Source organism: Rhinolophus ferrumequinum, chromosome 12 (genome assembly GCF_004115265.2).
Source record: "Rhinolophus ferrumequinum isolate MPI-CBG mRhiFer1 chromosome 12, mRhiFer1_v1.p, whole genome shotgun sequence".
NCBI lineage: Eukaryota > Metazoa > Chordata > Mammalia > Chiroptera > Rhinolophidae > Rhinolophus > Rhinolophus ferrumequinum.
The window spans coordinates 55,264,514-55,335,305 of NC_046295.1; the positions used below are offsets into that span (position 1 = coordinate 55,264,514).

The window sequence follows — 70,792 nt, forward strand, 5'->3', positions numbered from 1 at the left end:
GTTATGATTTCCATTTAAGAGATGAAGAGTCTAATGATGAGAGTACAGTCACTTGTCTGAAGTGGATTATTCATTCATTCATTCATTCATTCATTCATTCATACAATAAATATCTTTTATGTAAGACACTGAGAGTAGAGCCGCGAAGAAGCAACCTAGAGACCTCAGGTGTCACAAGGCCCTGACTTACTTATCCATTCAAGTCTCCATTGAAGCAATTGGAAATGAGAGGGCAGATGGGGACTGGAGCCTGTCAGAAGCAGTCTCTCCAGACTTGGTCGGCCTGCTGCAGGGACTAAGAGGAGTGCTTGCTACTGACGGGCTCTGGCAGCCCCAGAGAGCAGGCTGTCCTTGGTTTTACCAACAGCTGCATCCCTGGTCGGGTGAGTCAGTGTATAATCAGGCCCTTACCTGTCTGGAGGACAGGAGCAGATCAGGGGTCAGGAGGGAGGCCTAAAAGTAGAACTTGAAAGGGGGAACCCCCAAATCTTATATTCTTTCACTAACCTTGGAAGGTAGATAGATATTTCCATTTTAAAGACGAAGGGATGAAGGCTCAGAAAGGTAAACTGACTTGTTCCAGTAAGTGTCCTAGCCCGGAGGGGAATAGGGCGGGTCTCAGATTCCAGCTCCAGCACTACCACCCAGCCCCTCCGTAGCTCAGGAGGGAAGTCTTTACAGGCAGGTGGAAGTAATTTACAAACCAGTACTAGAGGCTGGTTCTGATTCCAGCAACCAAGTTTATTTAATTCCAAGTTCGAATCACACAGAAAAGAAAGTTTTCTCCTTAAAAGGTTCTGTGGGAAAAGGTTCTCTCTTCTATGTAACAGCCTCCTGTTTGTGTCTGAAGAGAGGACTAGTCTGACAGGAAGAATTACAAATCTGCAGCTCATTTGGGCGTCCCAGAGGGAAGGTGGGTGGAGCGTCTCACAGCAAATTAGAAATTCGTAATGAAAACGTAGTTGAGTTTATTTGGGTTTCTAGTGACACCTCAGAATTATTGTGCAGGCGTGTCGGAGGCAGCTCAAAGAAATGACTGCTCTCCCTCCGCCCCGGGAGTGCTGCGTGCTAAGAAGGGGAATCCTCCTATTTGGGGGGTGGGGTGGTGGAGTTGGGGACCTTCCCTTTCCCACCTGGATCCGGAAGGGGTGAGAGGAAAGGAGGGTAGTTTGGAATCCCGTTCTGGGTCTGCTGTGCGTTCCGGAGGGAGGAGGGCGGCTATTCAGAGGAGTGTCTGAGTTCAGGATCTGAAGTCTGAGGCTGGGATCTGAGGCCAGGATTTGGGGACTTTCTGGGCCTGGAATTTGGGGGAGGGGGCGCGTTGCCTAGGTTGGGGGTAGACACTGACAGCGGGAGCAAACGGGAGTCAGAGGCGCGTGTAAAGGGCTCTGAGATGTTGGCGGGGGATGTTTCAAGTTGAGGCGTCGATCTGGGGAGGGGAAGTCGAAGTCTGCCTGACCGTACAGCGGATCTGGGTGAATTTGTTGGGGATTGGTGGGACAGAGCGGTGAATGGGGGTCAGGGTGGGGTTGGGGGTCAATATCAGATCTTAGGTACCCAGGGAGGCTAGAAGAAAGGATCGTCGAGTGGCCACAGCCTTTTCCAAAAGCGACTCACACTCAGACACACCCATCGTTCAAGCCCAGGCCCTCCTGAACTGGAGAATCAGCAGGGCCCGAGCTAGTTTGGACCCTGCCCCCACTTAGTCTCCAGCGAGCGCCGAGCGACTCTGGCTCTGGTAGGGGTCCGGCGGCCCGGCCCCGGGGGAGTCTGAGGGCGTGGCCAGTGAGCGGTCGCCCGCGGCTCTGGATTGGCTGCCCAGCGGGCCCGCGGGCGGGGCTCCAGACTGGGTCCCGCTCAGCTGCTCGCCGACAGCCGGGAGGCGGGGCCGGCGGGAGCCCGGCAGCCAATGGACGCGCGGCCCCGGAGCAGTTACAAAGGGCCGAAGCGAGGCCGCTGCCGCGGCGGGGGAGGTGGGGCGAGGCGAGGCTTGCTAAGGCGAGGCGGCGGCCGGGCCGGGCCGGGCCACAGGCAGTGGCGGCGGGACCATGGAGGCGGCGGCCGCTGCTCCGCGTCCCCGGCTGTTCTTCCTCGTGCTGGCGGCGGCGGCGGCGACGCTGGTCCCGGGAGCGACGGGTGAGCAGCGGCGCGGCGGGGGTGGTGGGTGATTGCGGGGCGCGCGGGCCGGGCCTGGCCTCTGGCTCGCTTCTTCTCTTTCTCAAACATGGCGCGGGGCCGGGGGCGCAGGTGGCGGCGCCCGGGCCGGGGCCGGGCTTTCCCGGCCGGCCTGCTGCCACGCGAACTGCGGGCGGGGAAGGGAGGCGGGGAGGGGGCGTGTGTCCGAGCGTGGGTGGACGTGACCGGCAGCCGGTGTCTGGCCCTGGTTTCTGCCCCCCTGGGGAGGTGGCGTCGGCCCGAGGTCGGGGGCTGCCCTCTGGGGAGGGAATGGGCGCGGGCCCAGAGGCTTGAGGGTGCCCGGGACTGGCCGAGTTGGGGCGGCTCCCTGCCTCCCCCTCTAGGGAGCTGTGTGGCGTTGTCCCTGGCACCCCACCCCAAGCGGGTTGTTGTGCGAGGCTCCCAGGGCCCGAGGCGGGGTTGGGGTCGGAGGAGGCTTCCCGCGCTGGGTGTGAGCTCTGAGCCTCCGAGGCTTCCCGGAGCAGTGGGAGGGGCGACGTGTGATTAAGACCCCAGGGTCAGCAAGGTGGACCCCGCCGAGAGGGACTGCTTCTCCAGCCAGCGGTGGCTTTGGAAGAGGAACTGCAAAGCTTTGTGTGAGGAGCAGGAGGCACGAAGATGAGCGGAATGTTTCTTTCGTCTGGGAAGTGTTGAAGTGAATCCAGTAACCAGAAGGCTACAGATTGTTTTCGTAGTAGAAACTTGAACTTTTGCACACTGTGCGACGTTTGGAATGTTTGAATGGGAATGGTTATGGGAATTGATCAAACGCTTTTATTTCCTCGAAGGAACATTGTGATGTTCCTTTTTTTTTGAGAGACAGTTAGTAGTTTGAATCAGTTGTCTGTGTAGCTAGTTTTCTAGGGAGTATTTGCTCCGTTTTCCGAAATGTAAAATCAGGATGGCGTACAGTGGTCATCACTTACCCTGTGGAGTGAAAAACTTTGTTAGCATCTAAAATAAAACACTAGACACTAAACCATAGAGCCTTAGTGGTAGCATCTAAAATACAGTGAAAGTACATTTCTGCTTCTGAAATTGAATCCCCAGTGTTTTAAAAAAACAAAAACTCAAGACTGAGGGTACCGATTATTACTAATAGTTGCTATCTACTAAGAGCTTACTATGATGGAGGTGCATAAAGTACACCAAAGTACTGTTATCTAATCCCCACAACTGAGCCCGGAGGGCTAGTGGCCCTATTTTATAGATGAGGAAACTGAGGTGTGGAGAGGTTTTGTACTCAGTTACTTGAGAGCTGTGCAGTTATGATTTGTACCCAGGGTTCAGTGTTTTCAAAACCTATACACCTTAATATATACACCTAACTGTCTGGCAGAAAGGAAGCAAACAGCATTCCTTTCCATTTTCAGTCCTCTGATGAGCAATTGATCTTTATTATTCACTTTTCGATTTTGCCCTCACAATTTGAAAATCAGATTAGCCTTTTGACTCCTAGTACTTTTCCTGGACTCCCTTCACATTGGGTCTACATTAGAGGAAACAATGGATTTTTGACATTGGCAAGATAAATGTGCAGACAGGTAGGAGAATCAATACTGTTACGCCTCAAGCATAAGTTACATTTCCACACCACCATTAACTTGAATAACAGTTCATTCTTTTCCACCTAGTGTAGCACAAAGTTTTCATGGGTTCAAATAACAGTACTGGAATAATTGATGTACAGAACATCTCTCAGTCCGTGCCCTGGAGGAGCTTACAGACTACGTGACTACACAGGCATGCATGCATACAATACAAAGCTGATTCAAGTGCTAATACTCTTAAGTCTGGACTCCTCAGCTGGTCTTCCTGCCCTGGGTGGTTATGTTGATGTCTCACTCCATCCTTTCATAACATTTCCAAGAAGCTCAGTGCTTTTTTAAATGTATAATTTGGCTTCCTTTTTAAGAGCTCACATTCCTTATTGTTTGGGTATCAGTTTTGTATTCTCTGCCTAGCTTCTGCTTTCTCCAACATAGATTTCTCTGGGGAAATTGGTTCCTGGCTCTAGTACACAGTTTAGTACCACTGTGTCTACATGTATATCCCATGTGAGAATGCTGTTTCTTCCTTTGCCATTTCATAACTTCTTGCTTTGAAAACATGCCTAAAATCCAACTCTTCTTTATATTAATGCCTCTTGAGTGTCTCTTCCTTTCTTTGTGTGCATCTACCAGTTTAATCTTGCCTGTATTAGCCCTCAAATCTAGTTGCTTTCCAGTGTTTCTCTCTTCTGGGCTTTTCTATAGGCTACTGCCAAGCTAATCTTCCTCAGCCATCCCTATAAAGGGTTTATAAGATTTCCCATTTGTATTCAGCACCGAGAGCACCACTTGAAGCTTATGATTAGGGCCATCTCTGAGTATCCAACACTTCTCACTATTGCAAACCCTCAATTCCAGCGATTTCTGTTTTCCCACTGACTCCTGACTTTTCAGCCTTTTTACCACATACTTAATTTTGCCCCTTTTGGGAGTGTGAGGAAAGAAGTTCTCAATCTTGACTTCCTGAACCCTGAACTGTATGCATAACACTTCCAGTTTGTGTTGTCTATGTCTGCTGTCTTCTGCACTGTTATTTGACTATGCTCTTGAACATGGTACAGGTACCCAGAGGGCTAGGGTCATGCCTTTTGTTTCCGTTATGCTCTCAGAACCTAGCACTGTGTTTTATATTCAGTTCCACTTAAATGCTTGTTGACTAAATGCCACTTGACTGGGCATTCATTTAGTATTTATATTGTTACATGTAAGTACAGTTTATGCAATATTAATGAATAATTCTGTGTGTATATTCAGGACAAGTAGTATGATGTGAAAGAAGCAGATGTGGTTATTAGTCCCAACTTCACCTCTACCATGTATCCCCGAAAATAAGACATTGCCGGACCATCATCTCTAATGCATCCTTTGGAGCAAAAATTAATACAAGATCCAGTCTTATTTTACTGTAATATAAGACTGGATCTAATATAATGTAATATAATACTGGGTGTAATATAATACTGGGTATAATGTAATATAACATATAATACCGGGCCTTATATAATATAATGTAATTCCGGGTCTTATATTAATTTTTGTTTCAAAAGACGCATTAGAGCTGATGGTCCGGCTAGGTCTTATTTTTGGGGAAACACAGTAGTTATGCAGAAAATGGGAGTGATACCTACCTTGTCTAATTCACTAGACCTTGAAGATAAAATGAGACAGTTGTGTTGGAGTTTGAAGTTGCTACTTGGCACTGGCAGTAATAGGTAGGAATGATGTTCAACCAGCAATGCCCACTGGGCCACGTGTGTTTTTATTGGTCAGACATCCTTTCTGATTGGTGGGTACCATTGTGTGCTAGTTGTTAAACTATTTTTTTTTAATATCACCCCTGCAGAGAAGCATCAGTATTCAAAGAGGGAAATGATTAACATAGGCTGAAGTGATTGGGGAGGCTTCCCGGACACTTTAGGACTTCAACTGACTTTGAAAGGTGGCTAGAATTCAAATGGGCAGAGGGGAATTTTATGAGTATTAAGCTGTCTCTTTGTAAGCTGTGTCCCCCAACTGCCCCCGGGCCTACTGCAGGGCAGGAACCAAAGCTTGTATTGACTGGCTTGCAAGTTACTCTTTAGAGTTAATTCCTTATTCTATACTGTGGTTTGGATGTATTAACCAGTGTGTGTGTGTGTGTGTGTGTGTGTGTGTGTGTGTGTGTTTTGCAGTTCTAAAAAGTGTAATATGTGACTGGGGACAAATCAGAAAGGTAATGTAAGTGGGATAAGTGAGGGAGAATTATGTTATGGACTGCCCACCAGACTAGGCATTTAATGGTGAATGTCGTAAGTCACTTCAGTTTACAGATGGGAAAACATGACAGAGAGTTAGGTGGATTTCTCAGGGTTAGGCAGAACTGAGACGGGAACTTTGATTTTCTTTTTTTTCCCCCAAATCTTGTGCCCCGTGTGGCACATTCAAATATGAAGAACTTGGAGTGGGAGAGGAACAGGGTTAATGGAGTGACTTACCAAGTGAAGTTGTCTTCAATGTTACAGAACTTATGAAAAATGACTTCTGTAGGTGGGGAGGAGAGACAGATGATTACAGGTTATATAAAGTCCTCAAGAGAAAGTAAGTATCTTTTTTATATTGCCGATAAAAGGACCTTGTTTCGAGCTTATTGATTGAGTAAACTAGGCTTACCTTAGTTTGGAAGATGGTGGAACAATTTTGAATTTAATGGAAATGGGGTGTAATTGAAAGGCCTTATGGTACATGGTTAGGTTTAGAATTTTAGATGCTCTGCTTCGTTATTGAAGTTAAATCAGGAACTGACATGATCAAAATAATCAAGAGGGAGATAAATCTTGCTCCTGTGGGGAGGGCCTTTTTTGAGAGATTCTTCTAGGCCTAGCTGAAGCAGTTATCCAAACTCTACACCATTCTTGTGGAACCGTTGTGTTGCATCAGATATGTTCATGTCCAATGAAGTGGGTTTTGAAAATGCCATTATCCTATGGATGGCCTTTTTGATGTGAGAAAGAACATGTCTCTTCAAACCACAGAACCCCCTGCACATGTTGACAAACCGTATGCCTTTTGCTGTTCTTTCTTGGTCGTGGCTTACATAATGCAAGTTCTCAGAACAGATGGACTGTGGTTTGGCATCATGTGATTGGTGACATCTTTGCTTCCTGCTTCTGGAACTGAGGGCAGATGCTGGCATGTTTCTCAGGGATTTTCATGCTTTGACCCACAGAACTAGCTCAAGAAAACTTCTGGAATCTTCTCAAAATTTATGATCTATCTTGACCCAGCCTAACTCCAATACCTAGGATAGTATTTAGTGCCTTTCTTAACTGAATTTTCTCAATATCAAATCCAAGCAGTCTCCATAAACATTAAGATTTGCTGCTACTCTGACTTAAATCCAGTACAGTTTTGGCCCAGATAATGCAGGTAGGTTTCTTATGGCTACCTCTTTTTGATAAGAACTTACAGTTGGTTGACTTGTAGGTTTTTTGCTTTAAATAAACACTTTTCTCAAACACTGGAGTAAGTCTGATTGGTTTTATGGGTCCAGTTTTGTACATCAGGTCTGGCATTTTTGTAAAGCTGTTCCCTCATTTGGGCAATGTGAGAGCATTACACATGATAAAGAATGATTTCTAATTTAAAAAAATTATGATTCGCAGAGTGGACACACAGTTGGTTTGGTGTTTCTTGAAGGGTCAGTAGTCTTTGCACCATTTTATCAATCTGAAAGGAATATATTTGAAGAATATGCCAGGCATTCTGCCTGCCTTGGCTCACGTAATTCTCATACCCGACCCTGGATAGTAACTGTATAATAGTCCAAAAGCTTCTTACTAATGTACCAGTTAACATCCACGACGCTCTTTTTAAGTCCGTTTGTCCCCAGGCCTAGGTGACCAGTGCTCAGAAGAGAACTGGAGATTTTGATGACATTGGTTCTAACCCAGGATTCTTTTCAGCTCTTACATTATCCAAAGATGTTAATATTTTTTCTTTCATCTTTTAATTATAAATACATTTATAAAAGGAAGACACTGCTTCACATAGAACAGGTATCTACTAGAGACTAACAGTAGTCCAGTCACCTGAGACTCACATGATTCTGCATTACCATCGACTCCATCTGCCAGAGTTGACAGGATTTTGCTCGGATTGGAACATAGATTGTGTTGTGAAAGTTTGTAAATAGCAGAGCTTCTGTTTCCATTTTACAGACCAGGAAACTCAGGTCATGGTGTTAATAAATGGTGGAGCCTGCAGTTGAGCATTCCAGTGTTTGTACTCTGTACATCATGCTGCTTTCATATACAGTAAATATCTTGTTATGGCTACCTCATCAAGAAAATGTTTTTTTAACCCATGAGAATTTGCTTCAGCTTGTCTTAATTACAGTTTGCTTCTTTGCAACTGCAAGTTACTGAGATACTTGCAGTCTTTCTTTGACATTATATTGGCTGGTAATTTGAATCTCTCCATTGAGTCTAATGATAGTTGATCATTCATTATTTGTATTGATTTATATAGATGCAAAGCAAACTCCTTGCTTCTCAAAGTAACTTCAGCACAGAACTGAAAAATAACTGAAACTTTGAATTACAGAAAAGAAAAAAGCTGTCACGGTCCATCATTAGCATTTTCTCTTATCCCAGCCCCCGTGCATTTTTATTAGTATAATAAAACCATTATTTAATCATTTTATCTCTTTCAGTAGTTTATCAAAGCTGATAAAAGTGTTTTTAAGTTGGTGAAGAGCTTCAGCCTGTAGAAGAAATAGTTCATATTTAATCTTAGTCAGCAACTATTTAGTAGTGATCAACACGTGGGAAGTATAGAAACAGGCAGACCTGCCCTCAAGCAATATGGTGCTGGGAAAGGATGACTAGCGATTCAATAATGGCAACCACAGGGACCATAGAGGTGGGAGGACTTGGTCTCCGGGCCTTACAGGATGGGTTAGGTATGGATGTGGGGGGAGGGAAAGCACTCCTAGGTAGGAGAGGAGGGTGTGTGTGAAGAAGGAGCATGCTCAGTTTCAAGAATTTTTGGAAGAGGAACAGAAGTTCAGGATGTAAAGGGTGGCTTCAGAGGATTCTGGGCCTTGAAAATCCGGGGGATGGTTTTAACGTGGGAAAGGAATGTTAGCTGTACCAAGAGGAATTAGAGCGGGGTGGCTGCCTAGGAGGTTGTGGGCTTGGTGTGATGGCATTGGGAATGGAGTGGAAGGATGGCTCCATGGCATTTCAGGAAAGACAGGAGCCCAGAGTAGGGTCCGTGCCTGAGTGCTGTTCCCCCCATACCTGCATGGCCGCCTCCCTCACCTCTTCCACATCTTTGCTCAAATGTCACCTTTTTCTCAATGAGCTTTACCCTGATCACCCTTTTAAAAATTGCCATTCTCTTACTCTGCTTTTCCTTTTTTGTAATGCTACTTTCTGAAATTCTGTATTTATTTATCTATTTAGTATATTTATTGTGTCTTTCCTACTAGAAGATAAGCTTCTTGAAAATGGATATTTTCATTTTGTTCACCAGTGTGTTTCAAATGCATAGAAAGTACCTGGTGCATCCTAGGCACTCAGTAAATATTTGTTGAATAGCAGTAGTTTTTAGCTGTAAAAAGTGGAGTACAAAAATTAAGGACTCTATGAAATAAAAAAAGGATGACTCCCGGTGTTTAGCTCTGGATAATGCCTTTAACTAGTAGGGAATTGGGTGAGAGAAAGAGGGAAGTGAAGTCTAGTTTGAGCATGTGGAGTTTGAGGTGCTAGGATCGCCAAGTGGAAGCGGTCAGTAGGCAGCAAAGATGTAAGACTTGAACAGGACTGGAAATGGGAGGAACGTCAGGCTAAGAAACGATTGCTGGCATTCGCCTTCCGTCTCATCCTCTTTCTTTTGGATTCCAGTGCCCTGCCACTGTCAATGGAGTTGCTTTTATTCTGGCCCTGACCTCCTAGCTTAGATCTGGAACCTTGCTCAGTTCACTGGGATATGCTTCTCGCCTGTGTTTTGTGGGTCCGTGCTTTGTGCTGCGCCCACCGCCACCCCACTCCTCAGCCCCCAATGCCATAGAAGTATATGTTCAGAATTATTTGTGTTCTGGTTGTACTGAAATTAACCTTCAGCACAGAAAAGGCTGTGCTGCTTTTCTCCGCAGTAATATGATTGACCTGTGGGGAATCTGCTCTGGTTTTAGACTGTGAAGTAGAAGACAGAAGGTTTCCTGTTTGGGGCCTGCATTTATACTACTAGCTTCAGGTCATGGTTTGATTTTATAGGTGTCACCTTTACTGTGTCCTAGAGCTCCCTGATGCCTGTCTGGTTAAATGCTTTTCATGCTATCGTTTTTTTCTCCACCAACCAAACACTGGTGCAGTTGTACCTCTAGACCATCTTTATTTTTCTCTTTTGATTGATCTAACTTGTTTGTTTTCCTTCCTATTTTGAAGGCATTCAAATCATATGATTTGGTTGCCAGAAGTTTAATTCAATCTTTGTTTATGGGAGTAGATATAAGAACCACACATATTTGTCTGGAATTAGAATCTAACCCGTGTATCTGTCTGGGACTTACTTTTCAAAAGAGGATGACACCTAGCTTAGTGATAGTTATGAAGATACTGTATCACAGGCTACAGAGTACCTAGCACACAGACTGACACCAGTAGGTAGTCAGTAAATGGGAATTATTACATCTTTAAATAAATGAAGGAACGCCTTTTGGAAGAGAAATACATGTCTATATAATGAAGAACTGTGATTAATTGGCAGACTGAGAGGCAGATTTCACTCCATATAAGGAAAGACTTTCTATCAATGGGAACCGTCATAAAATGGAACATTGTAACGTACTGTGTTCACTGTCACTGGAAGTATTCAGGCAGAGGTTGGATGACATTCTGTCTGAGAAGTTGTAGAAGGAATTTCTTGTGTTAGGTGAGAGATTGGAATTGATTAACTGCAAGTTCTGTTTCTACTCTAGAATTCTGTACTTGTAGGTGTAATCCACGCTTCCTTGCTCACTGTTTTTAGCCAGCACACAGGCTCTCGACTTCTTTAGCATTCATGGCTTTGAGAAGAGCACTATTTTCTAACTTTCTTATTATATGGGAGAAATTCATTTATTGATTGGCTTGTGTACCCTGGCCATTTTTCAGAAAAGGATTTAGGAAGCTTGAAATAAAAATATGTGCAGTAAGACAAAAAATAATGACCAGAAAGATGAGAACCAGTAAGTAAAAGGGGGAAAGAGAGAAAGGTTATAAATTTTAGCTGAGGAACGCTTTAGTAGTTGAGCGTAATTCTTAACCCTCTGAGTTTTCTAGCACTGAGGGCAATACGGGAACTTGCTAGTTTGCATAGATCTCATTGCCTGTTACTGAGAATTCCTGAGGCGGCTGCCACCTTCCTTACTAATATAGAGCCCCAAACATGAAGATTGCAATGCAGGGAGAGTGTCCAAGTGGTTAGAGCTTCCTGGACCTGGCAGCCCTGTCTTGTTTTCTCAGGCTTCCTCTTTACCATGTATTGAGGGTGCAATTTAGTACTGCTGCTCCATTTTTCTTCTCCACTCTAAGGCTCTGATCCAAGTATGAACACACTAGTCTTACCCTAATGCCAATGGAACAGCTGATGTAAGGCTGGAACGTTTAAATCAAGCTTTGCTAAAAGCTAGAGGATAATGAGTAGAGTAACATGAAACTGTTCAACCTGGCTAACAAAGACGTTTTCCCCATGTCCTTAGCTTTCGACCTGTCTCCATTTGGCAGACATCATCTGGGTACTGCAAGCAAAGGTGAACAGAGCCAGACATTTGCCTTTCTTCAAACAGGCCCAAGACAGCAAGGGTTTCTGTTTGAAGAGCTGCCGCCTTTGTGGGTGAGGGATGTTGGAAATGATGATTCCCTTAGGAGAGACCACGCTCAGAAAGCGTGGTTCTGCGTATGTGGATTGCATAGTAACCCCAATATTTATGTAAAAGATAGCCACGTATGTTACCCTGAAGGACATGCTTTGGTTAGAGATACGCTGATTTCACTGGGAAAAACAAGTTTCTCCCTGCTCTTGAGCAGCATCTGTTACAGAAGTCTTTGTATAAAGGGCACTGGGAAATAAAGGGAAGAATTTGAGTTTATCACTCTTCGTGACTCGAGCGGATTCACTTTCCTTTCTTACTCTGCAGTTACTGAACTACTTTAGGCCTTGTTCCGGTGTTTCCTTGCTCTAACCAACAGGATGAAACCTCCCTACTATTGTTCACTTGCTTCAGGATCACCATTCCATCTAGATTTTCTGGATATGAACTCACTGATTACATAATAGTGTATATTTATAGTTCTAGGACACCTCGTGCAGGCATCTTGTTACATTTCTACAATATAAGATCTTTAAATATGCATTGAAATACAAATAACTCCCATGGAAAAAAACAAAAGCATGGCTTTTTCTACTAGAAGTGAGGAGTAATACCCATATTTGGGAGCACTAAACATCGAGGAGATGGTTAAACCTGAAGAGGAACATAGAGATAGAAAAGCAGTAACTAGCTTTTTATTTATACAAACACACAAACACAATATATGTATGGAGGGTTTTTTCTGTCTGTGTTTTTTTTTTGCTTGATGTATTCATCTCCAGATTGAACCATAATGTGCTCTAATTAAGTCTCTTTGTTTAGCACATGGCTGTTGATTTGAGTACTTTCTCCAGTTGAAAAACTGACATTTTAATTTTGTTATTCAATGTGCAACAGATTTAAATAAAAACACCAAGATTGTGTATTGTAGATTTCTTTCAACAATAATTATATGTAATTATTTTACCAAAATAAACAAGTTAAAGTAATCTTAGCTATTTTATCTCATTCCACATTTGGGGGGAAAAAATTACAAACCAGGGGCCAGAGTTTGCTCATGTTTATCAATGAGGAAAGATAATTTCTGATAGTTTCATCTAGTTCCACCAAAGCATTGTGAAATTGATGCTAGTGAAAAGTACTGAAAATGTATGCTGGAGAGTCGCTTCCTGCTAAGTGCTACTAAAAAGAGTTGACAGTTTTCATGGAGGAGATATCTCAGAAATTTTAAGGGACCTGTGAAGATTAAATGAGATTGTGCACATAAAACTTGTGGCATATTTCCTGGCACATAAAACGAAGTAAATGATAGTTATTATTAAGAAAATTGTTTTTCATAGACTCACAGAATTTGTAGACTACAAAGGGCCATAACTAGGGGAGCTTGATTATCGTTTCATCTAACTTTATTTTACAGGTGAGGAAACGGGGGCTCAGAAGTTATGTAGTATTTCAGGATAATCAGGATAATAATTCAGCTAATGGTTGAACAGGAACGTAGCTTCCTACTCACTTAGAACTTCATTATTGTCCCTTTTCTGACTTAAACCTTTTTTAGGGAGAATGATTTTTTTTTTTAAATCGCTTAAATTTATGGAAGATTTCTTTACTATCAAATCAGACTCCTAATGGATGGATGCATAGATGGATAAATCACGATAAAGTCAATATAGAAAAGTAGTAACAGTGATAGAATTTAGGTTGTGGGTATATATAGGTGTTCACAGTTCTGTTTTCTGAATATTTGAGATTGTCATAATAAAATGTTGGAGGGGAGAAATTGAAAACAAGCTATAGTATCTTCTCACGCCACATGTGTTGTTACTGATCTCTCTAAACAGAAACCAGCAGTACTTGCTACAGCTAAAGGAAATACAAGCAGACGTGGGGGGTGGGGGTGAGCAGAGCCCTGAGGAGTGCACATTCTAGGCCCTTTCCTTGACATCTCAAGGATTGAGAACCATGGGTCTGCCTTGACTTTGCCTTTTCTTCCTTTTCTCTCCCTTAAAAAAGAAAAAAAATTACAAATGATAGTTGGGCATTGCAGATCTGAAATTCCCTAACCCGCCAACAAACCAGTGAGCACTGTAGGTCACTTTTCTGTGAGCAAATGCTGTGGTTTTTTTTCTTTACATTGTTTTGCTTTTTCTTTTCCCATAGTAAAATTTGTTTTTGTTGTCTTCCTTCTTATATTTAATGCATTTATAAGCTTGAGTCTTTCAGTTCTCAGGTAGTCTTTCTCCCCAAGATCACAATTGTTTCTTCCACCTTATCCTTAAAAACGGAAGGAAGGAAGGGAGGGAGGGAGGGAGGGAAAAGAAAAGAAAAAAGAAAGCCACATAAATATTCTTCTTTTAGCTAGGACCTTTCCACTCTTTCTCATCTGTCGTTTAAGTTTTGTCGGATTCAGCCTCTACTGGCCTTGTGATGGGAGGAGAAGGAGGGAAGAGTTTCAATAAATGGGGTTTTAGGAGTCAGGCAGAAACCTTGGAGGGTACTCTTGAAGCATCACCAGACTCAGAATTATCTGTGCATAGCACACAGATGGTGTGCCCTAAGGAAATAGCTGCTCTGAGCAATTAAATGCTTGCATCTGATTTCGCTTAGAGATCCTGGAACTGGGAACAAAGTGTCATAGACTTAAATGGGTGTAATCACCTATGAGCCATTCTAACCCATAGCTAGGGCCTAGTAATTGTTGGCTTGTATGTAGATGTCATAACTCCACGTTGCATATTACATGTGCTGCAAAAGTCTATGCAGCATAGTTCTGTGCTGTAGCTTCAGTTCTCTGAGGCAGAAGTAACATCAAGCATTGGCAGACCCTTATCTTTTAATAACCAGCCCCCTACTAGAGGCCTTCTTCAGTCACCAAAATGCTAGCATCAATGCTGCCAGCAATTCAAAACCCATATTCCTAATGCTAAGTCTCTGAACATCTAGATTTTGAAGTCTGGAAACTTCATTAGGTTGTTTACAGTGCCTTCCAAGCTCCAGTTTTTATATACACAGTTTAGTCTTAAAGGGTAAGTGTTCCTTTGAAAGGAGTTCGGGCAACACTAGATGCTTGCTTTCTCATGCTCCAAGGGAGGCCATGAATTCAATGGTTAGAAATTTTATAAAATATAAAAATTTTATCAAAATATAAATATTATAAAGTATTATAAAAGCCCCTCTATTTGGGTTGGGTTTTTCTGTCTTTGCTTGGTTTTCAATTCAGCCACGTTCCTCTAGGTGACTGCAATCAGAATCGAACTTCTTGCTTTGACATTTTGTTTGACAAGAAACATGAACATTTCAGACTAGAGAAAGCAAGAAAATTAAAGCTTGTGTAAACTATATGTGTGGTTCACCAAGTTTCTGAGATTTCTAATAGTAGCTATCATCCGTCTTTTGGCTAAATTCAGTAATTTTTTCTTTGTTCTGCAGAGGGGTGGAAATGCATCAAGTTAAATACCAAGAGACTCGAGAGAAGAAAGTGTGACTGCTTTTGTGGAGCAAGAAATAGGAAGTGTTGAATGTTGGGGAACTGCTGTGTGTGTGTGTGTGTGTGTGTGTGTGTGTGTGTGTAAGTAAGTGTAACAGTCTTGTAGAACTATTTGGCACCTTAAACTCTGTATATATGTAACATTGATAAAAATAAAATCTAAGTTAAAAAATTAGTGGTAAATAATGGCAGTTACAAGTTCATGAATGCTTGGTCAATATGAAGGGTTGAATTCCCCTGTTGAAAAGACAGATTCTTAGATTGGTTTAATACACACATACACACAGTCCTGCAAATCTAGCTTGTTTTTTTTTTTTTTTCAAGAGACACTTAAAGTGACATCAAAAGTTGAAAATAGTGGAATAGAAAAAGGCAAATCTGACAAAACCCAAAAAGTAGCTATGGTAAGATTCATACCTGACAAAATAAAATTTAACCTACAAAAGCATGAAAGGAAAGAAAGAGGTGTATTTTTTATTGTTAAACAGGTACCATCTCAAGACATGTCATGAATCTTTATGCAACTGATAAAATGGTGTTGAAATACATAAGGTGAAACTGTTAAAGATACAAGAAGAAACTGATAAAGTCACTGTTTATATATTAAGGAAGCAATATTTGAATAGTATAGTAAAGATTTAATGCATTCCAATTTTGTAATCATCAACATTATCTTTTTAAAATACTTCTGGAGTTTCCCAGGAAATTGGTGATAGGGAGATCTAAAAAGAACACCCAAGTTGAAAATTAACAACATATGCCTCTCCCCCAAAAAAATAAAGAAGAAGAAGAAGCCAAAATAAATAACCATATCTACTTGGAAAATAAGACTATTCTTCTAAATAATTCCTTAAAGAATTATTAGGTTAAAGAAGTTACAATTGTAATTATAAGCCATTTAGAAATGAACAAGAGCCATACATATCAAAATTAGTGGGAGTTTTGCTAAAGCAGTACCCAAAGGAAAATTTGAAAGCAAGAAGATTGCAAATCAAGCTAGAGAAGGAATAAGTAAGTAAATACAAAGAAAATAAGGATTTAGAAAAAGATTAGGAAAAATGGTTTTGATCCATAAAGCCCTATATTGGTTATAATGTAAACACATTATTAAAATAGACAGATATTTGGCAAATCTCAGAAAAGACCTGAATAGAAAAATTACAAAAGAGAATGGTGTATTTTTAATTAATTTTAATGTAGTTCAACTTAAGTGGTTTTTTTTTTGTTTTGTTTTTTTTTTAAGGTTAGTGTTTCCTGAATCCTATTTGATTAATCTTTCTGGACCCAAAGTTTTCAAAATGTTTTCCTGTGTTTTCATCTAAAAGGTTTCTTTTACCTTTCACATTAAGATATGTAATCAGTCCATCAAGAGCTGATTTTTTATGATGATACGACTTTTTTTATTTTATTTTTACAATGGTGTGTTTGCCCAGTTTGATCTAGTACTATTTACTGGTAATACCTTCCTTTTCCCCGTGTCCTACAATGTCCTTTATCATAAATCAAGTAGTGGACTACGTGAGGGTCTATTTCTGGAATCTGTCCCACCGGTCTATTTACCAATACCACACGGCCTTAATTATCACGCTGTTGTGGTGGGTCCTGATGTCTAGCAAAGTAGGCCTTCCAACAGCACCATTTCCCAAGATTGCTTTGGCTGTTCTTGGAATGTTTTCCATCTAAGTTTTAGAATCAGCTTGTTACACACACACACACACACAGGTAGGATTTTTTTTTTTAAAGATTGTATTGGGGAAGGGGAACAGGACTTTATTGGGGAACAGTGTGTACTTCCAGGACTTTTTTTTCCAAGTCAGGTTGTTGTCCTTTCAGTCTTAGTTGTGGAGGATGCCGTTCAGCTTCAAGTTGTCCTTTCAGTCTTAGCTGTGGAGGGTTTAGCTCAGCTCCAGGTCCAGTTGCTGTTGCTAGTTGCAGGGGTCGCAGCCCACTATCCCTTGCGGGAGTGAAACTGGCAACTGAGCCATCTGGGAGGCAGCTCAGCTCAAGGTGCCGTGTTCAGTCTTAGTTGCAGGGGGCGCTGCCCACCATCCCTTGCGGGACTCGAGGAGTTGAACTGGCAACCTTGTGGTTGAGAGCCCACTGGCCCATGTGGGAATCGAACCGGCAGCCTTTGGAGTTAGCACGGAGCTCTAACCGCCGGAGCCACCGGGCCGGACCACACACGTAGGGTTTTGATTTGTTTGAATATATAGATCACTTTGCAGAATATTGACATCTTTACAGTATTGAATCTTCTAATGAGGCTGATATGTTCCTCCATATATAAATAAATAAATTTTGTTTTATATCTTTTAGAATTTCTATCAAATAAGGCTTTGAAGCTTTCTCTTTGGAGGTCTTACATGTCTTTTGTTACATTTATTTCTAGGTATTTGATTATTTTTGATGCCTTTGAAAATAATATATTTTTGTTTTCTATTTGTTGCTAGTTTAAGACAAGATAATGACTTTTTTGTGTAGTGCTTTTTTTTAATCTATAATAGGTGTTGAATTTTAAACAGTTTTTGTTTACATCAAGATGAGTATATGATCTATTTACATTTTCCTAAACTGTCTAACTCTTTTATTCCTGATTCTATGTACAGTATCTTTGTAAATCATCTCCCCAGGATGACCTTCCTTTCTTCCTTAGCCTTCCTTACGCCTCAGTTTAGCATTAATCTTTGAGAGAAGTCTCCTTTTTCTGTGCTCTCTCTGCACTTTGCGTCACCCTGTGTCCGTGGCATGTTTGTTCTCCGCATTACATTGTGAACTTCTCGAGAGTACGAATCCTGTCCCGATAACTCTATCCTCCTAACGGTATTTTTTCTTCCTACACACGGAACACACACTGCTCTTTTCTGGTAAAAGGTGTTCAGACCTTGCTTTCTGCTTCTAAAATTACTCACTGCTCGGGGCCGTCAGGTCATTTGTTCAACTATGGCTCCAGTAGTTCTTTTGCCGATTTCTGGCCCAGGTGTAACTCTTCCTCTGCCTTTAACTCAAAGGCAGCTGGTGGGCGGTTACCACTTCCTTCTCTTACCACAGTTCCTTCCTTCCCTTAGCCCAGAATGATCTGCCACTCATTTGTGTTCATCACTAGACCTTAGTATCTATGCAGCCAAGTCCCAACATCTACAGCCACCTTGCTTTCCCAGAGGGAAAGGCTTTGTCTTGTCTTACTTGGGAGAGATCACCATAGAATATTTCACAATCTTTTTTTTTCTCTTTCTGGTTTTTAGAATAAATTATGTTGATGTGACTCTTACGGCCCTTCTGTTTCTTCGTCTATAAAATAAGGTGTTAGGATCAGGTAATTATTAGGTTCTTTTGTGCATGAACAGTTTATGGTTAATGAGTTATGATTCTTCTTTAGTTAGGGTTATTACATACAAATGTACACACTGGATGTGTTTCAACATTTTGTTAATTTGGGTGGGAACTAAAAATAGGCTTCCCTGTAGGTACCTCTGATGCTACTGCAGTGAAGTTCTTGGGCTAACACTGTTTAAACTGTCATGTTGCTAGAAAACTCTGTATGGGTATCTTTGAATGCAGAAAGAGAAACAGCTACCATGAATGTTCACTGCTTTATGCACACACTGTTCACATTATATTCTGTATTGGTACTGCCTCCTGGCCCTGTATAAAGATTTACTCTGATTTTCTGTCCAGCTCTTGAACAGAGATGGACACATAATAGGTGCTAAATAAACTTGTTGAATGAGTGCATAAATGAATATTTGAGCATTTTGTTATATGCCAGGCACTATGCTAAGTATTTATAAATATTATTTCATTTAACCCTCAAACATTCAGGGATTGCTATTATACATTTGCAAGCTCAAAAACGTTAAGCAGGATTCATTAAGCAAAAACGTTCCTTAGGATTACTTAGAGGCTGACTGATAGAGATAGGACTCACACTTAAGTCTTTTTGTCTCTGAATTCCGTGAGATCAACTACCCTACTCTTGTAATATCCACTAGTCAACGTAAAATCTAATAAACTGTGGTAAACGTGTGTTTAGATTGGGGGAAATTAAGTAATTCAGTTCTTGTTTTAGTACTCACCATCAGAAATAAAAGTTTCTTCATTTATTTGCAGAGGCTAGGGTAAATCAGTATACATGTCTGCTCGGTGTGTTAACATACCACCGCACCTCATTGAAGTGCAATGAAAACAAGATCACTTGACAGGAACAGAATTGTAATCACATTGTATACAGCCTTAATCGTATGACCATTTTCCTGTCCTTAAACAGGCTTCTAAAGTATTAGCTTCTGTGGCGATATAGTATTCCACTTATGATTCTGTCATAATTTATTCTGTCATTGCCCTACTGCCATCCATATAGGTTGTTTTCAACCACACAATACCGGAATGAACATCTGTGTGTTTATGTCTTTGCTCTGATCTCCTATTGTTAACTTAGACAAAATTCTAAGAAGTAAAATTAATAGATTAAAACATATAGACCTTTTTAAGGCTCTTATTATATCTTGGCAAATTACTTTCCAGAAAGAACCTTAAAGTTTTGAAACTGACATGAAGTGACTATACTCCATAGGGTAAATATCCTGAGTTGGAGTTTGAAGACAGTATAGGGAAAAGGGATGGAGCATAAAGAGGCACTTTAATTTTTTTTATAACTTTGAATAGCTGTAATACACTAATATCTTTCAAAATTCAGAAAGTACAAATGGGTGTATACCGTGTTTCCCCGAAAATAAGACCTAGGCAGACAATCAGCTCTAATGCGTCTTTCAGAGCAAAAATTAATATAAGACCCAGTCTATAATTAATATAATATAATATAATATAATATAATATAATATAATACCAGGTCTTATATTAATTTTTGCTCCGAAAGATGCATTAGAGCTGATTGTCTGGCTAGGTCTTATTTTCAGGGAAACAGGGTAGTCTCCTCCCTCCACTATCCTCTGGATTCCCAGTTCCCTTCCTTGGAAGCCAGTGTTACACCTATTTCTTTTGTATCTTTCCAGGAGATACTTTGTAACATGTACAAGCCAATATGTGTATGCATTTCCTTCCCTTCCTTCCCTCCCTCTCTCCCTCCCTCCCTTAGCTCAAATGTTACTATATCAAATACACTGTTCTGTACTATGCAGATTTTGACTTAACACCTCAGGGAAATGGGTCTACATTAGTATATAGAAAACGTTACTGTTTTTTTTAAATTATTTTTTTTGGAGTTGTATGGTATTTCATTTTATATCATTCATTTTATATCAGTTCTGTTGATAGAACTGATTTATGTCAGTTCTATTGATAGGTTTGATGCATAGGAAAGATTAGAAACAATCGAGTATAAACTGTTAGGAAATTAATAACTATGTATGTAAGCCACTTATAGGCTACATTCCTTCTGGGTCAGAGGGTAAAGTTCATTTGTAATTTTGAAAGTTTTGGATTTATATGGAGAGAGGTTATTCTGGACAATAGGATATTTTACATCAAATAGGCTTGAGTGAGGTATCTAAGTGGGAATTTTGGAAAGTTGAAAGGACAGCACTGAGAGATGGGAAAAGGACTTCAAAAATGAAGGTAGTAAGAAAAAGATAAAAGAGAAAATATGCTTGCTTGGCCATTTTATTGAGGGCCCTGGTGATAACAACCACCCATATGCTAAAGAGATATTTCTTGGATGTTTATTCAAGAAACACATACTGGATCTCCTGTGTGCCAGGACCTAGGGATGCAGAAGTGCATAAAGCACTAACCTAGTCCCTGAGCTGAAGAACTTCGCAGTTTAATAGAGGAAATAGATAAACAATGAAAACACGCGGTGCTTTGCTGTAATTGTTGTACCTTGAAGATGTTAAGTTGAATTTGTCAAAAACTGAAAACATGGTATTTGATGTAACTTGTAAAATAATAGAATGTTACTATTTAAAAGATTGTAGTGTTAGAGACCAACCTTTCATTTAGTGCAGGAGATCCCTACTTCATGAACTCTGTCTGACTTGGTCATTAAGCCTCTGCTTAAATATCTCCAGTGACAGAGAAGTCAGAACCTTGTGAGGCATCCAGTTTTATCGCAGGGAGGAGCTGTAGTTAGGAAATGGTTTTTTATGTAACAAAATTTACCACATCCTGACCTCATGATTTGATTTAGTATATAGGTAAGATAAATTGACAGTTGCAAAAGCTATAAAATGAGGTGGTTGATTGTCTCCACAGCTAAGTTACCTTTCAGATCAAACTTTGTTGAATTAATTCTTTGAATCTCTGACTCATATTTACATGGCAGATTGATATTCAAGTAACACGTACTGATTACTTATTATATTGGACATTTGTGGGATTTTGTGCCCAGTTCTCCCTCTGTCTCCCCCATCACCATGGCTACAGTTAACAGTAAATGCTGTTGACTCTTGTTAAATCTGTTGTTAAACAGATTCCCCAAATCTGCTAAGCAAATCTTTATCTTGAACTTGTGCGGTTTGATTTTGAACCTAAATGAAGGCCTTTGTATTAATTGCCTCCATTAAATCTCATCTTGCCATTTAGGCACCTATTCTGAGTGTGCTTTGCTCTGATAACAACGTTGTGTCAGGTAATTCCATAGAGTTTAAGAGACTAGGAAATGGAGATATTGTGGAAAAACAGTGACTGAGAATTTAGGAGAGCCCCCATTCTTCCAAGGTGGAGGTGTGTGTTGAATTATAAATTATGCTTCTGAAAGGGCTTTAAAGGTGTTTGAAGCTCTAAATTTGAAAGTGAAATGTTATCTAGACTAGAGGAGAATTTATTTTCACGTTGTTTGGTGCATGGTGTTTTGACAAGCTCCCTTTGTCATCGCTGCTGCAGGGTAACCCCCTGGGGTGGAGTTGGAGTCCTTTGAGGAGCAAACCCAGGGCAGTAGGCTGGAGGGAGTTGGTGTCAGGTGGTTGGCTTTGTTTACAAATATATGCAGCATGTACACACACACACTCACACAGGATGCCCCAAAAATGTATATATATTTTAAGAAAGGAAAAAACTATAAAAATTGTAATACTCAATATATACCGATAACAAAGGATGATGCTAGTCATGTGTGTACATTTTTTTGGCACCTCCAGTGTATACAGTGTGTGTGCGTGTGTGTGTACATATACATATACACATACATGCACACTGGGGATGGCAAAGAATGTATACGCGTGACTTGTACTCATCTTTTGTTATCGGTATATATTGAGTATTGCAATGTTAATACAGTTTTTTCCTTTCTTTCTTAAAACGTGTATATATTTGCTTGGCACCTTCTGTATTTAAAGAAGAAATATGGCGTGCTTTTTCCAGAGGTAGAAGAGTGAGAAGAGAGGAGGGGCCTCTTTGAGATGGGCCTTGGTGTTGGGATTGGAGAGAAGAGGGGAAGGCAGACTGTTCAGACCTGGAGTGCAGGGAAACACTAGCTGGTTCATAGGGGTTGACTCAGAACCTGAAAGGATTTGTTGCAACTTGTAACTTTTGCCTTGGCCAATGCCAGCAGGGGTGTGAGCTGCTTTGATGTGTAGCTAAGCAGACTGAACAGAGGGCCTTACGCTTGTTAGGCCCTTACCTGCAGGTAGGTGCACATTGTAATATTTGGAATTACTCTCACTGTGCAGTCAAGTATAATTGTGCTATAGTGGGCCAGTAAGGGAAGAAGGGTCATCACCAGCAAAGTCAGAGGTGAAAAGCCCGGAGAGTGGTGAAAAGACTGCTGAGAGAGATCTTCAGTGCCTTCTTCCTTTTTAACTGCTGAGCTGTCTCAGCAAGAATGAACCTAGGAGCCCTGTCAGGGGCTTTTTTTTTTTTTAAGTACAGATATCACTAGTAAAGGAATGATAACTGTATTTGGTTTTGAAAATGTTGACTTTGTACTAAAAGGCAAGTCGAGCAGAATGTTTCATGGAAGGCAGTTAAAATACAAGTTAGCACAAATGCAAAGCTGGGAAGTTGAGATGTAGATTTGAGATGTAGCAAAGGAACTGAGTGGTGTGAGTTAGGGAAGTGTAGTATCATGTAAACTAATAAGGAAAGGTGTGTCATTGTGTCTCTAAAAAAATTTAGAAAAGAATATTCCATTCAACAGAAGGGCATCACTAGTGAATTTAAATGAGATGTTTCAGTCAAGTTCTTGATGGGGGAGATGGGTGATGGAAGACTAGCTAAGACGAGTTGGAAAGGAAAGACTATTGAAATGTGTGCAGAAACAGAATGTTGAGTCATGCAGACACTGTCCCTCGGCCCTGGGAAGACAAGGTTTCTGGTGCTAATTTTTATCTAATGAATGAGGCTCATAGAAATGTCTGGTCCATGTACTGGTCACAGGCTCGCTACCTCTCCATTTCTCTAGCCAGGTATATGGGCTTGTGCGTCAATTCTTGGTAGCCCTGGCATTAGGTAGTAGGAAGTGTTTTGATGTGTGATCTCCAGACACCCTGAAATAGGCAACGATGGAGATTTCCTTTATATTTGGGACCAAGAGCCAGAATCTCAACGTGGGCCACTGTGAAGATGACAGCCCCTGCGTCCTGCTGTTTCTCTTTCTCTTCTCACTTCCTTGGGCAGCTAGATGTTTGGTTTCTGACAGTCTGCACATCATACCAGCATCTTCAAACTTTGAAAATTGTGTGATTTATTCCTTTTCTGTCCTGAAGCTGGAGTTTTCTTTTGACTTTGATTTTTGAAGTGTATGCAGATTTTAAAAAATGTTAACGTGTGGGAAAATGTGCATCTTAGAATTGAAGAAGCTGTGGCTACTGATAGATTGGGGCACAGAAACAAAAGGTGGCCAAGGAAGGAGAAAGGTACTAAACAGGAAGTTTGGTTCTTATCTCTGCTATCAAGCGGAAGAGTCAAACTCCAGGGATCCAGACCCTGCACCACCATGAAAACTTGAAAAGCTTGAGCTAGCATGTGGACACCCATACAGAAAACAGCCACATGTATTTTATTTGTGTTTTGATGATCAGATAGTGGGGGTTCACATCCACCGGTATCCTGGGTAGAATATTATTGTTAATCATTTTGGTACTGTTAAGTTTTGGTTTCTTCATTAATAAAATGATGGAACTGAATTAGAACTAGATCTTCAGGGTTCCTTGTGGTTCAGTTGGTCTAGGATTCTACAGTGGAATTTCAGGCACTACTTTTGGGAAGAGGTGTTTCTTTGGTGGCCTGTAAATAAAAACCATGTTTGGAACAATGCTGTTTATTATATGTGATAATTTCGTATATTCACATCATTTATATTAGTGGTTTAAAAATGTGTTAGTATACAGTATCTCATTTGGTCATATCAGTGAGGTGATGGAATAGATCAGGAAGGTAGCATGTGCATTTTGCTGATGAAATGAAACCATTGTGGTTAGCAATTAAGTCGTTCTTTCAACTTGCTGGTGTTGTTAACACTTGGAAGGCTAGCCACCAAGGATGAAATCCTGCTACTGAGCAAAAACCCGGCAGGATAGTTTTCTCATCTTCTCTATGTAGCAAATGTACATATTTTTCAACTTCTGACTTGAATGTCTTGTGAAGCTTTTTTTATATCTTCTACTTTGCTGGATCATTGTCCTCAGGACCTTGAATCTTACTGATGTTTGTTTACTGTCTTACCCATCCACCCTAGTGAGCTGCTTAGGTCCAGATACCTTGTCTTACTCGGTTCTACACTCCACAGCCCACATGGTACCTGTTATATAGAGATGTTCAATGGAAAATTGCAGAATTAGATGACAGTCAGATTAATGGGCTGGTATTAAAATGCAACACAATAGGTAATGATACTTGGGCTCTGGAGTAGGAAGAAGACATCATTGTATACCTCTTTTAGGTAGAAGTTTTGCCCTGTACGTGCATTTAAAAAACAAAACAAAACACCTACTTTAATAAAAAGGAGTTAGATAGTAGTCAAATCTATTAATAAAATAATTATGAATTTTTCAATGGGAAGGAAAGCTCATGAATTCATTGAGAATTTCAGAATTCCTGTTCTATTTTTTTCCCTACACAATATTTCTATACCATATACATTTAACATCAATCTTGTATGCAGTCAAGACTCTGATTTAGGGTGGTCATATAGAATTTTAAAATTCCCCCAAGAAATAATCCCTTAACTGGTTAAGCTTTGCATTATGTATGTTTATATTTGTCAAGTACTTTTCTTATTGAAAGACTTGTTAAAAGAAGCCCTTTGGTACTGACTTTCTCAAAGAAGCTATAAACCTTCTTCATGAAAATACAAATACACACAACATTCGGCCTGCAGTTTATGAGATTCAGGTCCCTCTGTAACCAGTCCGTGGATTCCTGGTTCAGAATCCCTCCTTAGGAGAGCCTACCCAGGGAACCTACCATCATGCCATAATATAATGACCCCTTTGAAAGGAAAAGTACAGAATGTATTTATCAGAATGTTACTGAAATTGTATAGACATGAAACTTGATATAAAACCTTTATGTTTTTGGCTCATTTATAACCATAAACCAAGTCTGTAAATCAAATACAAAGACAACTACAAAACCAACAAAATTCAAATTAATACAATTATTCAGTATGACAGATGATGTTTAGGTTTCACAGTAGAAAAAAATAGCCTTAGGTCTGATTCCATTTTAAGTCTGTTTCTGTATTTTAACTTCAGTGACACTAAAAGCTGTCAGTGCCCATTCTCGTCAGTTATGTTGTGCAAGGTGGTATCCGTGATTTCAAGGCTTTGTTTGTAAGTTTAAGATAATCAGAACTGATACCTAAGCAAAACACTCGCCAGCAAGCAAGCATGCTGCAAATACTAGTGTAATGAGATGCCTGCTGTCATGTTCACTTGAAGATGAGGTTAATATTATGACATTACTGAAATCTTTATTAAATGGTTCTCTAAACCAATTAATGCAGAAGTGAGAAAGGAAAAAATGTCACTGCATACTTACAACCACATTTACTGCTAATAAACTTTTGCAAATTACACTACAAAGATAGGACCCATGTAATACTTGTAGCATATATATGGTATTGGCTGTTAGCTGTTGGGTTTTGCATATACCATGCCTATATCCCCATATGCTCTGATGATTCAAGTTCCCTGTATTTTTTCACCCTTTCAGTTACAATCGCTATGCAACCTTTGCTTGTATAGTGGGCTCTGAGGCTATTTGGCCTGAAGGCGATCTTAACACAGTGAAGCAGCAGTGAAAGCCTACAGACAGTACTTGTTTAGATGGTGGTTACTCATGATCCAGAATGTTTATCATTTATTTTAGATTATCTTTTAAATGGAAATATTTTTTAAAACGTTTGTATTCAATTTTTAGACTCTCCTTCTCCTGACATGTTTGTGACCTCCTGTCTGGGAAACACTGCTTTAGCAAATATTTTTCTCATCATTATCTAGGAATCCAGGATTCAAAGATGGGAAAGCAAAACATAAAAAGAAAGAAAGAAAGAAACTTGGCCCTTCTTAATGTAATGAGAGACACTTTAACGGCAAACTATAAATAGATTGATTTGTGCTATCCTAAAGTTACGCTAAGAGGGCTAGGGGAACATAATTGAAAGGAGCTGCCCAGTTATCTTAAGGGTAGGGCAGAGGTTTAGAGCAAGCACATCATGGAAAAGATCTTGTTTGAATAGTGTCTTAAAGGATGAGAGGTGGGTTTAAACTAGGCAGAGATAGTTTGTGTAAAGACCAAGGTTATGAAAGTCATGATTAGTATAAGGGTGAGACGTGTGTGGCCCCAGATCGCATTGGGAATGTGAGCGGTAAGCTGGAACCCAAAAGTAAAAGTTGTAATTGTTAGACGAAGTGTGTCACTGTTCCTTCATGTACTCTAAGGGCGTGGTGAAGATCTTAGGGGTAGTCCTGGCAGTATTTTTTATGTATAACGATTACCACATTGTATTGTGATGTTCTCCTTCTCTAGCCTTTGGAGCTCTTCAAGGGCTATGACCATGCGTTATTAATCTTTTTATTCTAAGCTTTTGATAGAGTAACTGATTAAAAAACGCTAATGTTTAGAAAACATTACCAGTGAGTAATTGGAAAGTTTGATTGGATTTAAGGAAATAGATGTGCTTTGCAGTTTCATGAGATCATAGATAGTGTCATTCAATCATCGAATATTTTTTGAATGCTGCTATATACCAGACTTAGTGCTAAATGTGGATTTACAGAAATGAGTAATGTGGGCCTCTGCCCTCAAAGAGCTTAGAGTTTCATAGGGGAGAGAAAAACAAAAGGAGCAATTCTGATAAGCAGTGTGTGCTCTGGGGAGCAGTGAACCTCCTTGGAGGGCCTGCTGGAAGGTACGTTTGTGTGTGTATGGTAAGATGTTGGCAATAATTAGGAGATGACTTCCCTCCAGGAATCATTCTGTGAGTTGACCCTTAAGGATCAAGTAGATACAAGTGGGCATGGGAGATGGTGTTTCTCCAGTCATTTCTGTAGTCAGCTTGTCTGTCTGGTTGGAGCACATATGTATTGTTACTGCTACAGTTTCCTGCGCTTCCTGAGAAAGAGCCCTCATCCTCGATGGAACATAAGTGTCTTTCTCAGGGTTTGTACAAGACAAAAGTGGCTCAATACAAATCTGTGTCCGTTATTCCATTACCGTGAATCCGCCCCAAAGACGTTTCCAGCCTACAGTGGAAGGTAGCAGTATTTTCACACCTTGCTCCCCACTGGGAGAGTATTGAATGCATAGTTTGGGGCTAAGAAGAATGAGTATAACCATTAAAAATTTAAGTGTACTTTGTTTCAAATGGGAGGGCAAATGCTTGCCTTACCTGGATGAAATTACACAGAACAATTTTTCTATACTTGGAAGCATAAAAGTTGTAGGAAAAAACCTGTGTTCAAATTTCATATTTGGCTCCGATGTGTGTTTCTCAACAGGATTTGTAACTTCTAAGAGGAACAAAGAATGTTGTTTTTTGAACAGAAGGTATTACAATAAGATCGAATGTATTCTTATAGTGAATATGGGATAATATCAAATTGGTAACTTTGAGAATTTTTTCTAATAAAATCTTATTCTCTTTTACCAGCATTACAGTGTTTCTGCCACCTTTGCACAAAAGACAATTTTACTTGTGTCACAGATGGGCTGTGCTTTGTCTCTGTCACGGAGACCACAGACAAAATTATACATAATAGCATGTGTATAGCTGAAATCGACCTAATTCCTCGAGACCGGCCATTTGTATGTGCACCATCTTCAAAAACTGGGTCCGTTACTACAACATATTGCTGCAATCAGGACCACTGCAATAAAATAGAACTGCCAACGGTTGGTAAGTTGTTATATAAGACATTTTTTTTCTTGATAATATAAGAAAAGCTCTTAGACTATGATTTTAGAAGTGGAAGGGATCTTAGAAGTCATCTACCGCAGCTTGTTCACTTTAGAGCAGAAGGAACTTGTCCGTGGTTGTAGAATCTTAAGGGTAGCCAAGATCCTGACTGCCGGGTGTGTATTGTTTGAGAATGTGATTCCACGACAGACGTTCTCTGAGGTCTGTTGTGCTGAAAGGGTAGCCTCTTGAAAGTAAATTCTGACAAAGCCCACTGCAGCAGTGTGTCCTCAAGTGTCAGTACTTTGTCCTCAGAGCAAATGTCATCTCCGTTGTACAAAGTGCAGTCTTACAGCAGTCAGCAATGGGTGGCACTCGAGAGCATCACGGAACAGTCCAGGGGCCTTTCTTTTGTGAATTCCCCGGGCCTTGCGATCTTTATGTTTAACTTATTAAATATGGTTTCTAGATTAATTGACCGTAGTTCACGTTTGTTCTTTGTTTTTTTGTTTTTTTGAGATTTTATTGGGGAAGGGGAACAGGACTTTATTGGGGAACAGTGTGTACTTCCAGGCCTTTTTTCCAAGTCACGTTGTCCTTTCAGTCTTAGTTGTGGAGGGTGCAGCTCAGCTCCAGGTAATTGATAATTCCAGAATTTCCCATTTCCATTGTTTGGGCTTGAAATATCTATGAGTGGAAACTCACAAAACCTTGTGAAGGACTCATTTCATTTTTAAGGCTAAACATACATAAATCCTGTATTCCCAGGTCCTGATACGCAAACAGTAAAAAGAAAAAAAAAAAGACCAAATGAAAAGATTTAGTGGTTCAAAAGAAGTAAACTGAACTGGGTAAATCAAAGTAGATGCATCCTTTGAAACAGATTTAGCACATGATGGGGAAAAACTTTCAGACATTCCAAGGTCTATTTTCAGTTGTTCACTATGAAATGAGAACATTTCACAGTTGTTCAAGATCACTTTCAGATGAAAAGCTTAATTGATGAATTATATTTTTTAAAATGGAATACTGAAAGTGAACAGCAGACTGGATACTGTAATTTTATAATCAAGTGTGAGACAAGCTTAAGGCAAGACAAGCTTGTTACACTTCAGAGAAAAAGACAGTTGGTGAACAAATTAAGAGATAAAGAGGACAGATCTAGGTGATCCAATATACTTAGTATAAAAATTCCAGAAAAAGACATAAGAGCAGACAGAAGAGAGAATACTGTGCAAAATCAATGAAAAAATACTTATGCAAGTACATATGATGAAAAAGATACCAATTTCAAGAATAAAGAAAAACAATTGTATCTGCATTATAGTGAACACTGGTTCACTATAAAAGGGGGGAAAAGTTTAGATTTTTTGCTTTTTTTAAAATACCAAAGGCAAAGGAACATCTAAAATCCCTTAGGTAAGGCAACAGTTTTCATATATAAAGGCAATGCACATTTTAGATAATTAAGTATTCAGTGTATAAGGACACATGTACTCTTCCTGAAAGAAATGACTAGAATTAAGATGCTGTATAAGAAATCAATCCAAATAAAGATCTCAAGACTGGGGAAGGTGTGATATGGAAGAAATGGTGGTGAGCAGTGAACCAGCAAGGCTCAGGATGAATGCCAAAATAATTTTAATTAATGTGTTTCTGAAACTGTAAAACGTTAATTATTTAAAAGAGATTATAAGAAAATAAATGCTCTTGAATTAAAAGTCAAAATTGTTAAAATAGACTAGAAGGTATACACACATACACTCTATTTAAAAAAAATAAAGGACATATTTTGCCTGAACAAAATTGGTAGAGCTATGTAGTTAGTATATATATACGTACACACACACATACACTACAATGTGAGTTGTTTGGGGGAGGTAAGGCTGTATATAATTTTTCTTTTTACTTTTGCTCATCTGTATTTATACCATTCCCCCACCCAACACCACCACCCCCGGCTCCGCTCTGAGCGTATACTGACCTGGAATAAGAACACAAGCCAAAACTATAATACTTAAAAAAAAAATCTACTTAAGACTTTAATGAGAGTTGTTCCAGATTATTGTTTCTTTTATTAGTGGCCTGAGAGTGATAAATGGGGAGGTTCTAGAATGTTGGTGGTCAATGGCCTTGTTATTTAGATGATGGCTGAAGAATACAGGAAGAAAAAGTGGATGCTGACCCAGCTGGTGATCATAAAAGGAGAGCCAGTGGGAGAAGACTGAGTGATTTGCTTGTTCTGGGTTTGAGCCCTATGAGCTGCTGTCAGGAGGCTCCAGGACTAAGGGTGGTAGTGGCCAACTGCAGGAAATGTGGAGGATTAGCAAATTATGAATGCCACCTACAGTGTTTCTGTTGTTTATTTCACTGGAGGCCCTTTTTCAGGAAAGACTTCACCTGGCCTTGGTCCTGTTGAACTGGCAGCTGTCATCGCTGGACCAGTCTGCTTCGTCTGCATCTTACTCATGTTGATGGTCTACATCTGCCATAACCGCACTGTTATTCATCATCGAGTGCCAAATGAAGAAGATCCTTCATTAGATCGCCCTTTTATTTCCGAGGGTACTACGTTAAAAGATTTAATTTATGATATGACAACATCAGGTTCTGGATCAGGTAACGTAATTGTTTTTCCTTTTTCCTAAGAAATCTTTTTAAAATTAACTATATTATTTATTTTATTAGTTGGCTGAGCCACTTGGCTTAGTTTCTTAAAACTTGAGATAGTGTGAATGCCATTCCAGCTTTGAGCCTGATGGAGGTCGTTAAGCTTGGTCTGTATCTGATGGTGGCTAGATGGGTTAAAATTCTTATTTTTGAAATAAGATAGTACGACAGTTTCCTGTTTACTGTATTTTGCCATGTATAATTGCTCCCATGTATAATGCGCACCCACTTTTTTGGCCCAAACTTTCAGGGGAAAAAATCTTTTCATTTTAATTTTTTAATTCAAATTTTTATTTTACATGTAGGTACTTTTTTTGGTATTATAAAAGAATTTTAGCATTTATTTTTTAACACATTATCGTACAAGAAATGTTATGTAACAAATAATTACAAAACACAAGAACAGATACAAGGTATAAGAAATTTTATGTATTGATAACAAATTTACCATATTTACGCATTATAGAAGGCCCAAGAGCTCTTCGTGGTTGCAAGTTCGTCCTAAATTCAACAAAACTGATTATTGTATTCCAGGGTATTGTTTTGCATATGGATATCATTGTTGATTTCTAGAGTTACACTTTTAACTCATAAGCATAAATAAAAAAATTACAAGCATTTATATAGATACAGAATTAGCACTTTATGTATAATACGCATCCTTATTTTTCCATCACAAATTTGGGCAAAAAAGTGCACACTATATATGACGAAATACGGTATATAAATTTCAAAGCATTCTCACCTTCTTATGACTTTGTGAGATAGTAAGATTAAGGATAATTATTCTCATAGGTGAGGATTCATCAAAGATGTTCAAGTGATCTGCAGCTACCCATTCTCTTCAGGATTGTGGAAACAGGCATGACAGAAAATGTGTTTGGAATTATGAAAGTTATTTGCTTTTTTAACATATGAAATTGCTGTCTTTTGCCCAGGCCTACTTTTTTGTTAAAATAATGAATTTTTAGTCATTCTCTCACTTTAGAAAAAAAGTCTATCCACTTTGTTAGTTAATATAGCTTTTTGGGTCCATAGCCCTTGTGATTTTTGCTGTTCTCAGTTCTGTTTGTTGATTTTTGTGGGATCAGAAATTGACTAATTGCCAGAATTATCCCCTGAAGGTGGATTTTGTCATAGCAGTGCTTTATGTTTAAACCAACGGGATTTATTTTTTACTTCTTGCTTTAGAAGGATACTAAGGGAGGAAGACTCCTATCCTCTACAATGTTGTAATTTGACAACTAGAAATCAAGAAATCTAGTTTCCAGTGCAAGTTTTGTCATTGATTAGCTCTCTGATGTTTAAACCATGTATCCTATTTGGGCTTCTGTTTCCTCATGAGAAATATGGAACAGATACTGTTGGTAACAATACTTAATATGGTTTGTTAGGACTTTTAAATGAGATATACTGTCCAGCCTTTTGAAAAGTATAAATCAACTTCAAATAAGGACTAAATTCATGGGTAAAATGAAGATTTGAAATGAAGATTTGAAGATTTGATATTATATTAATTGTCAGGTCTTATAGTAAAATAAGACCGGGTCTTATATTAATTTTTGCTCCAAAAGACGCATTAGAGCTGATTGTCTAGTTAGGTCTTATTTTTGGGGAAACACGGTATAATGAAAATTTCACTAACTTCATAATCAAGTGACTAAAGGAATACTAAAGCAGAAATTGTGACTGGGGAAGAATATGACTGAAGCACAAAATCACATCTAATAGTACAGAAGTTCACATAATGACTTGCCTGTTTAAGGAAACAAATTGATTGATACATATATCTGTTTGTTCATTTAAGTATGAAGAAACTGATTTCATGGCTAGAAGTCTTCTGTAGAATTTAGTCATATATATTCAGTAAGAGAGTTCTGTCCATGATTACTAGGACACACGCAGGCATGCACTGGAGCCCAGGTCTCTTAAGGCACTCTTTAGGGACCCTAGAGACCATTGTGAAGAAGGAGGAAACAGGTTCCATTGAGATGGAGTGGCGTCAGTACTGAAGATGTGACAGTCTATGGGCAGGAGTGGAGAGGGGTTGTTTTAGGGCTCCCCTGGGGTTTCCCATTGATTATGAATTAGTCCAAAGAATTTTCAAAGACCATCTGGCTCATTCTAGAAGTTAACCTGGACCAAAAAACTATGATAACTAAGGACCAAAGAGTCACAGAAAATCCGGTGGTAACAGATCATTTGGAATTAATCCCTTGGACCTGTTCTCTTATTGCCAAACTTACACCTAGGGAAATCAAAGCAGCTCCTGCCACTTGGGACAGTGGTATGTATCATGCCTCAAGGAAACAAGCCTACCTAAGGATCAAAAGAAATGATGGCAGTTTCTGTCTGGATGGCAGTTGATTTCCGAATAAGAAGAATACGTTTATTTACAGTGTTTCCCCAAAAATAAGACCTAGCCAGACAATCAGCTCTAATGCGTCTTTTGGAGCAAAAATTAATGTAAGACCCGGTCTTATTTTACTATAATATATATTTTACTTATATAAGACCGGGTCTTATATTGATTTTTGCTCCAAAAGACACATTACTTTTTAAGGTATAGACATGAAGTAAAGAATGGAATTTTTTTTTTTCTTTTCCATTTTATTTATGTTTCTAGATCCATCAGGGATCATGGCTCTGTTGTCTGAAAGCTTCTCTCTTTTAATGCCTTACCCTGCAAAAACTTGTCTACATTGTTTGCTAGCTGTGGTTTTAGGCAGTTAGCTGATGTCTCATGCCTGAATTATTTCATCTTTAAAATGAATGTAATGAACCTTTCCCTGTGCATGTCATTGGATTGTTGGGAGGTTCAAATGAGACAAGATGTTTGTGTGAAAGCATGTGGTAAACTGTAAATGTGTGTTTAAATGAAGGGTGTTACTCTTATTGAAAAGATATTTGGAAGAAAAATATGACACAGTATCAATTTGCTGCATTGTACAAGAAAGCTTAGTTTAGGCCTCCTTTCCCTGCCATGTCATAGTTGTGTGAATGGCCTTCACGTTTATCCAGACAAGCTGTCACCTACTGAGATAGCAGAAAATACCATCTCTTTCCCTTCTATGCATTATAAAGTCTTAATGCCATCTCATGCATGGGACTCATGCCTGCGAGTAAGTGAGCTGTCTGTACATAATTCCCTTTTTAGTTCTTTCACTCATTGAGGACAAGGTAAAAACTAAACATTTCATGTTACGAATGCACATGTTTATTACTCAGTACCACGACCATAATTGAGGAAAGGCCTCATCTCTCTCTCAAAGACTGTGCTTTTAACTTGGGAACTGTGGGAGAGACATTGGCAGCTCTAACCTTTCAAGCTAACCTAATCCCTGTTGCAGTAGCTCGAATCACAGGCTGTGTGTGTGCCCATATTTAAACTGTCACTAGATCGTAAAGTGTGTGTGAGCATGCGCATGTGTGCCAGTTTTTGGAAGAGTGAGTCTCTTAGGCCAGTGTTCCTTATGTTTTGTTCATGCCTAAGATTTCTTGTAATGAACGTGTGCATGCTGTTCAGGTTGTATTTCTGTTATTCACTGTAGTGAAGCTGTTTCCCTGTTGAACTGTCTCAAGCAGTTCTAAAGGTACAAAAGAGTATAGCAGAAAATGTAGAGATGTATCTAAATTAGGCCTGTTTGTTTTTGTCTTTAGGAGAAAATTAATACTTTTTAAAAATGCTCAGGTATTTATGTGGGTTATAGCAACCAAATGTAGATAATATGATGAATCTAGATTGGGTTTTTAATTGTAGGTCTGCATCTAGAATCCAGTGGTGATGGGGAAGGCAGAAACTCCCCTTGTCCCATCAGCCTTTCTTGATCATACCATTTACACGAACCCGGAATGTTCTGGGCATTTTCAGACTTCCCATTTGCAGACCCCTTTCTTCTTTATTCCTTGCCTTTCTAATTTCCAGATTAGCCGCCTGAAATTAACTCTCAAGTACACTTGACATCTTTAAGTACATGGTGTGGCCCTTCCTGGTCAAAGCCTTTAAGAAAATTTAGTAAATTAGTGTCGACAGTAAACAGCATAATTAGGAGTTGATTTTTCATAATCCAGAAGAGCTCCTTGATTTAAATAAGGATTTTTCACAAATCTGTTGTTAACTACTAATCTCCTTATAAACATAAAAACAACTGTTTGTAATATGACTGCTAACTACTCTTCAGGAGGTGGGAGGATAGATGGAACAAGGGGAGGAAAGGAACCATTTGAGAAATTTAAAGATGAAAGGAGAAAAACTTCTGATCACTTTAAAGATTAACTTTTGGATTTATAAGCATTTGACATCAGGGAACCAAAGAGAGCAGGTGATTTCATCTACTATCATTGGGTTAGTTTAATCTAGCAAGTAACTCTCAGTATAGGTTATAAATGACACAGATTTATATGTAATGGATGGTATACATAAAACACTAGTATAGAATGTGACATATACAGTCATTAATTGTCATTGTCAGTATAATTGAAGATGGCAGTTCCTTAGTCCTTGGGGGATATGATTTTAAGTGAATTGGACTAGTCCCAAATATAGTGTTACTTAAATGTTGTAGGTAGTTAATGAATCCTTTTCTGTAAATGAAACAAATGTGGCAATATTTTAAAATACGTATGTTAGAGTAAAGTTTAATTGGTGAAAAAACGCCAGTGTCCTCTTTTTTTATATATAACATTTTTTTTATTAGTTTCAGGTGCACAAAACAATGTAATAGTTAGACATTTATCACTTATATCCCTCACACAGTGACAACCCCCTCCACCATCCACTACCCCTCTGACATCGCACACAGCCATCACATTTCCACTGTCTCTGTTCCTAATGCTGTGCTCCACTTCTTGTAACTGTGTGTGTGTGTGTGTGTGTGTGTATAATTGTAGTTGACATTCATTATTGTTCAGGTGTACAGTGCAGTGATCAGCCATCTACATCTTCCCTGAGGTGGTCTCCCTAATGGGACAAGTGTCCATCGGATACCCTACAGAAATCTTTGCAACATTGTTGCTTACATTCCCCCAATTGACTTTCGCATCCCCCTGGCAATCTTGTGGTTACCGAGTGTGCTTTCTATTTCTAATCCCTTTACCCCTTACCTGCCCCACCCCATCTCCAATGTCCTCTTAAGGTAAGTTACTTGACACTGCTTTAAGATACTTGTGTTGCCTAGTAGCCAGTTCCTAGCAATAAATTGCCTGTCTTGAAGTAGTTTCTGTGGTAATTTTCACTGATTTATTAAAAAATAGGTCAGCATTTACTTCTATATGTCTTGTATTCACATACTTTTCTCCTTCCACCCATAAAACCATTACCAGATTCATCTTTCTAAAATAAGATTTTTAAATTATTTCTCCCCGTTCGTGGCCCCTTTTCAGAAATCTTTAGCAGTTCCTCTTTTACCCACAGCTGTCATTGGTCGTGTTGAGCCTGGTATTCAATACTCTTCATATTCTGGTGACAGCTTAACCTTGGCTTCCACTGTTTTACCACATGCATTCCCTTTCTGTTTATGTGAACTGGTTCCCGAAACACGTGCCATTCATTTCCTTCTACCTTTGCTTGCATATTCCACCTTCCCCTTAACTCCTCTCCTCCTTGGGTCCTATCCCTCTGTACAAGACAGTCTGATTCAGCTTACATTACAAAGCCTAGCTTGACCCTCTAGGCAAGAGTTTCTGTATTCTTTTATTGTATTTATTAGTTTCCTTTTACCATGAATTATTGTTTTTGCAAATGTGGTCTTTATCTCCTCATTGAGATTGTAAGTTCCTTAAAAGTAGAGCTTAAAGAGTTACACTTTCGGGATCACTCTTTAATGTGCCTATGGTGATGTTAGAAACCCATACTGTTCTTGATTGATTGTGCTCTTTTTATCTTTAGGTTTACCATTGCTTGTTCAGAGAACAATTGCGAGAACTATTGTGTTACAAGAAAGTATTGGGAAAGGTCGATTTGGAGAAGTTTGGCGAGGAAAGTGGAGAGGAGAAGAAGTTGCTGTTAAAATATTCTCCTCCAGAGAAGAACGTTCATGGTTCCGTGAGGCAGAGATTTATCAAACCGTAATGTTACGTCATGAAAACATTTTGGGATTTATAGCAGCAGACAATAAAGGTCAGTAACATTGGCTTCTCCTTTGCGTGTAACAGAGTCTATTTAAGCCTTTTTACAGATACAGCTACTAAACATCGTGAAATTTGATGAGAAAAATAGATGTTTGTCAAATAGATTAGACCCATTAGGTCAAATAGAATATATTAGAAAAGCCTTTGGAACAAGGAACTTCTGAAAGATTTTCTTGACTCTTGACAACATGTTCCTAAATCTCTAATTGTTTTATAAAATGTAAAGAGCTATTAAAAAAAAAAAGCCATGTGCTTTGTTTTGCTTCTGGGCAATTAGTTATTGAGTACAGTCATAATGCAGAAAAAACTGTAAACTGCTTAAAATTTTGAGGTGTAGGATAGGGCCCAGATACCTGTTTCCTTTTCATCTCTTCCTGGCTGTTAGGGCATTGTGATATATACTAGTGGCCTTATTTATAGGGTGAGTAAAAATAACTTCTCCATGTGTTCTGTGTTTTAAGTTGCTGGGCGCTGAGCCGATTAATCTTTTAAGTAAACTCACTTAAATAGAGACCTGGTTTCTGTAAAATCACCTTCCCTTTGGTGACCACGGGGACATTTTCTTGCTTGTTGGTCAGGTGCTTGCTTGAGGCCCACCCAGCAGGTGCTTAAGGCCTGGGTCAGATCACATGCTGAGGAAACAAGGAAGTCGTGTCAGTCGAGAGTCAAAATGTGTGGTGACTGCAGGCAGTTACTTCACACTGTACTTCATCTACTTTTTTGGCTTCAGTTACTGCCTTTGAGCCTACAGTTCCTGCTTTTGTAGCTTCTGTCATCCCCACCCTGGATCAAATATATTTCCCATCCTTCCTATTGGAAACAAAAATGCTGTCGTTACCTTTTTTAGCTTGTCCGGACCCACAGTCGTCTTTGCCCTTCTCTGCCCTCCACAGTTTCTTCAACAATGTCTATTGCTTCAGCAGCGTCTAATCTCAGTTGGTGATTATGGGAGATTTTGTGATTTTTCTTTTTGCTTCTCTGTATTTTAAAATTTATTTACAACAAGTGTTTATTGCTTATTTTTCTAACTTACTTAGAGAAAATTTCTAATATATGGAAAAGCAAAGAATAATATAGTGAACCTCCATGACCCACCTTCAACAATGGTTAGCTCACTGCCAATCAAGTTTGATCTCTGATTTCACCTATACTGTCCCTAACTAAATTATTTGAAACCAATCTCAGGTAACATATCTTTCGTCCACAAACATTATTCAGTTTGTGTTTTTAGATTATGAAGAATCTTTTTTATGAAACATAACCACACTACCATTGTCATTTTTTAAAATGTCATCAAATATCTAGTCAGTTTCAAATTTCTGCAATTGTCTCCTATTTTATTTTATTTATTATTATTTTTTTTAACAATTACTCACTTTAAGATCCAAAGTCTACACATTGCATTTGGCTGATATTTATCTTAAGTCCCTTAAGAGTTATAGGCTCCTCCACCTTTTTGGGTTCGTTTGTTTGCTTCTTGCAATTTATTTGTTGAAGAAACTGGATTGTTTGTCGTGTAGGACTTATCACATTCTGCATTTTGCTAATTGAATTCCCATAGTACCTCTGAACTTGCTCCTTGTATTATTTGAAAACTGGTAGAATTAGAGACTGAATCTGATTAAGTTTTATTGGTTTCCCGAAAGTACTGTATACTTCCTATATATTGTATATTTTCTATTGTATCACATTCGGAGGCATATAATTGATTACCTCTTTTTTGTGACTTAGGGTCAGTGATGGATGTGGTTGATGTAGGCAGTGATTATCAGTGGTACTACCAGTTCAATATCACTTAATTTAGAAACAAAACAAAAGCAGTGATTATAGTGAGACCAAGTCCTTAGTTTTCATTTTCTTCTATCTTTGACACTATTTAGTTTCTCCCCCAGTTCTTTAAACCACCTTTGTTATGTTCTGTGATTCTAGACTTTATTCCTAATACTTACCTTTGTTTTTTGAAATTCTTCTTACTGATTTCTATGAACAGTCCAATTCTACAAATAGTAATTGCTCCCTTAAAGAACTTACCCACATTCATGGATTCATACTGTACTGTTGTGGTGACTTTCAAATCTGCATTTTGAGGCCCAAACCTCCCCCAGGCTCAGCATGTTTTAGTTATGTTGTTCCAAGTCGAAGCACATTGCCACAAAACGCTCCCGCTGTTGTGCCCTGAGCTTTCCCTTGGCATTTGCCTAAGCAGCAGCCAAGCTGGTGCTGTCATCTGCTGGTCACCATGGGAACTAGCTGACCCTGCTAGTTCCTACCTGCTCCTTTCTTCTCTGTCAGGGATTAATGGATTTTGCCCAAAACCTTGCCCCTCCACCCCAATTCCCTTTTCCTTTATCTTCATCCTCCTGATTTATTTAGTTAATTCCACCCAGACAACCCTTTATATGTGCACAGCCTCTTATATAGCCTTCTTCCTTCTGCCTTTCTTCCATCTGCCTGTGTTCCTATTTATTTCTTGTATTTGTGAGCCTTTCAGAATTCTGTCATCGTTAACAAGCATGCAGATAAAGCTAGTGATGCATCTGTATCAAGGAAAAGAAAAGGTACAAGTGTGAACAGAATCAGTTTATAAAGTTTATGAAGAGCAAGTTTATAAAGTAGTATCATGAATCTGTAAATCCTTTTGAAAGTACCCAGAAATCCCATCCAGAATCTTCTGAAAACATCTTCTTTAATTTCTTCTAATCAAAGTTGGCTTTCCTTCAAATAACAACCTTCAAAATAAAGAAGTTGTTTTATGTCAATCTGGGTTTTTTCTTTTTACAACTGATAAGGAAGGAAATGGTACATTTTAAGTTCTAATATGGCATGCATTGTATTAAATGCTTTTTTAAAAATCTGTTATTCTATTTTTAAAGTCTTACTGGTCTTGCAAAGTAAGGTATTCTTGTTGTATAAAAGCAGCAGCAGAGGCTCACTGGTTAAGGAGTTTGTCTGAGATCATTCATTGGTCAGTCGTAGCCAGGCCCTGGATTCCGAGCCGGGTCAGAATGGCTCCAGGTGTGTATCTTGTGCTGAATTGTGCTGCTTCCTTCTATTGTAATGCTTTTTTTTCTCCATGATTTCATGAAATGTGTGGTTTTCCATATATTTCCAGCTACTTCTAGGTTATATTGGCTGTTGTGGACCAGCCTAGCCAGAACCTTTATCTTGATTCTCATGGGAAAACACATTTCAAATTCATGTTATCAGCTTACAAATGAACTTGTGGAACACATATTCCTAGTTGGTGAGGTTCAAAATCATCTTGTGTAAAACTCCTGATATTGTGTTCTCCTCCTGATATTTCAGTTCCTATCTCAGCTTCCCCATGATTCAGTGGTACCACACTATTTTTATGTTTTTCTAAGCTGGAAACCTTGGAATCGTAATCATCTTGTCTGGCTTCTTTGTCAACTACACATAGAGTCTGTCAGTAAAGCTTGCATTTCTTAACTTATGCTCACTTTGAGTTTTGTCCATACTACTCCTATCCTACTCCATGCCCACTGTGCCACACTAGGCTCCAGACACTTCTCGTCTTTCCGCCTCCCTCCTTCGTTGTTTCCCTCCCTCTTTCCAGAAACAGTCATTGAGCACCTAATCTGAATCGGGCATTTTTCTAGGCACTAAAGAGTTCCTAGCTCTGCTACAATCTGTGTAGATTCAAGATTACTATCTTTGAACTATGATTCCTTGTCTCTTAAATGGGATTTGTTATCCTACCTTTATCTCAAGAATCGGGGGCTTACTATGAGGATCTAAAGGATATGTGTGTAAAAGTAGAAGGCATACTGAAAAAAACAAGAAAATGTGAAGGAAATAGTACAAACTTAAGGTACCATCATATTGCAGGTGTGGGATTCAGGATTGAGAGTAAAACGTGATAACTTTTGAACAAATGAATTATAAATGTTCTATAGCCCATCTGAAACATTGTTATTGTACTTTGCAGACAATGGTACATGGACTCAGCTCTGGTTGGTGTCAGATTATCATGAGCATGGATCCCTTTTTGATTATTTGAACAGATACACAGTTACTGTGGAAGGAATGATAAAACTTGCTCTGTCCACAGCAAGTGGACTTGCTCATCTTCACATGGAGATTGTTGGAACCCAAGGTAACTTGAAGCAACCCAGTTATTTAAGCTTTAAATTCCCATAAATCTAATATATATTCAGAAAAGTTTTGCCAGAAGTCAGCTTAATTATTCTGTTGAAAAATCTCAGATGGAGTTAGAAATCTGGGAATTCATTTAGATTGTCTAGTCATTGTATCAACACTGATATTTTTGTGAGTTCTTAAAAGTAGCGTTCAGTCTTATGATTTTTGAATCTTGATTTTAGAATTCAAGTCTAGGAGAGTGTATTTTTATGTGTACAAATGAAATGTGAAACTGTTTTGTGAGCATCAGCATGCTATGTAAATGTTATATGGCCGTCTAATAAAATTATATTTGACTTTGAGATAAAGAGACTTCATGAAACCCTGTTACAGTTAGAAAATTAAATACTAAATTTTAATTACTATATATATATATATATATATATATATATGCTATGATTTTTGTGCTGTGTAAGATACCAGATGCCACTATATCTCTATGCTCTAGCAATTATTATCCACTTGCTACCTGATTCACTTGAGGTTATTATTAAGTAATGGCCCAGGTACTGCAGCTGATGTGGGCTGAAATGTTGTGATCCTGGGATAGGAGAAGAGACTTTGGAACCTAAAGGTAAGAATTGTGATGGTATTGCCTTTTAAGCAGTCATGTTTAATTTTTTCCCCCCTTAGGAAAACCAGCCATTGCTCATAGAGATTTGAAATCAAAGAATATCTTGGTAAAGAAAAATGGAACTTGCTGCATTGCAGACTTGGGACTGGCAGTAAGACATGATTCAGCCACAGATACAATTGATATTGCTCCAAACCACAGAGTGGGAACAAAAAGGTACACTTGTGAACAAATAGTATTTCATATGTTCTGAAAGCAATTTCTTTTCCTTTTCCTTCTTATGTGTATGTACGTATCTTTTCTGAAACTCAAACTTACACTGTATTAGATTGCCCACAGGTAGAAGATCTCATGATCTTGCCTGCTCTGAAGCCAAGATTGCCTGACTTAAAAAGATATCTGCTGATGAAAAATGGCTCTTTCAGAAAATGTTATCATTAGTTATGTTAATTATAATAGCAATAGTAGCTAATGTTTATAGGATACCTACTATGTGCCAATCATTTTAATGGGTTTTTTATATAACCTCATTTAATGCCCTCTTCAAATGCTGTACTATAGCTCGCCCAACTGTTTTCATGCTTTCAGTCCCTAAAAATATGCCTTTCTCTCATCCTTAGAACTTTTGCATGTGCTGTATCCTAGAGCATACTTGCCCCTACTGTTTCCCTAACTTGTATTCACCCTTTCTTATAGGAAGCCTTTTCCGGACTGTTAGGTGTTCTTGCCAAGAGTTCTCATAAACACACTGAACTTGAACATTGAGGCACTTGCCACGTTACATTGTAACTGTCCACTTATTTGTATGTAAATTCTGTTGGATTGCGGTCTGCTTGAAAGCAGCCTGTATTCCCAGCATTCATTACAGTGCCTAAAACATAGTAGGTCCTCAGTAAATATTGGTTGAATCCACAAGGCTTCTAAAGAATTTAACTAGGTAGATGTCATTACCCTCATTTCACAGATGAGGAAACTACTTCATGGTGGTTAAGTAATGTGGCCAACCTCATATGGATGGTAAGATGAAGAGATGAGATTTGAATCTGTGAGCAGAGCCCTTGCCCTATGTGTCACAGCATGTTGCCACAACATGTCTTTAAATCGCCTGAGCCGTGGATAGAGCCCGGCGTTATTGTAAGTTGTCTTTATGTTTTCTGGATTCTGCAGGGACTTTCAGAACTCTCAACTCTAGGTTCCAGGACAGTGGTTGCTGCAGGTCTTCGTGTATCCTGATCTGTAACCTTAGTAGGGTTTTTGAAACTTCAGAACCCTACAATGGGGTATCAGTAGGAGGACTGGCGTTCATTTTTAATCTTTTCTTCTCTGGAGTATGTCCCCACCCTTCCTTTCATTCCTATTTTAGTGAGAAGAATTATTGATTAAAATATTAATACATGGTCCCTGCAAAGTACATGACTAAGTGGCTGGTGTATGTTAGGACATTTGTAACAGTTATAGTTCTTAACTTGAGTGTCTTTCGTTGGAAACTAAGATCATAAGGTAAATAGATAGCAGGAAATTGGTGTTTCACCTTTTCATAGGATTTAGTTGATCATTAGTTTGCAAACCAGTATGGATATATAGTTTTCTTGAGTCTACTATCATCTCAGTTACGTAATATTGTATGTATATGACTAGAGAGAGTCTGAAAGGATGTTCATCAAAATATTTAACACTGTGGTAGTAATGGAATGATTTTTCATTTTGTACTTTGGGAAAATTTCTATAAGAAGTGTAAGTCATTTTAGAAAACAGCAGAACCATGCTGAAATGGGGGGAAGTTTTAAAGTTAATACTGATTTTTTTTTTAATTTCTCAGGAGTAAAAGAAAATTTATGAATCAGTTCAAAAGTAATATGGTCACCGTTCCATAAAATAAAATGCTGACTTCTTTTTTAGGTACATGGCCCCTGAAGTTCTAGATGATTCCATAAATATGAAACACTTTGAATCCTTCAAACGTGCCGACATCTATGCAATGGGATTAGTGTTCTGGGAAATAGCTCGACGATGTTCCATTGGTGGTAATTTGCTCCCCTTTCCCCAACAGTTTGTCATGAATAGAGGTTAAGAATTGCCTTTTTTTTAATTGAAGGAAATTAAACACACCAACAGTGTGAAATGAGTTTACCACATGATCACTGAGAGTGTTAAAGAGGAAAAAGCAGATGAAACCTGTAGTGAGGGGAGAAGGACATGTTGTGCTTTACCCCAGTGCGCGGCTTTAGCCTAGTGTAGTCTTTTTTTGTTTCTGCTAGCATTTTAGGAAGCATCAGAAAGCAACCCCTTATTATCTTGGATTATAGTTATTTAGAGTGGACGACTGCTTCAGAGGCCACCTCGGAAGCTGTTTCTAGCATGTACCTGGGTCAAACTGACCTCCCTTTCCCCGCCCCGAGATTGTGGTTATTTTCTCCAACTTGATAGCTGGAAAACAGATATAAAGACTACAGTATAATTAAACTGCCCTTACTTTACTTTTTAAAGTAAGTTTGTTTTAACTTTTTTTTTTTTATTGTGCATTTTTGATGTGTATTTGAGAAAGTTATCTTTGGGGGCCCACACTTGGCTAAGACTAGGGCCTCAGATTTTTGAGGCAGTGAGTGAGGGGCAGAGTATTTCTCTGCATTGTAGCAAAGAGGACAGGTGATTGACAGATGTAAGTACAGAAAGGGACTTGCGCCTCAGGCTTGTCTTGTAGGAGTCACATCTCAGTGATAGAAGGGATATCCCGGTACTCAGCGAGAGGCTGTGCACTCACAGAATAAAAGCTCGTTTCTTGCACGTTAGGGCTGTAGGGGAAAATGTCATTCTGGTCATCACAGCTCATAGTTCACCATCATGAAAATAGCCTTTACTGATCCCATGGGGATACTTAGTTTCAAGGTGTGGGCCCAGTATGGACTCAAGGAAGTGGGTTGTGGATGTGGGTATGAATGAGAGAGCAAGCTGTGAGCCCTGTTCCACTCACTACTTTAGTAATGGGACCCTGGAATAGGACGCTTAGCTGTTTCTTTTCAAGGAATGGTCTGACATTATCTGAGTAAATTTATATTTTTTTTTAACCAATATAGGAATTCATGAGGATTACCAGCTGCCTTATTATGATCTTGTACCTTCTGATCCATCAGTTGAAGAAATGAGAAAAGTTGTTTGTGAACAGAAGTTAAGGCCAAATATTCCAAACAGATGGCAGAGCTGTGAAGTGAGTATTTCTTTTGGATACTACTCAAGTTTTTAAACTGCTTCTGCTTAGTAAGTGGAAAGTTGCTACTTTTCTTTAAGGAAAACAGACACAAGAATTCTTTTCTTTTTTTCATGGCAACTAAACCAGTGAATAAAAACAGAATAATTTGGTTTTCATGTTCACTTTTCAGCACATTGAAAAGGCCATAGAGCATTTGCAATGGCCGTCAAGGTATCAGAACAGTGTTCAGATCTACCAGTAACCAGAGCACCTAAATTTTAAGTGAATGCTTCCCTTTGGTCGGGGCAGCCCAGGACAGTGGCATGAGTGCAGATGGGAGCTGGGAGGCCTGTATACTAGACCAGCCCGGTTACTGTTTAAGTGACGGCGGGCAGGTCACTTCAGATCTCTGGATCAGTTCTCTGGATCTTAACATGCCTTGTATTGTAAAATGAGGGACTTGGGTAAGATTATGAAGATGGTTCAGGTGATTTTATATCTTATTCATCTAATTGCCCGTATGATCATTCACCAGGAATTTGGGGGCAGTGTTTTCCTGCAGTGTCTGAGCTGCTCAACCTTCACGCTTACAAAACGTTTTAGACGTGTATTTGTAGTTGTAAATTTAAAGAATTCATTAGACAAATTTTATTTATTTAATCTACTACCTTTAATTGCTAGCTGTTAGTAATTATAGTGTTGGTGAGGCAGAGCATTTCCCTCCAGATTCGAAGTTTTGTACCTTAAGGCAGTGAGTGAGGTCATTTAAGTAGTTGATTTTACATCTTAAAATAATGGAGGATTCAGTAAAACCTTTGACATCAGGAGAGCTCCTTAGCTACCTCCAACAAAAGTCACGTACTGGCACAGATAAAATACATCTCATGTCCTCAAGGAACTGGCATGTGTAACAATGAAATTAGGCTATATTTTGTCTTTTAAAAATTTGATCTTGATACTGCAAAGTACAAACCTGAAGCAGTCATACAATCATTCAATAATTAGAGCAGATTATTCTTGAACAGATGGTTTTTAAGCATGAAGAAAAGTTAGCAATTAACATTAAGAGCACCCATGCAACTTGCAGTTACTATTACATCATGCTGAATTAATGCCATCACTGTCGTGTTTGTTTTTTTCCATTTAGTTAGTTTTCTGGTTACTTATCACTAATTCAATATTTTACTTTTCTAGGGTTTTATAAATCTCCCCTCAATAGTTGAAACACATCAAGAATATGAAACTGATAGAAGTGTCTTCCAGAACCTTCTGAACTGGTTAGGCCAACTACACAGCTTTCCTGTTAGGATATCCCTTACCTTTCACCCCCAGATTCCCTCAGCCTCTTCTGAGGTGAATCCTCCTTCCTGGATCTCTTGTCTGCCTGTTGCTTGGTTTGCTCATTTCTCCCCTTTTTCAGGTCTCTGCTCAGATGTTACCTTGTCAGTGAGATGTTATTTCTCCATCTATTTAAAATAGCATCCTACGACTTCACTAGCATATTTTATCTCCTTCCCTAAATGATGTTTCTCCTTAGCACTTACTCACTGACAGTCCACATTCTTACTTATTAATTGCGTACTTTAGCCCTCAAGAATGTAAGCTTCATGAGGACAAGGATTTTGTCTGTTCACTGCTGTATCCCTAGAACCTAGAACGGTATCTGGTAGATGGTAGGCACTCGGTAAATATTTGTCGAATGAATCTATGTATGTGCTGGGTACTTGATCCTTTTTATTTGCAAACAAATGTTCACTTCTAGGAAATGTTCCTGAAGTAATTCTTTGATTTCATTTTTCTCTATTCTCTTTCTTCAACTCTGATTATGAATGTTAGAACACCTTCTAATTTTCTTATTTTCTTCTTCCTGTTATCCATCTCTGTCTTTTTTCTCCAATTTCTGTGGATTTTATTAGCTTGTATCTTTTTTTCATCAGGTTTATCTTCTAGTTCTTCTGTAAAGTTTTTCCAAAATCAAATAAGAAACAAAAACTTATCAATGATAAATCCAATATCAGTATTTTCTTTTATCTCTTTGAGGATATTAGTGATAGATTGTTGATATTTTTTTCTCTCTTTGCAGCTTGTGTTTTCTCCAAGTTGCTTTTTTCTGTTTGTGTCAGCTTCTGCGTTTCATATTACCTTCCCCAAATGTGTGATCAAACTCATACTGTCTTCTTATTTGAAAACAGGGCACTGACAGCTTATAGAAGCTTCGTGCTTGTGAATGGAGCTTTAGGACTGTGATCTTTAGGATGATCTAACTGGGTTGCTGCCCTGAGGAACCACTGATGTCAGTCCCTTCACGTGTTTCCTCCTGGGCTGCTCACATTCCCCGAGAAGACTCTGCCAGTCTCTTGCCTGGAGGACTGTGTACAAGTTGGTGCCTGTGTTTTGAGGAGAAAACCTGTGGGCTTGGCATTTAGTGTGTTGTCAGTGCAGCACTTTGTGCTCACGTTCTCCAAGTCAGAAGTTTCTGTTTTACCGTCTCAGATACAGACCTCTAGTCTTAGTGTCTGGGGTTCCAACTCTTTTGTCTGATCCTTCTATTTTTGGCCTGAGCTTCACTGCAGAGGTACTTGGTATAGTTAACCCCTGAGTTTAGGGGGTTTCAGTACAACTCAGCCTCCTCCTTGCCTTGCACACCTCTGGTTTAGGCTTCTGCTTTATTGGGTTAGCTGAGTAAGCCACCCCATGTCTATCTGCTTTCCAGCTGCTGGCACCAGGACCCTACTGATTGGAATTTAGGTCATTTCTATTCATTTGCTATTAGGAATAATGCACAAGCAAAAAAACCTTGTGCATATGTCACTTAGAAAGAAAACTTGCAGGTAAAGATTCTTATCCAGATCAATGGGAAGTGGTGCGTGCATTACTTATTTTTCTTGTATTTTCTTATAGGCCTTGAGAGTAATGGCTAAAATTATGAGAGAGTGTTGGTATGCCAATGGAGCAGCGAGGCTTACAGCTTTGCGGATCAAGAAAACATTGTCACAACTCAGTCAACAGGAAGGCATCAAAATGTAATTCTGCGGCTTTGCCTGAACTCCACATTTTCTTCAGATCTGCTCCTGGGTTTTAATTTGGGAGGTCAGTTGTTCTACCTCAACTGAGAGGGAACAGAAGGATATTTCTTCCTTTTGCAACTGTAATAAGGTCAATGAAAAACTTCCCAGGATTTCTTTGGACCCAGGAAACAGCCACGTGGGTCCTTTCTGTGCACTATGGACGCTTCTTTCCCAGGTCGGTTACAAAATGTTGTGTAGTCTACCTTTATTTTTTATTAATACGAAACTTTTTCTTTTAAAGATGATTGCTGGTCTTAACTTTAGGTAACTGCTGTGCTGAAGATCATCTTTAAGGGTAAAGGAGCTGGATGCTGAATTAATACGGAACATTTCTTATTTTTAAAGAAAGTGATTTACTCCTGGTTAGTACATTCTCAGAGGATTCTGAACCACTAAAGAGTTTTCTTGATTCAGACTTTGAATGTACTGTTCTATAATTTTCAGGATCTTAAAACTAACACTTATAAAACTCTTATCTTGAGTCTAAAAATGACCTCATACGGTAGTGAGGAACATAATTTATGCAATTGTATTTTGTATACTATTATTGTTCTTTCCCATATTTAGAACATTACATGCCTTCAAAATGGGATTGTACTATACCAGTAAGTGCCACTCCTGTGTCTTTCTAATGGAAATGAGTAGAATTGCTTAAAGTCTGTGTGTGTGAAAACTTGTAGTGTTTCAATTCAAAGAGTTTTATTTATCTGGGTAACCCAGACCTTTTCTGTTTCGTTTTTTGGAAGAGTTTTGTGGTATGTCATTTGGTATTCCATTTTCAAAATGCCTTTCTCCTACCAGAATGTGCTTAAACCACTAAAGCAATGAAGTGGCATTAATTGGTCAGTTGTTATCATGGTCTTGTTTGAATAGTCTCACATCAAGCTTTTACATTTTAGTTGTGTTGTCTGAGTCTACTTTCAAAAAACATCAAGTGGCACTCTAGATGCTTACAGTACTTTAATAATTTAAAATTTGTAGCATACCGACTAATTTTTCTTAAAAGGGAAAATTAGTCTAGCTGCTTGTGAAAAGTTGTGTGGCGTTCTGTAAGCCATTTTGTTTATCTGATCAAAGACAGTGTTATTTTTTTAAGAAATGAATTACATTTAAAGTTAGCTTATGGTTGATGTTAAATAATAGGCTTTTTTCTAGGAAGTTAAGGGTAGGTAATAATTTGAGTAGGTAACAGGTAGTGCGAGTCATATTTGTTGTGTAGGAGTCATTGGTGGATTTTCTGTCTTTGTAACTAAAGTTAGAGTTAGTGTGGTTTTGCGGTCTCACTACACTTTGAGGAAGGCAGCTTTTAATTCAGTCTTTCCGTCTGTGCAGATGTTTTAACTGCTTCATTTACATGGTTATGTAATGAATTCACTGCACTCTTGATATTTGGAAGAGTGGTAGCTACAGCATATTCTGAGTATAGGTTCTCCATTTGCAGATGTTTTGGGTCAAATTAAATGTTTAAAGCAAACTTGTCGTGGTCTTCTCACATCAACTTGAAGCTGGCGTATAATAACTGGATGTTACTTCCAGTGCTAAAAGTCTTTGCAGGACTTTTACAATTTTCAAAGTTCTATTTATCACTGTGATCTTATTCTGAGGGGGAGGGAAACTATCCTAGCTGTGAGGCAAGACGCTGCCTTTATAGTGCTGTTGATTTCCCAATGAAAAGGTCAGAACAACTTTCACAGTATTTTGGTCAGTAAGAGGTAGTGGCCATGTACGCTGACTGAGCTGCATTCGAGTAGTGTCTTATCTCGTATACATAGAATAAACTTGAAAGACTATTTGGTCTTTAAGCCAAAGTAATTTTAGAATGAATGACATATTACATAGGAATTTAGTGTCAATTTCATGTGCTTAAAAACATCATGGGGAAAATGTGCTTAGAGGTCAATATTTTGACTCCAAATTTGAGTTTTTTCTCTAGTTACCACAATTTCATCAAAGCAAATGAATGAGTTTGAGAGGTTTGTTTTTATAATTGTGTTATACTTCCAGTTTAATAATCTAGCTCTGTGATCAGGTACTTTTTTTTTTTTTCCATTTCTAAGCCTACCAGATCTGCTTTATGAAAGTCAGGGGACCAATGTATTTTATCACTGAAACTATTTTTATGTAATTTTAAGAACATACCAAAAGTTCTGATTTAAAGTTGTGATATACGATTTCTCACTTTCATATAAGGTAATCAACTTTTGCTGAAGATACTCTTATTAAATCAAAGATTGAATTACAATTATACTGTTCTTGCCTAAGTGGATAAAATGTACTTTTGATGAATCAGGGAATTTTTTTAAAGTTGGAATTTAGTTCTAAATTGGGTTACATATTACTGCACCTAATTCCTTTTTTGACTAATGATGGTTTGATAAACTCCAATTGGCTAATACTGAAAATGAAAGTTATTTAAAAGATCAAATAGATCAACCACAGATAAATTTGACTAGGATATTAATTTTGTTGTTTAGAAACATGCCTTTGTTTATACTGCCTGTCTTTACAGGCTCACCTTCCAGTATTCAACTTGGCTAAAATATACCTTCAAGCAAATTATTACCTGTTTACATCCATTTTGTCAGTAGCCCGGAGGAGTGGGGATGGGGGAGGTGTGCCCTCGGGGGGCGCAGACATCCCTGCTCCTTCCTCTAACAACTTCAGCCCTGGTTCTCCCAACCTGCCTTCCTGCTGGTCCCTGACTCAGAGGCCACAACCTTGCCACCGCTTGTCCCTTCCACCTCCCCCCAGCAACCTTTTGACTGAGTAGCTGCAAAACGGTTGATAGAAGTTGTGGGACATACTTTGCTTTCTTTGAGTCATTGGATGTTGCTGGGAGGAGTCTCCAAGTTTGGAGAGAGGGTAGATGACGGAGCTGCTATCAGCCTTGGCCAAGAGTGGCAGCTGTGGCAATGGGCGTTGTGCCAGAAGCAGTGGCCAGTTACGGCCCCTGTTGGACAGATGAGGCCCAAAGAGCTGAGCCTGTAATTCTGCTGTAATGAGAGTGCGCAAGAAGTGCCTTGAGTCGGTGTCCAGTGCCGTGGTCATCAGGAAGTCCAAATTTCAGTTCTTACTGCAAAACCTAAAGTGCTCACCTGGCCGTTTTGCAGCTTATGCACGAGGTACCTGTTTTTCTTTTACATCTGAGAACTGTCACTATAGAATGTTTTGTTAAAAAAAAAAAAGGCAAAGTGCTCACTAAAACACACAACAAGATCAGCCATGTCAGAGTTTATCCTTGCACTGAAAGAACGCTTGTAAGTTAACTGCTTCCTGACCATGGTGGGCAGTGTTCTGGCTCCGAATGGAAGAGATTCCAAATAATGGTTCTGTTACAGTTTGGCAGACAGTGCCAATTCACATATTTCTGAGGTCTTAAAGAACAGCTCTGGACATGTACTGCAGCTTCTTGTGTCTGTTTTGGGATGCTGGAATACTCATGGGCCCTCTGTCTAGGAAGGCTGGATTTCTAGGACAGTCTGAGGACTGTCAGCACATTTAAACTTTCCAATCCCATTATGCAATCTTATGTGTAATTGTAAACTTTAAAAAATGTGGTTAATAACATTCAACCTGTTTTGCTTTTTTGTTTTTTTGTGTGTTTTTTTTAAAATTAAAGTTTATTGGGGTGACTCAACCTATTTCTTGAAGCTTAAAAAGAACTTCAGTGAATTTGTTTTTATTTTTTTTAATAAGATTTGTGAATTGAATATCATGAATCATGTTTTGATATCCTCTTTTCACATTGTGCCAATGGAATGAGATGTTTGATATTTCTTTATATGTCAAGGAGATGCTTCAAAATGTCAATTGCTTTAAACTTAAATTACCTCTCAAGAGACCAAGGTACATTTACCTCATTGTATATATATGTTTAATATTTGTCAGAGCATTCTCCAGGTTTTGCAGTTTTATTTCTATAAAGTATGAGTATTATGTTGCTAATTACTCAAATGGTACTGTATTGTTTATATTTGTACCCCAGATAACATCATCTATTCTTTGTTTTCTGTATTTTATTGTATTTGTGCAAAATTCTTTTGGTTTTATCAGTATAATCTCTGTTCTTTCAGATGTGTACAGAAAGTGTCCATATAAATTTTCATTAATGTTGAATGATTTTGAGAAATCTGTAAAGAGGAGAAACAAAAACTGCAGTTCCCCATAAGTTTTTAAAGATTGTATATTGTATTTGTAGTAATATACTGAATGAACTGTAAATAGGAAGTAGGAGAGTGATACTTATGTCAAGTCCTAACACTACAGTAGAAAAATGGAAGCAATGCAAATAAATTACTTTTTTCCCCAAGTGCTAGTGGCATAATTTAAAATAAAGTGTGTATATGGGAGTGGGCCATACAGTTGGGAAATGTAGTTGCTGTAGGTCGACTAGAATCTTTGGATCACGAGCTACAGTGTCGTAACATGTTGGAGAAGCACCCACCTGCTCAAAGGTGCACCTACGTGCAGGGTGGCATTTTCGTACAGGCTGCGGGTTGTTGATCTCAGTGGACAGGATGGGACCTGTCTACAGGGAACTGCTTTGCGTCTGGCCGAGTAAGTTTGTATAAAATTTGATTCTTAAAGTTTTTTGGTATTTTTTTTTTAATTTTTTTAAATTTGTTTTTTTGGATGGGGGGAATATCGGGGAACAGTGTGTTTCCCCCCGGGCCCGTCAGCTCCACGTCGTCCTTCAGTACACTTGTGCAGGGCGCAGCTCAGCTCCAAGGCCAGTCGCCGTTTTCCATCTGTAGTTGCAGGGGGCACAGCCCACCATCCCATGTGGGAATTGAACCAGCAACCTTATTGAGAGCTTGCACTTCAACTAACTGAGCCATCCGGCCGCCTCTCCAGAAGCTCAGCGGCAGCTGGTTGTCTTCAATCTAGTTGCGGAGGGTCCAGCTCACTGGCTCTTGTGGGACTTGAACTGGCAACCCTGTTGTTCAGAGCTCACGCTCTAACCACCTGAGCCATTAGCCGCCGTTGATTCTTAAAGTTTTTCAATGATTTTCAGCGGCAATTTAGAAATTTTCATCTTCTTTCCTAATTTAAGGATTTGTGAGAATGGGTTTATTCATAGAAATTGGCCTCTTCTTTTTTAAGTAGTATCACTTAGTATTTTGGGCGTGAGAGCTTGGCTGGTAAGAGAACTGAGAAAATAGTGCTGGAGGAGATGTGATCCCCGAACCCTGGACTGCCTGTGGGAGAACTTTTGTAGATTGGATTGCTCTCACATTGAAGACTGGTTACTTCAACTCCAAACGAGATGTGGGGATGTTTTTGTTTTTGTTTTTCATAATAAGATATCACCAGAATGTAGGGCTTTTGTTGAAATTTGGAAAAAAAGTGAAATTATTTTCAAAATATCATAGATTCAGAGAAATAGCAGGACTAGTTTTATACAAACCTCTCCTTCCTTTGGTGTTTCCTAATTTGTTAAAGGCATTTTTACATACATGACCTGCTAGACATATCTTTCAACTACATTTTTTGGGTTTCATAACTGAGGATTTACAAAACAGGCTATTTTGAGAAATGAGTAGAAAAACTTGATGTTACAAAAACTAGGGCTCGGTCAATCCTGGTTTTTAAGGATCAGGAAAGATACAATTAAATAATAAATCATTGTGGAAATAAAGGATTGTGTGAGCTGTAGAGAAATGAAAAAGGGAAGAAACATAAGAACTATTTTCCTTACCATAAAAGGATAGAATAAAAGGGGGATTAGTCACAAGTATTTCAAAGAGGGGAAAAGGGAAAAGAAAACAGTTGGGAGGGTAAGCAAAATAGGAGGTGAAAGGGAGCATTAGCGTGCATCAGTACTAAAATGTGCACGTGTTGTGGTAGGGAGCTCTGAAACTCTCGGGATCTTAATGTAATCGATGGTGTGTGGGGAGGTCCAGTTCTATGTTCAGAGGGAGGTGTGGTATGATAGCCTACTTGGTAATGTTAGACGTTTTAAAAGGAGCAACTCGGGGGGAAAGGTTATGGACGTGAACACGCAAATAAGATTAGAATTGCTGCTTGGTACGCCTGATACCTGAAGAGGACGCAGGTGATCCTTGGACTCACAGGCTGGAATAGATGTGGACACTCTGTGAGTGATGGATTGAATACACTTTTGAGACTTAATTCTAGATGTGAGAGAAGATTGTGCTTGTCATTACCTAGCATTTGAGTTTGTCCAAGTGCTTTTATTTGCATGTCTCACCTGCTTTTTGCAACTAGGACACATGGTGACAGTTGAAGGTGTCCTAAGTAGGGTACACGTGACAGGAGCTTGGCAATCCTTCCTTTAGGGAATGGCTGAAGGTAACCTGGGCATGGATGTGATAGAGGGCTGCGGCCAGAGAGACCAGGTATTGGATGGGAGCCGCAGGCGTAGCCTCCTCCCTCACTGGCCATTCTACCTTGTGAGCTGCTTTTCACCCAGAAGGTGGAGCTCCGCATGTCCCCCTGGGAATTCTCATTTGGGGGTGTATAGCTTGGGGGGCCAGTGGCGGCTGGCTAAGCCCCAGAGCCAGCCGTGGTATTCACCTTAGTCTCAAGAATAGTGAGCCCTCTCAAGCATCTTCCTCTTCTCGTGGTAAAAAAAGAAAAGCTTAAGACGCTGGACACTCGAGGTGTTCTCAGTATGTAGCAGACTTACCTAGATCTGAAATAGGCTAGAGCAGTTATAAATAGTACCGCTGGATGGGATACACTCGGTGGGTGGCCTGCAGGTTCACTTCTTTCTGGTTTCTGAATTAGGGAGGTACAGGGAGGGCACCTGGGTAGAACTGTAGCAGAATTTTCTGTGCCAAGCTCAGATCTTTTCTTCCTTTTCACAAGAGTGTAGGGAAGGTGACTCCTGCTGCCCAGAAGTTCCTCTAGTGAGCTCAGAAAGTCTGGGCATCCTGGGGTTGTGACTCAGGTGTAGGGCCTGCAAATTCTGGAGCAAGTTTCCACTCTCCCCTGTGGGCCTCAGAATGTCCGATATTCCTACATCTAATCTTAAAGCCTGCTTGGGAACTCTGACTCGCGATCAATGAAGAGACTGGGTGCTCAAGGGCTATTCCTGTACCTTCAGGAAGCTCCAGAGACTGGGTTGGGTGCATTACAAGATTTGAAAACATCTAGCTTTCAAAAATGAAGGCAAAAAATAAAAGAAGGTGGCAAAATAAAAAAGAGAAAGTCTTCATGACCTTGGGTTAGACAGAGACTTCAATGTGATACCAAAAGCAAAATCCATTTAAAAAAATGAATAAATTGGACTTTATCAAATTTAAAATCTTTGGGGCTTTAAAAATCACTGTTAAGACAAAGACAAAATGAACCAAAGAAAAAATTTATAAATCCTATATCTGATAAAGGACTTGTATTCAGAATTCATAAACGACACTTGTAACTCAATAAGATAAGTTATCCAATTAAAAGGAGTCAAAAGATTTGATACACATTTTCTCAATAAGGTATGAATGGCTAATAAACAATTTCTTAAAGACTAATTAAGAAATTAGAACCATAATGAGAAATCACATCCAGTAGAATGGCTATAATCAAAAACCACTACCAAGTGTTGGTGAAGATGAGAAAATACTAGAATCTTCATACATTATTGGGATGTAAAGTGGTACAGTCCCTTTGAAAAAAACAGAAGGGCAGTTTCTTAAAAAGTTGAATATAAACCTACCATATGACCCAGCAATTCCATTTCTAGGGTTGGAATTGGCACAATACAGTTGCCAGGTAAAATATGAGATGCCCACGTAAATTTGGATTTCAGATAATTATCTAAATGTGTCTCAAATAGTGCATGCGACATACTAAAAAAATTTTACCTGGAATTCAAATTAGACATCCTGTATTTTTAACTTGCTAAATCTGACAACCCTAATCCAAGAAAAATCAAAACATTTCCTCAAAGAATTGTAGGTGAGTGTTCACAGCAGCATTGATCATCATAGCCAAAGATGGAAGCAATCGAAATGTCCACCAGCTGGTAAATTGATTTTTTAAAAAACGTAGTCACTCAGTGGTTTCTTATTCGGTAACAAAAAGGAATGGACTACTGGTAAATGTTGTAGCGTGGATGAACCTCAAAACCACCATGGTAAGTGAAATAAGCATCACAAAAAGACTGAAAAGAGGCACAAGGGAACTTTGGGGGATGGAAATGTTCTAAAACAATTCTCGTGATGGGTGCACAACTATAAATTGACTGAAAATCATTAATTGTACACATACAGTGGGTGAATGATAATATAAATTATACCTCAATAAATCTGTTAAAACTGCTACTCCTCCTGCCCAGCACACTTTATATGCCAGTGTGGGGACAGAGCCAGGAGTGCAGTTTCCAGGCTCTCGGCCTCACGTGGAAAGGTGCTGGCTCAGGCAGTAAATGGCCATCAACTGTGATTCGATGGCCATCAGCTGTAACCATTGAGCCATTGGCCACTAATATAACTGCTGTGGCTACACTAGCAGCAAATGGGGGCTAGCAAGAAGATGGTGGCTGAGGTAGCAAGTGCGGATTGCTGTTAGCAAGTGAGGTTGGTTGGCAGAGACAAGTGGACGGCGGGTTGCAGATCGTGTGGCTCCTGCTTCCTGTGTCTCCTACCCAGCCGCCAGCAAGAATATAGCGGTATGACTCCTCTATCTGTGGCTCTGTGGGTGTTCCTTTTTGGCTTCGCCATGTCCTGCGTTCTTAGGTGAGAAGTGGGAGCTGAAGGACCCCACATGACGCCCTGCATGACACCAGTCATGCTGAATCACCCTCATGTTCCCCAGCACACCTCTTGCCTCCTTGCTCAGGCTCTTCCCCCTCTGCCTTGCTAGTTGAATCATCCTCTAAGCATCCACTCAAAAGTCGTTTCCTCCACCAAGCACTCGTCCTGCTTGTTGGTAGATCACTGTTGGCAGTATTTCCAAATCACTTGGCACAGCCTCTGGTTGCACTTTATTACCATTTTAACCACCTTGAGGGTTTTTAGGACTCTCCCTGTTCACCTTGAAGGAAGCAGATGGTTTCACACTTTTCCCTTTCCAAGCACCTAATGCAAGAACAGAATAGGTTCAATAATTATTTGGATGCTAACCCACTGGACCTTTGGCTTCTCAGGGAATGTGGCATGTCTCAGGTGCTTGTCAGAAGCACAGTACCACTTCTTAGGGGAGTCTTTGCGTAGCTTTCTGGAGCCATGTCATATCATACACACACTTCCCTCTAAGACCTTGTAGAAATGTGTTCTTGGATGGTTCTGAGGCTGGAAAGGGATACCTTGAGAATAGGGACTACGTGTCCTTCATTTCTGTAACTGTCTTGCCTAGCCCAGGGTTTGGCTCAGAGCAGTGCCCAAGAAGAGTTCGTTGAATGATCATGCAGTGAAAGGAACCCTAAAGGATTATGAATTGATCTGTCAGAATGCAGCAATGGGCCCGGATATTTCCTTTATAGAAGCAAAATCTTTGACCCTGGGTCCCCACCAGATGGAGGGCCTGCAAGCTTTTCATAAAAAGGCATTCCAGTCCCCAGCTTCCCTTTAGGTCTTCTCAGAGAAGGAAGACTTTTTGTCCTTAGCTGCCTCGCCAAATCTCTGGCTTCCCTCTTGATAATTCTTTTTACTTATTCCATCAACTATTTCCGTTGGTCTTTTAATTTGTTTTTCTGATACTTGATATTTAAAAAAAAAGACAACAAAATAATGGGCTCTCCTTAGAACCTAGCACATTTTACTATAGTAAGATGGAAGTTTGGGGGCTTTGGGATTGAAATTTAACGTGAATATTTTTACATTCTCAATATTTATTGAGCATTGACTATAAATCCTGTACCTATTACTCACCGTTTCCTATTTCTTGTACTATCCTTCCAAATTAAAAACGGAATTCTTATTTACAGCCTTCCAGACCTCAGCCCAGCTATGAGCTTAGTGAACCAGAAGATTTTGGAAGTCTTTCCAGTTCTAATATTTTGTGATCCAATACAGTTTTTTCTTTTTTCTTTGTTTTCCTTTTTTAAACCAGTACGTGAATGAAGTCTGCTTTGATCTTAGTGGAATGTTGCAACTGTGTTTCCCTGAAAATAAGACCTAGCCGGACCATCAGCTTTAATGCATCTTTTGGAGCAAAAATGAATATAAGACCGGGTCTTATTTTACTATAAGACCTGGTGTAATATATTGTATAATATATAATATAAAATACCAGGCTAAGTCTTATTTTGGGGGAAACAGTATTTTCAACCTTTACTGTAAAAAGAACAAGAGTTCGGTTCATTAGGTTGCAGGACCTGGTTGAAGGAACGTGTCCTAAGCGTGGATAAGTGTGATGGAAATCCAGTGCTTGCTAAAAACAGGTTGGGTTTGGCAGAATAGCTCACCAGATAGAGAGAGCTAGATTCCTCTTAGCCTCTGGTGCCTTGGCTATATTTGAGTCAGTCCAAAGTATTGATTGAATGCCTGCATGCCATAGCTATGTAATCTGACTTCTCAGAAATGCAGGCATTCTTTCTGTAACTTCCAGGGTAGAGGGTTACACTGACTCTGTTTACCCATTTTCAGAGACCAGGGGTGCATTTGCTATGTTTTAGGATGATATATCTTTGGGAAGTAATACTTGTCAATACAAGGTTCTTTCTGGTACCCTGTCACTCCTCTTCATTGGTCCCACACACTGAGGCTTTGCCCCACTACAACTGTGTCAGAGACTCCATGAGTCCACGTCCTTTGGGTCACTTCTTTGCTGGGGTGAACACCTTCCATTTCCTATACTGTTGCCCATGTTTCTCAAGCACTTCTGTGTATGATCCTGATTTCTTTTATTGTAATCCCTGCTCCTGGTAGAAGGTAAACCAGATTCAGGTCTGTGCTGGTCTGAATACATAGTTATTCATAAAAGAGAAAGCCTTCCCGATTCACCCTATTCTCCAAGAAATCCTCAGTAGATGGCAGTGTTGATCTTTCATTGATTTTTGGTCTGTGAGTTTTGCTGTTGTTTGTTTTGTTAATCATATTTAGAACAGTTGAGGTTTCTGTCTAGCTTTAGATTGTGGGTTTCACAAAATGTAGTTCTTTTTACTCAGTCTTTGTTGTTCAGGGCCTTACCCAAAACCTAAGTCCCCCAGACATGTTAATAAACCCTCAATTTAGTATTCTACTTAAAGTTTTTAATTACCAAAGTTATACATGCTTGTAAAAATTCAAAATATATAGAAGTGTAGAAAGTAAAAGTAAATGAAAAATTTCCAGGTGTTTTGCTATGCATATAAAATATACATGTAACATAGTCATATTATTCTGCAACTTACCATTGCTTTCCATCACGTGCATTCCTTTACATCGACATATATGATCTACATTCTTTCCATTTTCACAGTTTATAACATTTACATTCTGTTTCAGAACTATAGTCAAGTCTTCTAGGCAAACTGAATACTTAAATGCAATAAAAATAGCACATACTGTATTGTGGTTATGTAAATATTAATCACTGCAGAACAAAATGTGATCGGATCTATAGAGACATAAAGATAATCCTATGTGCTTAACTCTTACCACACAATTGACAAGGTTCAAAGCTGTCTTTTAATTTCATTTTCCTCACTTTTACTCACCATCACTGTTTCTTATTAGTTTGCTTTAATCTCATGTTTCTTGAAATCGCATTCCTTATTCCTTTGGCTTTGCTCAAGTGCCTCCTTGAATAATTTGTAAATTTGAGTGTATCCATCATAAGCTTTCTCTGCATTGCTGAAAATATCTTCTCCCCCCCACCCCGCCAATTGCTGGTTTGGCCTGAGGTATAATTTAGGCTCAAATTCCTATTTCATCAGAATTTTAAAGGCATGGTTTGAAAGTATTTCTGCTGGCAAGTCATGTCAGTCAGATTCTCATTCTTTTGTAGCTGACCCATTTTTTTTTTCTTTCTGGAAGCTTTTTAAGATGTCCTCATTGTTCCTGGGGTTCTGAAATTTCTACAAGTGTCTAGGTATGGATCTTGCTTTTTCTTATCCTGGTTGGTACCAGTGGGCTCTTTCAATCTGAAGATACGTGTTTCCCCTAGCTCAGAAAATGTTTCTATTATGTCTGGTTCCCCCCACCCTTTTTTGTTTCTTCTTTCTCAAACTCCTATTGAATGAATGGATGTTGACCTCCTGGATCTTTCCTCTGTCTCTGGACTTTCTTTTCACTGCTTTGTTTTTCCTGTTTTAGGAGATTTCGTTGACTTCCCAATAACCAGTCTGGTTTTTAGTCTTGGCCATTCTATTATTCCTTCTGTTTGCTGTATTTTTTTCCTTCATTTTTACAATCATTTTTAATTTCCAGATGTGATTTCTTAGTCTCTGATGGTTCCCTCTTTAATGGCAGCTAGCTCTTGTTTCAGAGGTTTAAAGTTCTCTTAAATCTCTCCAAAGATACTTAGAGTTTTCTTCTTGAACATTCCCTACTATGCCCTGTTTTGGTTTTTTTTCCCCCTAGGATGGTTCCTTTTGTTTATTCATCTTTGTTTAGCTCTTTCATGCTATCGGTTTTCCTCAAATGTTTGGTGACCTAGGACTGTTCATCCACTTTCATAAATGAAAGTCTAGATTAATCTGTCTAGATAGATTAATCTCATGTTTCTGGAAATCTCATTCCTTATTCCTTGGCTTTGCTCAAGTGCCTGTTTCCCTGGCAGGCCTCTGCCTTCAAGGGGAGGTCTGGCTACAGGTTCCCATGAGTGGTTGGGCCATGTTGTCAGCAGGCTTTCCTCTGTGTTGCAGCCTGGGGATACTCACACATGTCAGTGTAAGGAGAGGCTTAAATGATGGACCAGAGCATTTTACCACATTTTCCTCTTGAACAGCACAACACCCCGTTCCCCTTGCCATGTATGTCTGCTGTGGGTGTCTAGAGTAATTTTAAGCTCTATTCTACTCTCCTGAGTTTCAACCCCGTATTGGGATCCCTTCCTGGATAGATCACCTGTATGTTTTGGAGAAAAATTTTTGGGTCCTAGAGAAAGTTGCTCCTTGTGGGTTGAAGGTATATCGGGGTAGGGGAAGGAAAAAAGGTGGGGGGCCCAATGGGCCCAGCCACTGTGAATGCAGTTCTTTGCTCAATTATTCTGATTGTCTGCCTTTTGATTTACTCTTCCTCCCTGTTTCTTCGCTCTCAATTTGGAATTTTTCTGGAATTACCTTGAGAAGGGTAGTTCTTAATCCTGGTGTGTGGGGCTGTAGTTTACCTTTGGTCTTTCTCAATCTGATCCCCTCAACTTTCTAGCTTCCCGTGTTTTCTCAGACTTTCTGATCTACTGGCACCCTCTCTTCTAGCACTAATATGATTTCATTCTTTTAAAAATAACATTTTATTCAAATGGGTCCGTGGTATAGTGGAGAGGTGGAGGTATGTGCTCAACTTGTGACTTCTAATATATTTTTTAAACAAGATTTTTTCCTTAATTCATGTGGTTCAAAAGGTATAAGATACATGATGCGAAAATACCTCTTTCATCCTATTCCACATAAAGACTACTCGTTGTCCCCTTATATCTAGTCTCCCCTTCTTCCTTTAAAAATATAAAGCTCTAAATTTTAACTGGGCTCATGACTGCTCCACTAAGGAGGACACTCCCTAAAGTGTGGCCACGTGATTGCATTCTGGCCAATGGTAGGTGAGCAGAAGGAGTCTGCTCAGCATCCCTGCGGCTCCTTCAAAGGGCAAGGATGTGCCTTCCGCTGCTTCCTGATTTCCCCTTTCTTATTGGCTGGAATGCAAATGCAGTGGGGAGCCATCCTCGTCTGTTCTGAGAAGGGCAACACTGTAGGAATGGCTGAGCTACGTAACAGAAGGAGCCTGGGTCCTTGACACTTCATCACCATGATGCCAGCCCTGATATGTGAGAGAGAAATGAAATGCCATCTTGTTTAAACCTTGTATTCTGGGGTCACTTTCACAGCCGCCTGCCTATCCTCTCTCCCAACTGATACAATCTCTGGGCTACTCAGTTCTCCTCCCTAGAGGCAACCATGGGATCCTATTACTGAATCCTTCCAGAGATATGTCATGCACAGATGAGCAAGTACGTATACACATGCACGGGCACACACATACACACACAGTCCCCTCTCCATTGTTACATAAATGGTGCTGTACCAAACAGCTGTTCTTTAAAGAAGAGGCCAGGCTCTGTTTGAGAAGGAGGATTGCTGGTGACAAACTGAGCTCTGCCTCCAATGTACACACTGCCCTCTAGTGAAAACAAAACTCAACCCACTCCACTCTGATAACAGTTTCTTACTCAAACGTCCCTCAGAGAACTCATTCCCTCTTGCCCCAAGAGAGATTTATTGAAATGTTACAGCCATACAGCGTAATCTCCTTGTGAGAAAGAAGTTCCAGTAAATTCATTTTCTTCCCATCTTGTATCTTTCTGGGGTCTTTGCGTGACAGATGGATGCTTCAGAGGGATGCCCAGTGGGCCTACCCATTTCCCCAGCCCTGTACTTACTGTGGGAGCCCTGAAAGCAGATGTCTCAACTGAAGAATGAAGCTGATCGTTGAGGGCCTTCTTGAATGGTCTCTTTCTCTCTCTGCCTATCTTCTCCCTTGCTGCCATGTCCCCATGTGGGGTTCCAGCGCTCTGAACTGATCCTGTGAAAGAAAGCACTGGAAATTGGATAGTACCTGCTGTGAAGTTTCTGCCCTTCCTAAAAAGAAGGGAGAAGTCGGGAATCTACCTAGGTTGGTTGGGGAAGGAAAAAAGTTTGTGTGTTTGTGGATGAGATCCATCTCAGAGCAGAGGGACAATTTAAAAGGGGCTGTGGGGGCAGCGTCTTGTGAGGCCTTGGCCACCATAGTGTTGTCAAACTTGTGTGTTCCCAATTTTCCTTACTGTGGCCTTTCTTCTTCAGGGAAGCCTCAACCTGGCACTTAGAGCCTTCCATCTGATTTGAATCAGGTCCACACAGGTTATCTAGGATAATCTCCCTTAATCAAAGTCAACTGATTATAAACGAATTACATCTACAAAATACCTGCGTGGCAATCCTTAGATTAGCATTTGTTTGAATAACTGGGAATACAGCCTGGCCAACTGACCATCACAGGTTGACTCAGCTGAAAGAGATTGACAGACAGCAGCTATTTAGTGAGGGGTGCTGGAGTTTTTTTTTAAATCAAGGGATTTGATTTCCCCAGATGATAATAACTCAGGGTAACCAACTGGTCCAATGACCTGTTCTTGACGTCAATGGATGGAAGTATTTTTGCCAACATTACCTGGATGGATGCCTGACTCTCGTAACATACCAGTGGGAAGAGATCCAACCTCCTGTTTCACAGATGAGGAGCCTACCACAAGTCCTGCTCTGAAGCCCAGAAAGACCCACTGGGATCTTTCTCGACCCTCATCTCAGTCACCGAGGGGTTAAGACTGCCACAGCCTCTGCCAGCCCTCAGGGGTTTCAGCCTGGACTCCAAGGCCATTAATCATCCCGGGCCAGGGCAGCAGGAACAACACTTACTAGCAATTAAACTGCAGTAGAGGGAGCATTGTTCTCCCCTGCCTGCACTTCCCTGCTACACGCCCAATTACTCTAAATTAACATTTACCCTGCAAAGTGCCTGTTAATTGGAAGGGCAGTAGAAAGAAAGGCCATACACCTACCCAGTCTAACTTAATAACCTCAAACGAAGCCATTAATTAACGGGAAGTGTTGTGCGTTCAGATCTTGGTGAGACTGAGTGTTTCCCTGTAAACTGTGTGTGTGTTGCTGAGCCCTGCTCTGCACCCACCCCTGTCACCAGCACTTCAGGTCATAAAAAAACACACTCATAAGAAGTAAAACTGCACTTTGAAGAATGTCTGCACGTAGAGGTTCCTGGAAATCATCTTATTGTCTAGGTGGGGAAACTGAGGCTGAGAAAAAGGAGGAGAAATGCCCAGGGTCACAGGGTCAGCTGGTTGCCTTCCTGGCCTTGTCCTTTCTCCACTCTGCCATGGGCATTTGGAGGGGTTTGAAATGCTGGGGTAGCATCCGCTCTGATCCACTGATGGCAGACAATCAGGATTGTCACCTTTCATGCACCGGAAGGGTGACAAGCCAGAGGTTTCTAGGAGGGATGTGGAGGGGTGGGTACCGCTCACAATCGGAGATTGGACAAGTGTCTCCAGGCAGCCTGTGCGCAAATGTCCTAATCTGACGCCCATTGCCCCACCCCATGTGTGCCGTTAGATTGAATGGCACCCGAATGCCCCAGCCCAGCCATCTGAGGCGCCTTCCCTCAGATTCCCTCACCCCCACCTGCCATCAGTTCCCAGGTCCTTGGCGTCACTGAGACCCAGCGCTCCTTTCCCTGTGCACTTTCATGGTCTCCATCCCAGCTGGGCCTCCATCTGGCCTGGCAATCCTTCCGTGTGCCCAGGCCATTCTTCCATTCCCCACAGCGACTGTTTCACAACTTCCTGACTTGCCTTAAGGCGCTAACTGGTCCCTCCATATTCTGATCAGACACCCTCACTTCTCTCCCAAAGAAAACAGACACCATCATGGGGCCTGATGAATTTTTCTTCCTTCCTGCTGGACTACAGCCCCCCCCCCCCTCCACACGGTCCACGGGGCTGCCCTTTAGCTGTAGAGGTCCCCTGAGTCCCCCACCCGGGCTCTGAGTCTGCCTCCTCATGGACCTGGCTCCTCCCTCTCCTTTCTTTCTTGACCCTCTCACTTTCTCCTGGATTCTTCCCGTATGTTGGAATATTCTTCGCTGACTCCCATCCTAAAATAGCCCAGCGTCTTCCTGCTGCTGCCTCCCTCTTTCCTCCCCTTTGGTGTCCAGCTTCTCCAAATGGCCATCCACACTCATTGCCAATTCTCACCTCCCACCCACTCTCAATTGCCCCGCAGAAAGGGCCTTTCCTATGTTCAAGAGAACCTTTTTGTTACTAAATTCAGGAATCATGTTTTAGGCTTTTGGGTGTTTGAAATAGAAATTTCTTTCTGTAGAATTTTCTACTGTTGATCCCTCCCTCGCTCCTTTCTGAAACTCACTCTCCCCTGGCTTCCATGAAAACACCCCTCCTTTTCCAGGCATCTGTTTCTGCCTGCCCCCCTCAGGCCCCTTCTTTTCTCCTTACATGTTCTCCACGGGTAGGTGCATCCACTCTGGTGGCTTCCATTACCAACTAGATGGTGACCATGAAGATGGCTCCTGAATCCCAGTACTGAGTCTATATTGCCTCCTGGGCATCAGGCTTATATCCAGCCCCCTGGTTCACATGCCACTTGGGGGTCCTACAGGCACCTCACACTCACACGTTCAAAATGAGCTCATTATCCTCCCCTTGTCTGCTTCTCCCCTAGGACTTCCCGTCTCATTGAAAGTGTCACCAGGCATATAAGATTCATCCCTTCCCCCCCATCTCTCATGTCCAATGAATGGATCAATCAATTAGTCATCCAGCCCTATACATTCAATCTCCAAGGAGCCTCTGTCTTACCACTGCCATTAATTTAGCCGTGACAAATTGCCATCTAACCTCCCTATAGCCCAAGTGATCTTCCCAAACCTGTATTTTCTCAAGTTACACCCTTTAGTGGCTCAGCATTGCCTGTATGTCAAAGGTCATGCTCTTGAGAACACCCTACAAGCCAGACTCCTCAAGACCACTGACTGGCCCTACACCTTGGGAAAGTTCATGGACTCAGACAAGAATGCTCATCACAGCCCCAATTTTCTAATTTATAAAGGTCAAACAAACATCCCTTCAACAGTGTTGGTTCTCAGAACTTTGATATCTATTTCCTGATTTAAGTCTTGCGACACTTCCATGGGGTAGGTATTATTGTCCCCATTTTACAGATGAGAATAATTGAGTCTCACAGAATCTGAGGTCCCAAAATAAGTAAGGCAGGACTTGAACTCTGTCTGCTCTTTCCATGATTCCACAGCTGAACAATCTCTGGAAGCAGAGGTCGAGTCTTCCAAGGACTCAGGGACCATCCGACCACACCACAGATCTGAACGATTTTCTCACTTTGCCAGCGTCTTTCCCTGTGTTGCAGTGTGCCTGAGGCCTGAGCCCCCATCCTGCGTTCTGGGTCAGAGGGAACCTGCTCCCTCACCTAGTCTCAGATGGAATAGGGATGACAGACAGCAGAGGATCAATAGGCATCTGTCCAGGCTCCACTGACAAGCTAATCTTTTCAGCAAACATTTCATTAGCTCCTGCCAGGCCGCTCACACCTGCTGACAGGAGAGGCAGAATGGGGTGAGAGAGAGGGCCCTCTGCATATTAGGTTCAGGTGTCAGCAGGGGTCTCCTGGCCCTTGAGATCCAGCTAAGCTCAGGTATAATACCAGTACCACGCACTAGCAGAATCCAAATCATCCCCAAGATTTTTGTAACATCCTGGACACATACGTTCTTTTTGTTTCCTCTAGCTCTTCCCTAGAGAAGCTGTCCTGGTCCACTATCTCAAGGAGACCGCTCCCCTCCCCACTGTAAGTTCTTACAACAACTTTTGTTTTCCCTTCATCATACTCTTACTACTGCTGCTGCTGCTGACCAGGTCAGCTGTGTTAATAGCAGTAGCACATACCGGGTGAGCACCGACGTCCAGCTGGCCACGGTGTGTGCAGTATCTTTGGTAAATCCCACAACAACCCTAGGAGGTAAGAGCGATTATACTTGCCCATTTGGCAGATGAGCAAAGAGTCTCCCAAAGAGGAGGGTGTGGGGACAGAGCCAGGAGTGCAGTTTCCAGGCTCTCGGCCTCACGTGGAAAGGTGCTGGCTCAGGTAGTAAATGGCCATCAACTGTGACCAGTGAGCCATTGGCCACTAATATAACTGCCATGGCTATGCTAGCAGCAAATGGGGTCTAGCCAGAAGATGGTGGCTGAGCTGGCAAGTGCGGATTGCAGTTAGTAAGTGGAGTAGGTTAGTTGGCAGAAAAGTGGACGGCAGGTTGCAGATCATGTGGCTCCTGCTTCCTGTGTCTCCAACCCAGCCACCAGTGAGAATATAGTGGTGTGACTCCCCTATCTATGGCTCCGTGAGTATTCCTTTTTGGCCTCACCCTGTCCTGCGTTCTTATGTGGGGAGCGGGACAGGAGACCCCACATGACACCCTGCATGACAGAGGGGTTCCAGCCTGGGTTTACCAGCCTCCAAAGCCCAAGCTCCTACCCACCATATCGCATTTTCTGGAATGATCTGACTGACCTGTGGCTCCCCCAGCAGACTGTGAACTGCAAAGGCAGGAGGAAGCATGTCTGATTGCTCCACCACTGTTCCCAGCACAATGATTTTTTTTCCCCAAAAATGATACAAGGGATTGTACATGAGTTTGTTTAGCTTTTGTTGCTCCCAAGCCAATGGAATTAAGCTGGGTGTTTAATTGTTTTGTTTTCTGGGGTGGTGGTGGTATTTGTTTTTGCTATGCAAATTCATGCTTGTCTCAGTTGCTTCAGAGGAAGACTGCTTCCTGCAAACATGGCTAGTTTGGATGATCTCTCATTTAGCCCTGCCTCCCCTGCTTCTTAAAACCAAAACATTTCCTCAAGCTAGCCTATAACCCCTCCTTTCCCACTGCTGAAAACAAACTGCTCCAGTTTGGCTCGTCAGGGCGTGGCCCTCACTTTCAGAATTGTTTGCATCCTCTGAGGCCTCTCCACTTCCTCGTACCCCTGTTCAAGCTCCTGCTTTATTTCCACTGCTTTGGGTTGCCCTTCCAAGTAATGCTGGTTCTAGAGTTTTAAATATCCTCGGCTTCAATAACAATTGTTGTGGGGTGACTTCCAGGAAGAGAAAAGGGAAATATTGACATAGTGCCATGAGGTGACTTGACGGGGTTTGGAGTTAACCTGTTGTCTAAGGGGGCAGCCCCAGCTGATTGGTGGCATATGGGAAGATAGGCTCACTGGTACTAGAGTTTTCCGGTTTTCACATTGCTGGAAAGGACTGAGCCAGAATGCTCGGAGTCCGACTCTAGTCTTAAACTGTACATTACAAGGTCCCTATTAGCCGTGCTGTTGGAAGAAAAATAGATAACACTGCCAAGCTAAAATAAACAACTAAAATCACCCATCATGTTTCCACTTTTCAAATATGTGATAGGGTGGTTAAAAGCATTCAGACTTTCTTCTATACATATATGCACACAAAAAAATCTTATCACCCTAGGCGTGTGATTCTGAATCCAGATATTCTCACTGAGCACTACATGATGAATGTATTTCCATGTTAAGAAACACAGATTTATGCACTTTTTAGTGGCTCGACGGTATTGTTGTGTATGCATGGAGTATGATTTATTTTACTAGTCCCCTATCGATGTTCACTGTCTTTAAACTTTTAACCTTTTATGAAATGCTGCATTGAATATACTTGCATATATATCCCTGTATACTTACCTGACTTTGTCCCCTAAGGCAGGGTTTCTCAACAGTGACACTATTGATGTTTTGGACCAATAATTCTTATTCTGGAAGGCTGTCCAGTGCATTATGGGATGTTTGGCAGCATCTCTGGCATTTACTCACTAGATGCCAGTAGCATACCCCTCTCCCAATATCCTGACAATCAATATCTCCAAATTACCAAATGTCCCCTGGGTGGCAAAATTGCCTCTGCTTGAGAACACCTGCTCTAAGGATAAAGTTCTTAAGTCAAAAGGGCCAAGGACATGCATATATTAAGACTTTTGCTGTCTTTTGCCAATTGCCTTCCAAAAGTTGCATGATTTACTCCCAGCAACAGTGTCTGAAAGTGCCCAATTCATTACCCTTATAAATGCGAGCATTACCATTAACAAAAGAAACTATCAATCTCGTAAGACAAAAAGTTCTCTCATAGTTTGATTTTGTATTTTTATTACTAGATGAGGTTGAACATTTAAAAAACCATGTAGATTGACCGTTGTTTCTGTGGTGAACTATTTTTCCTTATAATTTACTATTTTTTCTTTTGGGGTATTCATTTTCTCCTGATTTTTCCATGTCCTTCTTTAATATATTGATAAAACATAGCTTTCCTAGCTTACTGTTTGTCTTTATGTGTTGATATCTGTGGTAGTATTTGTTTTAAAATCCTTAAGAATCTCATAAGTTGGTTCCAAGGAAAGCATCTTTGCCCATTCACTTTATTGGGGTTCCACTGTGTCCCCAACAGTGAACCTCCAGCTGGCTCCATTTTTGGCTGGTAGCGGGTGCTATTTGTGTGAAGCTCTTTTCTGTTAAAATCTGCTGAATGTTCCTTTAGTGTTTGAATGCAAAGTTCTTGCTCTAAAAACCTGCTTGTCAGGAGGCAGCGTTGATCTGGGAAGACTGGCCTGGGGCTTGGCCATAATTAGTTCAGGTTAATTATTGCCCATCTGTAGATTTGGAGCACAGGGACCTCTCTTCCCCTAAGCAGGGGCCTCTGGAGATTTCTTTTATGAGCTCTGAACCCTAAGGGAGGACTTCAAGTAATGAATTTTCCTGTAATCAGATTTGAGGGTTTGTTCCCTGAGCCATCCAGTCAATTGGAGAATTGAGCACTGACTGGTTTATTTGGCCAAAGGATGCAGAAGACGAAGCATAAGGCATCCGGTCAACGACTCAGTGAGTATATGAAGAAATAGCTTGACATTTTACAGACACCCACCTCTTCTATTTCAGGAAGTTTTTAGAGGAACGGTTTTCTTTACAAGGAGAGAATATCATCTCCAAACTATTCAGGAAAGAATCGGGTAGTTTTTGTTTGGAGTATCCGGGAGTAAGAGTGCGATTATCCTCCAGTGAAACCTCGTGTGTTTCACCTTAAACTTCTTCCCTATGGGAGTAGCAGTTTGTACGTGTTTATAAATATTTAATTTGTTCAATATGTATTCAGCATCCACTCATTTGTTCATTTATTCAGAGGGAACTGAAGATGGAGAGTACGTGCATGACACGTGGCTCCTGCCTGTCTCAAGGCACATATATGAGTATGTTTCTGTCAGCAGACGGGCATTCAGTGGACACTAGTTCCTTCTCCCAGGAGAGTCTCCCATTTGAATCTCTCAGAAAATGCAATGGCCTCACTAGGTCTAAACTTGGAAAAAAGTTCCTTGCAAATGGACTTCCCAGTCAAAGGATAGGAGAGGAAAAGTTCGAAGACCTTTGTGTTGCTTTTGAGGCCACAAGGTCAGAGCAGAAAGGAACTTCAGTGGATCTCCTTTTTCTCCTTTGGTACCTAAATGGCAAAAGGCAGGCCTGCTCCAGGCCGGGTGGGACCTCTAAAGGAGAGAAGCATCCCAGGCCAGAATCTCTAAGGGCCCCTGGAGCTGGGAGGTGGCTAAGTGGGAGGGCTGCAGAGACTTCTGCCTCTGATCCTCCACTGAAGTGAATTATATGTATCCATCTGACTCCTAATTATGCTCATGTCTTGCTTTTCTTTGCAATCGCATGATGTTTCTTTCCTTTTCAGTAAGTCTCTTTGGTGCTATAAAGGGAATTCTTGACATAGAGTTTCCATTCAACCCACTTCTCCTCCGGACTTACTCACTGGTTTCGGACAGGAATGTAGGTTACAGAACTTTAGAAAAAAAATTTTTCTAAAGACAGAGATTCCAAAAGAGAAGTTCATACTAGAGGGATGTAAGGCTCTCAAAAATGTCATTCTGAGTTAATTCCATTCTTTAGTTAACTCCAATAAAAGGGAAAAGAGAGAGGCAGCCAG

General features: G+C 40.2%; 1 protein-coding gene across 2 annotated transcripts; it reads left to right on the plus strand.

Annotated features, from left to right (window-relative positions):
• The first annotated feature begins 1,954 nt into the window (after positions 1-1,954).
• On the plus strand, positions 1,955-49,640 carry TGFBR1 (transforming growth factor beta receptor 1). 2 transcript variants are annotated; one of them, XM_033123961.1, is made up of 9 exons: positions 1,955-2,136; positions 28,092-28,337; positions 30,714-30,956; positions 36,895-37,125; positions 41,086-41,253; positions 41,931-42,087; positions 43,771-43,895; positions 44,946-45,076; positions 47,960-49,640. In XM_033123961.1, the coding sequence occupies exons 1-9, from the start codon at positions 2,049-2,051 to the stop codon at positions 48,083-48,085; spliced, it is 1,515 nt and encodes a 504-aa protein (XP_032979852.1). In that variant the 5' UTR covers positions 1,955-2,048; the 3' UTR covers positions 48,086-49,640. The 2 variants fall into 2 exon arrangements, with proteins under 2 accessions (XP_032979852.1, XP_032979854.1); XM_033123963.1 differs by having other exon boundaries at positions 30,726-30,956.
• The last annotated feature ends 21,152 nt before the right edge of the window (positions 49,641-70,792 follow it).

Bases quoted from the DNA above. Each gene is read 5' to 3' on its own strand.
- TGFBR1 (XM_033123961.1), top strand. From the start codon at position 2,049: ATGGAGGCGGCGGCCGCTGCTCCGCGTCCCCGGCTGTTCTTCCTCGTG. The intron at 2,137-28,091 runs GTGAGCAGCGGC...CTCTTTTACCAG, and splicing joins GCTGGTCCCGGGAGCGACGG to CATTACAGTGTTTCTGCCAC. The intron at 43,896-44,945 runs GTAATTTGCTCC...TAACCAATATAG, and splicing joins TCGACGATGTTCCATTGGTG to GAATTCATGAGGATTACCAG.